Below are 70,938 nucleotides of genomic sequence, written 5' to 3'. Positions count from 1 at the left end.
TTTTCTGCTGCAATTAGAATGTCATCCATGTAGTGATACAACAAAGCAGCAGGCATTTTTTGGCGAACAGGACTGAGGACTTTTGCAACAAACCACTGGCAAATAGTAGGGCTGTTTTTCATTCCTTGTGGAAGCACAACCCAGTGGTATCGCTGCAAGGGAGCTTGCATGTTAGTGCTAGGTACAGAAAAAGCAAACTTAGGAGCATCATCAGGGGGCAAAGGAATATCAAAAAAGCAATCTTTTAAATCAATGACTGTTAAATGCCAATTTTAAGGGATCATGGTAGGGGAGGGAAGGTCGGGTTGCAAAGCCCCCATTTGCTCCATCACAGAATTTATTTTACGGAGGTCCTGGAGCAAACGCCACTTGCCAGATTGTTTTTTAATTACAAACACAGGGGAATTCCAGGGACTGGTAGATGGGACTATGTGTCCCTTTTGAAGTTGTTCTTGGACAAGATCAGTGAGTGCGCACAATTTAACTAATGGCAGGGGTCATTGATCCACCCAGACGGGTGTTGTGGTTTTCCAGGTTAGTTTCAGGGTGTTGTGCACCTCAATGGCCTCAACTAAAAATCAGACTGAATTTTGAATCCCCATTGAGAGAGTACATCACGTCCCCATAACACCATAGGTACAGACAAAACAAATGGCTTAACAGAAGCAATGATACCTTCTGGTCCTGTGATTTGAATGAGATTTCGGCTTTGAAAGCTTTGGCTGACCCTCCCAATTCCAGTGAAGGCATGGGGTACTTCAGTAAGGGGCCAATTAGAAGGCCATTTATCTTGAGAAATGACAGTTACATCAGCCCCGGTATCTATGATACCAGTGATTATTATTTTTTGTCCCTGTAGTGACAGGGTGCATTTGCAAGTGGGGCACTTATCAGAAATTGTCTGTACCCATAATATTTGTGAAGTTCCCGTAGGATCAGATTCTCCCCCCTCCTCCCCTTTTTGTTCCCCAGCAGCAAGCACTGAATAATGTGAGAAAGGGATTAACTGTGCAATGCAGGTTCCCTTAGGGATAGTACAGGGGGGAAAGGGTGTAAATGCCATGATTTTTATTTCTCCAGTATAGTTAGAGTCTATTACTTCAGGGAGAACAAAAGGTCTTGCAGGGTTACTTGAAGCTTTCCCTATCAGCAAAACGCCTTTTCGCGGTCCAGGTGATACGAAGATTCCTGTAGGGAGGAAATTAATAGAAGAATCAAGTAACGTTACTGTGACTGATGTGGCCAAGTCCATTCTGGCACTACTTGTGGCTGCTGGTTGAAGACTTGAGGAGATGCTACGTGGGACACCTGCGGTGGTGGCACTTGCGATGGCATCTGCTGTGGTGGCACTTGCGATGGCATCTGCTGTGGAGGCGGTCGGAGCATTTGTGTCGGAGCGCGGCGGCGCCGTCCCGCGCTGTGGGACCAGTTTCCCTGGATCAGGCGACCTTCAGAATCATACTTAGAACGACATTTGTTAGCAAAGTGCCATCCCTTTCGACATCGTGGACACAAAGTTGGTGCTTTTTTCTGAGCCAAACAGTCTTTCTTAAAGTGACCAGGCTTGCCACACCCATAACAGACTTTTGCAGACTCAGAGGGACCTCTTATGGCAGCAAGAGCTTTGGTCATAGTTTCATATTGATGTTCTAAAGTCCCAATACGATTACATGCCTCAATCATTTCTGTTAAAGTTGGGTTTTGATTTGGCAAAGACTTAAGGAGTTTTTTGCAGTCTGTGTTAGCATTTTCAACAGCAAGTTTCAAAAGTAAGATTTCACGAGCTTCTGCATTTTCAATTTGGCATTCGAGTGCTTGCTTAAGGCGGTCCACAAAATGCATGTACGGTTCTTGTGCCTCCTGAGTGATGGAGGTAAAAGCTTTCTGGGGTCTTTTAGTATCAGGGACCTTAAAGAACGCCTGCCGAGCTGCTTCCCAGGTTCCATCTAAGGTTTCCCTCGGGCAGTCATGGGCTTGGGCAGCAGGATCAGTGTGTGGCCCTGTCCCCATGAGCTGTCTGATTGTGAGGTTTGCCAGAGCCATATTAGCATGACCCACATAAGTAACGAGCAAATTCTGCACACCTCTCTCCCACTCTTTCTCCCATAAAGCAAATTGAGCAGGTGTTAGCAGCAACCAAGCAAGCATCCTTAAATCATGCGGGGTCATTGTGTGGGCAGCAAGCACAGATTCCAGAATGCTCGTAAAAAATGGAGAGCCAATGCCATGATCAGTAATTGCCTGTCAGAGCTCCTTAATTTCTTGGAAAGAAAGTGGCTCCCATTGGGCTGTCCGTTTTCGCGTTCCCGAATAAACAACTGGAGCGACAATATTTTCAGCAATGTCCAGATCCCCCTGTATTAATGCTTGTTGTTTCAAACGAACCCAGTTTTCATGAGGGTCAGGGGGAAATAAATTTGGCTCATCATCAGGATCAACAGTCCCAGGATCAAAGGGATCTTCCTCTCCTTCTTCTTCTCTGTCTTCTGGGCCGTAGCCAGCAGTAAAAGCCTCAATGGCTTGTGAAAAGCCTTTCACCCTTACGGTTGGTCAAGGGGGGGCTGCAAGAGGGGGTGCCGTGGGTTGCGCAGAGAGAGATGGAACAGTCTCTCCTGTCTCTTTGGATTGCGAAGAGCTCTGAGCGTCTGCGACAGAGGGGGTGGGAGCATCCCCCTTATTTTGAGCCTGTGATTTTTCTTGGGTTTTTAAAGTTTCAAAGACGACCCTCCAAGAGGGGATCATATTTGCAGCTGCTTTGTCTCCCTTAGTTACAGCATTCCAAAGTTTCACTCCCACTTCATCCCACAGATCTGTTGTAAAGATTGTGGTTCGGGAAACTCCCGGCAGTTTTAATGGTGTCCATTTTAATAAAGTTTTTAACTGATTTGAAGGCAGATATCTGCCATGCTGCTGTAACAGTTTTAGCATAAGTTCAAAAACGTCCCTTTCATCTCTGGATATTGCCTGTCCCATGTTTCCCTGTAGCAAATTAGAATTCAGGGGAACCAGCCCCTGTGGCTCACCTCTTTTCCAGAGGGGTTGAAGACTTGTCGCTGGCCAGCGTCTCCTGCTTCTCCTGAGCATCTCCTGCTTCTCTGAGCGTATCCTCCCTCCTGCTCTTCCGAGCGGAGTCTCGTCCTACTGGGGACTCTGCTGTCCGGTAGTTGCAGTCCTCACACAGGGCACCATTTGACGGCGGTGTAAAAGAAGGGACGGGGTCTTCATGATTTGCAAGGTGCCATGAAGCCATTTATTGATTCACAAAGCAAAGTTTATATACTTTTTCTATTGATACTAAAAATAACCCACCAATAATATTCGTGTAACTAAGGTATTTTGCTTACATGTAACTAGATAACATTGCTCAATCTAGGCCTCATCTAAGCTAGCCAGGTAGATAAAATATTTCTCGTAAATCCCCTAGAAACTGCAGGCTAAGCACTCTGTACCAAGCACCTCCTTATCTTTTTGCATTTCATCTCCAAAATCCCGCTTTCTTCTGCCAAGGTTTGGGCCTACTCACTCCTGCCAAGGCTTGCGGCCTACTATGGCAAACAGATCCACATCGGTAGTGACAAACTGAGCAGTACTAGCAGTTCTGCTTTCTAGCTGTATTCCCACAGGTTTATTCTGCCACTCTTCATCTTTCTGTACTCCTTTCCTTATATCAGGCCAGGCCTTAGGAACAAATTGTACCTTCAACAATGTGTCAAAGGCTGGCCCCTCAGGATCCATCCCCCCGTGCTTCCTCAAGGCATCCCAAATCCTCTCCAACCAATGAGAGGGGCTTTCCTGTTTCTCCTGTTCTAACGACATAGCCTTAGCTATGTTGTTAGTTTTGGGAGCAGCTGACTTGATTACCCTAATCACATAAGCATGGTAATCACAGAGGTGAGCCAGACTGGCTTGATTATTTGGGTCTCACTGGGGGTGTGCCTGGGGGATGGCATCATCCACTGTGAGTGCATTGGGTCCAGCCCCCCCCTGCTGCTTGTGGGTGTTCATCCTCTCACAGCTGCCAAGCTTTCTGTAAAATCATTCGTTTCTGTGATGACGCAAACAAAATTCCCAAAAGAAAATCCCAGTCCTTCCATGTATAATCTGCATTTTCCAAATATTCCTCTGTCTTTTTCCCCACCCCTATGGGATCATCCAAATATGAGGGTAATTCTTTTTTCAACCCTCTTATATCCTGGGTAGTAAGTGGTACAATTACAAACCCAAATCCTCTCCCTTGACTCCCCAAAGGAACTTGACGAAGTGGCATCTGGTGTATCCCTGTTTCTTGGGGGGCTTTTGATGTCCTAAACTGAGCTCCTCTTCTAGTTCTAGGGGGTGATATAACATGCTGCTCCCCTCCCCCTACACCATCATTAATTTCAGGTGGTGCTGTAGGAATAACATTTTCCTGCCCCCTTTGCTCTGGAAGTGGAGGATACAGGGGGCCTGCAGCTGGCCCTGGGTCAGCTGGCAACACTGGAAGACAAGACGGGGGAAGGTGCTGAAAAACATCCCAATCCTCACCATTTTCCTCTTCCTCCCCTTTTCCCTCTTCTCTCTTTCTTAACACTTAGATTTCTCCTGTTGCTTGTCTAATCCATATTAATCCACATTCCCTTTCAGTCCATTGTTTCCAATTCTCCTCTAAATACCTCCACAGAATCCGACACAAATGAATTTTATCTGTTCCATAACATGGTCATATAAGCCCCTTTGCCAACTTATACTCTGGGCACACAAAATAACAATATTTTACCATCATTTCCATAGTTATCTCTGGGTGAATATACAATCTGTCCCAAGACCTCAGCATTCTCCCCAAGGGACTCTCCGGGGCTATTATGGGATCGTCATCCCTTCTGCCGGGGCCCCTTCCTGGCTTTACCCTTGCAACCCTCCCTGGGTGTGTGGAGGCCGATGGCCCACCGAGGACTGAAATTGCCCCACTCCCCTGGAGGGAAGGCCCTTAAGCACTTCCTCTTCATAGTGGTTATGGAAAAATTATCCCCAATATGCCCCTCTGTTATATGTTAATCTGTTCCACCCTATTGGACACCCCCCTTTGTACCACCCCTGGACCGTCAGTTTCATATCCTGTATGAACCCCCGCTCCCTCAGCCTCCCCGAGTTCGTTCGTCCCTGGACCCCTCTGAGGAAGAAGACCAATAAACTTCGCCTTGGAACTTCCAGATGCAGCTCCTGTCTCTTTCTCCTGCGTCGGCCGAAGCGGAGCCATCACAAAAGAGCTGGTCACTCCGCCCGGGAGCAAGGACGTGCCTGTGATTCACGGACATCCTTCTAAGGACTCTTTACCGGAGGATATCGCGGCACCTCCCCCACCCCACGGCTCCTCGCCGCGATATGGGTGCCCTCTCCGGTTTGCTCCCCGAAGATCCCATTTTACTCACCAGTGAGATTTTCAGTGGTCCTTCCCTGTGGATTCTTCATAGACCCCCAGTCCGCCACTCGTTTGTCTCCTGGACAGTCTCGGGAACCCAATCGATTGCCCGGTGCCAGCCAACACCAAGGGGTGCTGATCACTGAAAGTGGGTGAGGCACGCTGTCAGATCCACTCACCCTGGAAGGTGGAAATATCCCAGATGACCCCCCAGAATTGTCAGGAAAATTAATCCACGAACACCAGAGGTTTATGTCCAAAAAGGAGACAGAGGAGTCCCTTTTGCTTTATTGGAATAAAGGGAGAGGCCATGGGGCATTCCCCTGGGATCTCTCAGATTTTTGGAGGATGCAGCCTCCTTTTTATCCTATTTTCCCAGCCACATTTCCCTTTCTCTTTCCCATTGGCAGAGGTACTTGAGAGGTAAAGACTTCCCGGAACCCCTGATACCTAAGATTCCCCTCTGATGCAAAACTCTTCATTTTAATTTTTAATTCTTATAGAATTCATGGGTTTTCCCCATTGCTTGTTTCATCTTTCAATATCCAATTTCATTTATCAGCAAACCTACAGTTTGTTTGTAAAGGCAAATATCTTTTCCCATTCATCAATCAGTGGAATCCGTTCCATTGTTTCTTTTATCTCTCAGTGCTAGTCTTATCTACCAGTAGACTCACAGCTTGTTTGTAAACACACATCCCTCATTCCTCTCAAGTGCCTTGTCTCCAACTGTTGGTCAGACTGAATTGCAGTGCAAATTAACTAGGCTTTAGCTCTTCAAATACAGCTTCAGGAAAGGTCCCCAGAAACCTCCATGAGAATGGAGGTCTGGGGATGGGGAGTGTGGGCTCCATGGAATTTTACATCCTAGACCTAATGTGTTTGGCAAGAAGGGATACAATACATTATTCAAATACATTATACAAATCCTTTCAATACTTAAAGGGGGCTTAGAAAAAAAGATGGGGACAGGTTTTAGCAGGGTCTATAGTGATAGGACAAGGACTGATGGTTTAAACTAAAAGAGGGGAGAATCAGACTAGATATAAGGAAGAAGGTTTTTACACTGATGGTGGTGAGTCACTGGTACAGGTTGTCCAGAGAAGTGGTAGATGCCCCATCTCTCAAGTGTTCAAGGCCAGGTTGGATGAGGCTTTGAGCAAGGTGGACTAATTGAAGATATCTCTGCTCATTACATAGGAGTTGAACTAAATGATCTATAAAAGTCCCTTGCAATCCAAAGCATTCAATGATTCTATGATTCAAACATATTTTATTCCTTCTTGTGGGTTAACAGTGCCCCTGGTATGTTTTGGGGCAGGTTCCTGGTCCAGGCTGACATTGACCTATCCATGAGTAATGCATCTACAGCAGCACAGGCTGTGGGAATCACCCTTCTTTCTGAGCATCCCTCCAACCCAGGATCCATGCCCATTTTAATCAGCGTCATTATGTTTATTTCTGTATTTTCCATATGGGCACATATATAGGATCTGTTGTGGAGAATTAGGGATAGGTGTGCGGAAGATATTGGGTTGTACAGGTAGATAGGATCCCTCCCCTCTGCAGTCGAAGTTGTCTAACCTCTGCTCAGCAGCTGGTCGCATCCAGCCGGACGTGAGCAGAAGGAAACGACACTGACTGCCCAAGTTATAAAAACCCCTGTAACCTTTTAATAAACGCCATTTGCCGTCTACCACATTGGTGTCCGCGAGCACATGGACCGAGTGACCCGGGGGTGGGTCGCCGTGCCATTCCTGAACCAGGTCGCTACGCCTTGAGAAGGCAACAAGTGGTGCCGAAACCCGGGACACGATTATTGTCTGGGTTTCGGGAATCGCCTGGACGGGTGAACCGGCGGCTGCACGGCTGGACCAGTGCAGCGGGGAGGACGCTCCCAGACCAGCGAGAAGGAATGGATGCACTCGCGCAGGTCGTAAGTGAAATCCACAGGCAGTGGGGTATTGATTGTAAGCTCAAGGATTTTATTCTCGCGGTGCCGAGACTGTTAAAGATAGGGGTTATAGACCGCCCGGTTGATATACTTCATCCGGAGATATGGGGAAAATGCACGAATGCCCTGGTCGAGGAAACGATGTCCTCAGGCTCAGGAAAAAACCTCAAATCATGGGGCAAGGTCGTACAGGCCCTACAAAAGGCTCGGCAAGAGCAAGAGACCTGGAAGGCTGCGCGAAGTTGTTTATTAGCCATGCCGCGTCTGGGGGTCGAGGCGACAACGCAGACCACGGATGAGGTCGACCCTGCCGAACGCACGGACACGCGGTCGCAAGAACTCCCTCTGCGGTCCCTGGGGCCAGACCTACCATCAGAGGGAGGAGAGCGAACGCGGTCGTTCTGGCAGGGGCTAGCGGAGGAGGCACGGAACGCCGCTATAACATCAGAGCCCGAAGGGGTTGCAAAAATGTGGCCACCACACATGTTCAAAAATGGCGTCGAACCTCGTGAAGATGGGAGGGGCACTGACGCGGGTGGCGGAAATGCAGAAGGCTCGCCAAACGGCACAGGCGTGGGCAGGCAAGAAGGAAGGGAGACTCCCAGAGAGAGGCTTAAGACCCATCAAAGTGCTCGTTTTAAATCATGTCCTTATAAGGCAAGAACCTCCCCCAGCAGGAAGCGGGGTGAGCCCAGGGGGAGGGAATGACCCTACCCCAGGAAAAAGGGGCAGGGTCGAAGCCCGAGAAAAAGGCTCTAGAACCCAGAAACACCCAGTCAGTCGACTTCCGGCTCCGAGTCGAGCTCCAGCTGGGTGGCGCTCCCGGTCACGGCCCAGCCTCAGAGGAGAGGGGTCCCGACCCCGGCACAGCCTCTGCAGGGCATGTCGTCGGCAGAGAAAGAAGGCATCATTCTGCCCTGGGTCACCATGGAAGCCCCTGCCTGCGGCTGCCTGGAGAGAGAGAGATCCCCGATGACACCATTCTGGGAGTGCCCAGAAGCACCTTGGGAAGCCACCAGAACCAGGAAGTGAAAATGCCGGAGCTCCGAAAACCTCTCCAGCTCAGAAAACTCCTAGCTACGATTCTACGGCAATTGTTTCTTTGTATCAATAGCCGAAGGTGGATCAATTTCAAGAGATAACAGCACAAAAGGACATTCAAAACATCCAAGAAAAGAACACAAGCTATCCTGCTGATATTACGAAGCCAGAAGTAACTCCAGCTCCATCTGAGCCTGCTGTGACCTCCGAAGCCAAAGCAGCCACCACACTTTCAAATTAATTTACATCTCCAACTGAAAACTGTAAGTTTTTAAGGGAAGAGGGAGAAAAACTGCCTAGTTTAATTAACACCCGGCGTCCATGGGGACAGGGAAATTTCTCCCCGGGAAATAAACATTTACACACTAACCTTTCATTAAGCTACAAAGGATAAAAACACAAAGATATAAAAAGAGAATGTTTGCAACCAAGTATAATTTCCAAACAGCCCCAATCACACAAAAAGCCACCATCTCAAGGAGGATGTGGGACTCAAACGCCTACACAAATTAGAATGTAGAAAAAACCCTTAAAAAATATCCACCAAGTAAAAATGAAAACTGGAAAACTTAAAGACATTAATCCAAGCAATGTTTGCCCTCAGGAAAGTTCAACAGCTGCTTTACCCATCTCAAAACTAAATTTGTTAAAGCCTGCATATTTTGCAAACTTTACTAAGTTAATATTTGCCTTGTTAACTTGTTCTCTTGCAGTTGCTAAAAACGTGTTTTATCAATGCAGTAAATACATGGTAATGTTTCTTAAGTGTATATTGAAGTTGGCACCACAATGTTTGTTAATGTCGTTTGTATACATTGCACTAGCATTATATATTATTAGCCATCCAGAAAAACTTTTAAATGTTACTTCCTTTAACATTATAAGTTTAATGAATCAAACTTATGTGAATTAGTTTAGTGGAAAATATTTCATTGTCTAATTAAAATTGCATAGTTTTCTATCACTTTTCAAAATTAAGTAAAAGTTTAGTTTAAAAATATAATAGAAAAATATTTTGCCTAGTCTAATATTTCAGCCCTGGCCAAGTTGGAATATTAGCTAAGCAAAAGAATGTTTACTATCAAAACCTTCTCAGTCTATTTCAATTTTGGCCAGATTGAAACTGACTGACAAAGGGAGAAAATTATAAAATTCAGATATTTCTGAGTTAAAATTGAAAACAAGTAATTTGGACTGGTTGATTCAGCCTAGTAAAAGCTAAAACCTTTTCCTTTGAGATAAACATGAAGAATCTTATCCGGAGAAGATTCTCCTAAGTTATCATTTAAAAGGAAAATTCTTGAACAATATTAAACACTAAAATTGAATTGTAAAATATCAACAATTATAATTTTTACCAAACTAAGGTAATTCAAAATGCATGTTTTCCTCTGTTGTAATTTCAAAAACAAAAAAAAAAGAGGGGAGAAAGGCAGGAAACTTGCCCAGAGACACTGGGCCACCTGAGCACTAGAAAAAGGCCCACTGGTTATAATTAAAAATGAACTAGGGGAGTGGGAACAAGGTTGGAGACTAGTACTCACAGGGTGAGGGTATGCGGCCGTTAAAAAAGATGGTGAAATTAAATAGCGTCCACTCAAATCCATCAAACCAGACCTTCAGAGTAAAACTAATGAGAGTTGTGAGATTCTATTTGCAGGACCAGATCATCAGATGCCCCCGCAACTCATACGCCCCACTACCTGAAGAAAGAGAGAAACCATCAAGCAGCCCGGCATCGCCCAAGATGCCAGCAAACCCAAAGGAAAAAGAAGCTCAACCGGGATGGTTCGAGTCATGGTTCAATCGGTCCCCATGGCTCACCACCCTAGTTTCCACCCTGATAGGCCCTCTCACTATAATCATACTAACCCTGATCTTCGGGCCTTGCACATTAAACAAATTGGTGTTGTTCGTTAAGAAGCGTTTAGAAAAGGTTAACATTATGTTTGTTGAATGCCGACAATTGCTTTGAGGCGTGCCTGTTACTAACATGTTTACAATTTTTATACCAGTTTTACTAACCTTTGAAGTTTTATAACGTTTACATTTTATACGTTTCTTACTAATCATGAGGGAGGGGGAAATGTGGAGAATTAGGGATAGGCGTGCGGAAGATACCGGGCTGTACAGGTAGATAGGACCCCTCCCCTCTGCAGTCAAAGTTGTCTAACCTCTGCTCAGCAGCTGGCCGCACCCAGCCAGACGTGAGCAGAAGGAAACGATGCTGACTGCCCAAGTTATAAAAATCCCTGTAACTTTTTAATAAACGCCATTTGCTGTCTACCAAATTGGTGTCCGCGAGCACATGGACCGAGCGACCCGGGGGTGTGTCGCCATGCCGTTCCTGAACCAGGTCGCTACGCCTTGAGAAGGCAACAATCTGTTTAAACAAGTTTGTGGGGTTAATTAGAAAGCAGTTCTTTATTGGTGATTTAATATTTGACACTTCTGGAGTTATTTTCACCTGCAGAGATTGCAAAGGCAAGTGCTGGTAGCCCAACTGTACTTCAGGGAAAGGGATGTGCCCAAGGTCACCTAGACTACCGATGACAGTGTTATAAATGACAATATAATATTGGCTTTCACATTTATGTATTAGCTTTTGCATGTTGTTATTAATCACAAGTATTTTGATATGGTACAATTTATACTTACTTTTAACTGCTTTTGGTATAGTATAATCTGTTAGTTTATATATGCACTGTATAGCTTCTATAAATAGTAGTGTGATAAATATACAGTAATTTCACGATTACAAGCCGCACCATTTTGACCAAAATTTTGGTGGAAACCCGGAAGTGCGGCTAGTACTCCGGGGTGGCTAATATAGTAACAAAAATGTGATATCTGCCCTTACCTGGTACCGTGCCGGTCCTGTCCCGAGCAAAAATGGTTTGAAATCCATGGTTTCCCGGTGTTCCGATGATGAACCAATCAGAGAACAGCTTATTGCCTGCCTGTGGATGATGGCTTTACTGAGGGGCGGGGGATATTATCAGGGTGAGTTCCCTCGGCGCATTCTCTCGGCGAGTTCTTCCCTCGGCGAGTTCTTCCCTCGGCATTGCTGCGAAGAGACTAGCATACGACGCTGAGTTTAAATTGAAAGCAATTGACTATGCAAAAGAACATGGGAATAGACCTGCAGCTAGAGAATTCAGCATTAATGAATGCATGGTACACAGATGGAGACAGCAGGAGGACGAACTTCATCTTACAAGAAAGACAAAGAAGAGTTTCCGTGGCCATAAAGCAAGATGGCCAGGGCTGGAAGATAGACTTTACCACTGGATTTCTGAGCAAAGGGCAGCTGGCCGAAGCTTATCAACTGTCGCCATTCGGATACAAGCCAAAGCAATTGCAAATCAATTGCATATAGAAGAATTTAAAGCAGGAACGTCTTGGTGCTTCTGTTTCATGAAGCGACGGCAGCTCTCTGTCTGTACAAGGACCACAGTGTGTCAGCAGTTGCCGGTGGACTACAAGGAAAAGTTAGCCACCTTCCGGAGTTACTGCAAAAGCAAGATCTCTGAAAAAAATATACAGTCGCATTGTATAATCAACATGGACGAAGTCTCCCTCACATTCGATATGCTGTTGACGAGGACCGTGGAGCACACCGGAACACCGACGGTACCGATAAGAACCACAGGGAACGAAAAGACGTCATTTACAGTCGTCCTCAACGTTTCGTCAGATGGGCAGAAATTACGCCCCATGGTAATTTTTAAAAGAATAACCCTCCCTAAAGACAAATTTCCAAAGGGAATAAAGGTTGCCATTAATTCAAAAGGCTGGATGGATTTACAGGTAATGCGGGCTTGGCTAACGGAAGTTTATGCTGGCAGACCGGGTAGATTCTTTCACCCGCTGCCGGGACTGCTGATCTTCTATTCCATGTGCGCACACAAAACCGATAGCGTGAAAGCCATCGTGAAAAAGATGAACTCGGAGCTTGCTGTAATACCGGGTGGCTTGAACAAAGAACTGCAGTCTCTGGACATAGGTATTATTCGTTCCTTCAAGGCTAAAATGCGACTTCTGTGGGAAAAGTGGATGGTGGAAGACGAGCATTCCTACACCAACACCAGGAGGCTGCGCAGAGCAAGTTACGTTACAGTCTGCCAGCAGATACTGGATGCCTGGGATGAAGTAACTGCCGCAACTATCATCCGAGGGTTCGCCAAAGCTGACATCATTCCTGGACTGACCAGCAATGCCATCGAGAGTACCGAAAGTGATAACTCTGACGGTGAAGATACGGGCGATACTGGTTCGGGTTTGCTGGATGCCGCGATTGCCCAACTGCTGATTTCCGATACGGAGGATGAAGAGTTCGAAGGTTTCATTGAAGATGAAGCCGCTGATGAAGCGGCTGATGAATGAAAAATGAAGCTGTTTAAAAATTTAATAAAAGTGTGTGATATTTCTCTGTATTTTTTAAGTGTTTTCAGTATTGTGCAGCTGCGCGGTTGGCTGTCCTTGTGCGGCTGCGTGGCTGGCTGGGCTCATGCGGAGGGGGGGCGGCACTGGGATCACGTGGAGAGGGGGGAGGTGCTGGGCTCATGCGGAGGGGGGGAGGCGCTGGGCTCGAGCAGATGAGCGGGGGGAGGAAAGGCTCCGCTCGGAGCTCAGCTGCGCGGCTGAGCGGCTGTTTAAAGGCAACGTGGATCCATTGGGAATGCTCGCAAAATGACCACACTATTGTTCGTGTCTTTTTCGGCTTGTAAATAAAACTTGCAGGGTACGCTGCCGCAGCTATTGTCTGTGTCTTTTTTCACTTGGAAATAATATTTCCAAGGTCAGCACCTGCAGTAAGCCCCGGCAATCCCGCGATTCTGTTACTAAATGACAACTTTGTGAAAGTTCGCCGCGAACAAAAGTGCGGCTAATATTTGGGTGCGGCTTGTTTATTGACAAAGACATGAACTTTGCCGACACACCGGAAATGTGGCTTATACTTCGTGCGGCATGTAATCATGAAATTACTGTATATATCTTAGACCATAGTATAATATTAAAATAGAGACTCTGAGATGTTACAATGCCTTTTATTGTTTTGTGCAACTCAGAGACTAGTGTAAAATAATTAGGTGATTCCCCACATTTGTGGATGATCTTATCTGAAGGACAAAGATAATGGGGATAGAAACCAGAACACCAAGAAAATAATTTATTAACTCCTTGTTACCAGGGAGTGTAAAAACAACAGGATGTAACCACAAGAAAAAATAAAATATATTAATTTAATGAACAGGATGGCATGCCAACAAGTCAAAGGTTAAAACCAAGCAAAAAAATCCCTGAAACATCTAAGCTCACAAGAATGTTTGAATAATGTATAAAACTCATGAATATGTATGTACCCTTATAATATAACAGTATATAAGGAACACTGTTTTATAATAACCATGTGTTTTCTAGTTCATTGCCAAAAACACCCCAGCACTGAATATTTGTCCCTTTTTATCCCTTATTAAACTTTAAAAAATTCTAAAGTACAAACTTTGTTTTTTACAATAGGGCCAAAAATTATATTATTGACTCCTGGATGCCACTCCTGCTCTCTATCCCTTCACAGCATACATAACATTATACATTTTGTCATTCTGTTTATGACAATAAAGTAATTGCAGTCATCATTGGTGAGACAAGAGGAACCACAAAGGGGGAAAAAAACCCCAAAGACGTTTATACCATCCTGGAAAGTTTTAAAAATTTTAAAAGTGCAATGCATGGATTAATGGGCATGTCCAGTGTGTCTTTCATTTACAAATATAGGAATGAGAAGGAACTCCTGTTACCCTATCAATTTACCGTATGCATCACAGTGGGAAAGGGATTGAGGTTCACTAAGGAAGCAAGGAAATCTGCCTTGGTGTACATGAGCTCACTCTGGAGGCTGGTGAATGAGATTTTAAACTAAAAATATTACCCAAATTCAATTTTTCAGTATGCAGAAACAACCATTTTAAAAGCAGTGGGATTTTCTTGTGCATGCAGCCGACCCAGATGTTGGTGCTGTTCCCCTTTGGCCTCCTCCTCTGTCACCCCAAGGACGGAGTCCTGTGCTCTGGGCTTCACACAGTTCACCCCACCTCTGAAACTTTATTGGCTGCAGCATCATCAACTGCAGAATTTAATGATCATCATCTGCTGTTAACTATTTGGAGGTGAAGTGAGGAGTCCCCTTCCCCTCCAACACCTTCCTCAGACTCCAGTTTCATAACAAACCTTCCTGAATTATTCTTTTTAATGCCAGCAAATAATGTTCTTCCCCTTCTCCATTTTTCATACCATTAATTCAGATTTTAAACAGATTTTTGGCCTGGATGAGTATAGTTTCATTAACATTTAATAAGGCTACCCCAAAATCTAACCCCTTTCTAACTAATTTAGATCCAGATTCTGCAAATATCATGCCTGTTTGAAGACTCCCTGACCTCCTCACATTAATATTTGCATGACTGGGCTTTAAAATTATCCTTGCACTCCTGCCAGCACCAAAGGCAGGGATTCAGGACAGGCACCCCAGGGATGCCCTGCCTGCATGGTCTGTTAAGTTTTATATGGTTTATGGCTGGTATTACATTTAGTTGGGTACAATTCTTTTAGAATTGGATTAGTTTTCAGCAGCCATGATTTAAGAGTCTTGGTTTCTCCTTCCAATGTAATAACTGACTTCCTGAGTGACCTTGAGCAACTTATCTACCTGTACTTATTATATTAAAAAGAAGCTACTCCTCTGTGGGAGTGGATGTGGGATGGGGACCCTTGGGGGCTTCTGCCCTGCGAAACCTGGTTCTAGGAAGTCTATCTGGACTTCCCAGTTCTGCCACAGAGTGCAGCAGGGCTGGTAAAGCTGCATAGCCTCTTGGTGGTTCAGTTTCCCCATCCTCTGAAGGTCCAGAATTGGAATGTGGGATCTGCAGAGCTCCCAGGGTGCAATGGATTATTACCACTAGTAGTACACATAACAAGAATATCAAAATGCTATTTGCTGATCATTTCAGCTTTGCATTTGATGAGAATTGGTGTACTGACCCTCTATGAAATATTTTCCCATCCTTTGGCAATAGGTGCTGTAAAATTGGAAAGTATTATTATTATAGGTTTTTGTGCCGTGTCCTCCTTCGATGCCCAGAACCAAATACATATAAATAAAATATTTAATTTTTAAGACTGATTTGGTTTAATATTTCAATACTTACAGTGGGCTCCGGCACACTCCGGCCTCGGAGGCTCCCTCTGCTGTGCCCCGCTGGGTGTACAGGAGAGACCAGCCGCTCCGCACCCTCTCCGTGTTCCCAGAGGGGCCTCTCCATCCTGGGGTAGGGGTGGAGGTTGAGGAGGGGGAACGGGGACGGGAGAACTCAGAACCTTTCATCAACCCTAGTCGCCGATTGCACAAGGCGATTTGAGGTAAATATAATATATAGATTTTTTTTTTCCCCTGGAGCGACACGGTGTCTAGAAGCCCACGTGACGGGGTCGGGGCCGAGCCGGGGCCGCGCCGCTGCGCACTGTGAGCTGCCGCCGGAGAGGGGGGGAGCAGAGCGGGGGACTGAGCAGAGGAGAGGGGGCGCAGGCACCGCGCCACCGTCGGCTCCGCTCCCTCCGTGCCCCGTTCTGACGACGGGGCTACTCTCTCCGGCAGCAAGGAAAATACGGAGGCAGAGGAAGAGGAAGAGGAAGAGGAAGAGGAAGAGGAAGAGGAAGAGGAAGAGAAGGAAGGCAGGAAGGAAGAGAGAGGAGGGAAAAAAAATACCCAACCCAAAACACAGACACGCCGGCAGCAAGGAGCCGCGGCACGCTGCTGGGGAAGGCAAGGAGGAGGGGACACTGTCCCACTTTCCTTTCCCCCCCCCTCTTTCTGTAGCTGTCGGATCAAGATTCCGTGTGTGTGTCCATGTGGATTAAAATAATTGGAAAAAAGGAGGAAAAAACGCCACCTCGAACACCCCCTCAAGACGACCTGGGCTTTTTATAGGGATATAACACTGGATGCACTTGTTCGTCTCTTTTGTGACAGATGCTTAAACCGACGTCCAAACCTTAGGGTTGGTGTTTCGGGTTTTTTAAATATTTCTAATTTTTTTTTTTAACTACACACCCTTTTGGATCGCTTTTTATTTTTTATCCTTTGATTCTGCCCTACCGTATCCCTGCCTCCTCATCCACCCGTACTCCCTCCCCGGCATGGCGGGTTGATGGGCTCCGCGGCCCCTGGGCAGACGAGGTTCGCCCGCGGCTCGGGCCGCTCTCCGCCGTCGCACAGATCGGCGCGGTGCCGACAGCCTCCGCCCGCCTCCTCCCGTGCCGGGCGCCGCAGGCTCTAGACGGGCTTTTTATTTTTCTTTTCTTTTAAGGGCAAAGCCGAGGCGAGCAGCGGCTCCCCACTCCCCCCCGTTTTTTTCCTAATTTGATTTTTTTTTTTCCTCGCGCTCGCTCGCAGAGGAGGGGCGGTCGGTGCAGACCCCCGCGGGAGGAGGCGGGACCCGCGGCCCCAGCGCGGAGACTGGCGCATGCCACAGCCCGCCTCGGCTCCGCTGCCCCTCGCCGCTGCCCCCCGCCGCCGCATCCCGCCTGCCGGCCCCTTCATGCTCGGCGGACGACATGCCCGTTTTGTAGCCGGGGGCCTCTCCTCTCTTCCCGCATGTTCAGGACCAAACGCTCGGTGCTCGTCCGGCAGCTCTGGCGGAGCCGCGCGCCCGGTGGCGAGGAGGAGGCGGTGGCGGGCGAGCCCGGCGCGGTGGCGGCGGTGGCCGAGCCCCGGGCGCACTTGGGCGGAGGGCGCGGGTGCTGCCCGGGGAAGGCGGGACGAGGCGGGCGGGCGGCGGCGGGCGCGGAGGCGGAACTGAAGGCACTGACCCACGCCGTGCTGAAGCGGCTGAAGGAGCGGCAGCTGGAGGGGCTGCTGCACGCCGTGGAGTCCCGCGGCGGGGCGCGGACCCCCTGCCTACTGCTGCCCGCCAAGGCCGACTCGCGGCTGGGACAGCACTGGTACCCGCTGCCCGTGCTGCGGTGCAAGGTGTTCCGCTGGCCCGACCTCCGCCACTGCTCCGAAGTGAAGCAGTTATGTTGCTGTGAATCCTACGGTAAGGCTCACTCCGAGCTGGTCTGCTGCAACCCGCACCACCTCAGCCGGCTCTGCGAGCTAGGTACGGCTGCGGAGGGAGCAGGGGTACGGGAGATGGAGGGATGAAACCCCATTCACCTTACAGCCCACCAATTTTTTTTCCCTCTGGAAAAACAAAACAAAAACCAAACCAACAAACCAACACACGAAGCCTCCTTTCTATTCCCTTGGTTTATGTTTTTTTTTTTCTCTTTAGGGGAGGAGGTGAGTTCCCGCCCCGAGGGCCCCGGCGCTGCCTCCCCGCCGTCCCCGCGCGGTGCCGGGGGATTAAGGGCCGGGCGGCCCCGGCGCTACCGCGGCTCTGCCGAGCCAAGCAGGCCCCGATCAGACAGCCCGAGCGGCAGATAGCAGGGAGACTGGCGCCAGACGGCCCCTTTTGTTTATCTGACAGCTAAATATCAAGGCAATCACCGCCTCGCTGCCCTGCCTCCAACCCCCAGAGCTAAGACAAACAGTTTTGCTAAAAGAATGCCACTGTTATCATAAATCCCTATCATTTTTCTTTTTTTTTTTCTTATGGTTCTGCTTTATTTTCTCTGTACTTTTCTAATTCCAGAGTCTCCCCCTCCACCCTATTCCAGATATCCAATGGAATTTCTCAAACCAAGTGGTAAGTGGACTTTTTGCAATGCAGACTACAGATAAAAGGGAAAACAACCCCTTTCTTAGCTAAAGGAAACATCTCCTGATTTTGTCATGCATTTTTCTTTTGGCCTGCTTGCCTCTGTGCTTCCTGCTACTCTTTGAAGAATTAACATATAATTACCATATAATTTATCTAAGGTACCCTCTGCACAAAGTAGGATTTTAAAACTGGCAAGAAACTCTAAGAGGGATTGCAGGGAAGCACTGGTTTGCATTGTGGGATCCAGTTGGAAATGGCAGTGCTCCCGCACCCCTGGGTGAATTTTGTAGGGATTTATGCTGGGAACCAGCACAGTATCTCCCTAATTCCTGGGAATCCAAATGAACCTTCATAAATGGACTTGTTAGAAATCTTTATGTCTTTTTAAAGGAACCTAATCCCACCCTGTCAGCTTGAAAAAATTAGGAAAAGGGGTTGAAATGTTTTTTTTTCTTGTTCTTTTTAAAACAGTTTTAGCACAACTTTGCATGCCTGTTGCTTGTAATTGAATGTCAGGGTGCCAGGGGAGAAGCCCATTTGAGGCTGGCACCATCTCTTTTGTGCTTGTCTGCATAAACTCTTGGTTCACAGTGAACTCACCGAGTGTGAGATAAATGAGGCTGGGAGAAGGAGATGATGGGAGAATCAGAAAGGGGGAGAGCTCAGGAAGGAGCAACTCCTGACTCCTCAAGGATTAGTGGATCTGGAGTGTTGTCTGGAGCACAGTAGTCTCAGTGGTCATGTCCCATGGTCATGGCAGCCAGGAAGGGCATGGTGGTACACGGAGGCAAAGAAGACCAATATTAGGTCATTGTTTGGGGTTTTTTTTTACCAAAAGAGCAGTTTCTGTGAAATTGTTGCTCATCAGTTTCTTGGGACTAAAAGAAACCCCAACCTTGAGGTTGCTTTGGTACCATGTGGGGTCCCATCCTGCCTACTGTTCCTTTGAAACTAGACTGTTGTTTTTCCCTCCTCTGAAAACTTTTTAAGAAACATTTATATGTCTTTTTATGACTCGTAGAAATAAGCAAAGATGTTAAACAAAAAATTGGGTCACAAAGCATGAACTATTTTGCCTCAGCATTAAAAATCCAGGCGGTAAAGGGTCATGAATAAAAAAAGGATATCTGGAGTAGGTTCAAGATCCTGAGGAAGTGCTGGTATGCAGAAGGGTTGCTCTGTAATAGACTTTGAGGGTCTGCCAGGTTGCAAAATTTTGTGGGTTTGTGTGAGATTGGCATCATTTTGCCTGCATCCCTGCAGTGTTTCCCAAAAAGTTTCTCTTTCTTCTGCCTTTATTGCTCTTCTTTCCACTCACCAATGATCCTGGCATGGGGTGTAAAGGGCTTCAGAGCTGCAGGAGACAAGGTTTAAAGCTTGGTTTTGGTTTCCTGAAAAGATGTTAAGATAAATCTGTTAGCAGGCTTTAAACATCCAATCTGCCTCTGCCAGGACCTCATTTTCAGTTAGCCCAGTGATATTTTTATTTATCAGCAAATATTGACATAAGGTAGCAAAATGTGTGTAAACAGAAAAACCACAGAATATGAATGTGCCATTTCAAAAGGAAAAGTTATTCCTATCGGCAAATAGGAAGTGATTAATGCTGCCCATTGGAAACACAGCAACAACTGGGTTACTCACCAAAAAAAATCCTCCTTTTTTTTTCCTTTTTGAAAGAAAAATCTGTTTTACAGCTGAACTCTTTACTGGGCTGCAACAGGCTGAAGTGGAGTCTGGAAGTCTGTTGTTGCAGGTGGGTTTTGCAAGCTCAGAGTTTCTTGGCATTTCTTCTGGGGAGGGACCAAGAGTTTCCTGTCTCAGCATCAGTGTCATCTCCTGTGTCAGTTTTCCACCTGATGTTGAGGATTGTTTAGATGGGAGAGGGACAGTAGATGATGATGGGAAGGTGTGAAACCTTTTACCTGGCTGATGTACATCAGCCATCTTCTCCCCTGGGACCTTGGGGGGAGGATGGTCCCTCCATTTAGACTTGGGCAGCTGCATCTGCTGATAGAACTAGGAACATGCATTCAGCAGGAAACTTTTACTTTTCCATCAAGTGTGATAATGGCAACAAAAAAGTAATTTCATGACTATAAGGCACATCCTTTTGACTAAAATTTTGATTGAAACCCGGAAGTGCGCCTTATAATCCGGTGCCCCTTATATATGGACAAAGTTTGGAAATTTGCCAACCCAGAAGTGCGAGCTGCAAGCCGAGCTGCAAGAGCCGCGTGAACTGCGCACCGTGAGAACCGCGCCAACCACTAGAGCCGCGCCAGCCACGTGAGCCGCAAGAGCTGCGAGAACCGCGTGCCACGAGAACCACACCAACTGCACCAGCCGGCGCTGCCGGGGGCAGGCAGGAGTGCCGGGGCCCGCAGCATGGGAAGGGCACCTGGGGCTGCGTTTAAAGGCTACGCCAATCCGTGAAAAATGTTTGCAAATTGAGCACCTGCCAGTAAACCCTGCAATCACCTGATTCCATTACTAATTTGTTACTTTGTTGCGCGCGGATCCTCGCTGCAAAAAAACAGTGCACCTTATAGTCTGGTGCGCCTTATATATGGACAAAGTTCGGAAATTTGCTGACACCCGGTATAGTCATGAAATTACTGTAATTTAAGTATTTAGTACCATGTCTTGTATTTCATATGGACAGACAGACAGGAATACCAGGACCAATGTGGGCTCTCAAAGTGGTCGCCAGTGCCCATAACCATAGAATCACAGAATGGTTTGGGTTGGAAGGGACCTTTAAAACTCATCCAGTCCAACTCACCTGCCATGATCTGGGACATCTTCAACCTGACCAGGTTGCTCAGACCCCCGTCCAACCTAACCTTTAATGTTTCCAGGCATGGGGCATCTACCACCTCTCTAGGCAACCTGTGCCAGTGTTTCACCACCCTCATTGTAAAAAAATTTCTGTGTTCTATCTAGTCTGACTATCCCCTCTTTTAGATTAGAACCATTATGATGGGGATTAAACTGTTTTTCTGACAGTGATGGAGGATAATACAAGCCTTGTCACTGGCTGGAGGAAAGCAGGGGTGGACAGGAAGCTGGAGGTCTGCTGCAGGCAATGAAATGCCACATCAGTTTGTGCATTGGCAGGATAGATCTGGCAGAGCAGAAAGATCTGCCCTTTATGGCCAGGTTACCTGCAGAAAGGTTGGAGGTCCAGGCTGGCTTGCTCTTTCATAGAATCCTTCAATGGTTTGGGTTGGAAGGGACCTTAAAGATCATCTAGTTTCAAGTCTCCTTCCATGGGCAGAGACACCTTTCACTAGACCAGGTTGCTCAAAGCTCCATCCATCCTGACCTTGAACACTTTCAGGAATGGGGAGGACATTCATCAAGGAGAGGACTTCTCCTCTTCCTTACATGGGACATTTGCAGGCATGGGTGACAGTGGCTTGCACGGGGCTAGGCTCACCCTGCAATCCTAGAGGCATGTGGACGCTCAGCATCTCGTATGTCCCTGCAGGTGCTGCTGTTTGCAGTTGTGTTGGAAGCAAGATGAACAACAGTGCCTCCAAATAATTCAAACAGGTATTTTGACCCATCATTAAGTGGGACAAGGGGCTGCAAGTTGCTGTGTCCATCATGTTCCTGGGTGACTGGTCATGGTGGTGCTGGAGTATGAGAGTTCAGGAAACCCACTGAGATGTCATTGCAGAGCTGAATGTCTTCCTGTGACCTGGAATTTCAGGGGAACTGAAGGTTTGGCAGCTTCCAGGAGCTATTGGACATGTTGCAAAGTTATGCTGGTGGCCACCAGGATTAATTGTGTCTCCGCAATGGTTTTATATTGTGAGAAACATTGCGTCTTCTAAAGAGACTTCAGAGGATAATTCATTGATGAGGAGAACTGACTGTGGATGATGTGGTACAAGAAGGGAGCTGATAAGTCATGAAAGCACTTCACCCCATTGCTAGGGTTATGCATTTTAAGTTGGGATAGGATTCTCTCCTGCCATCCTGTTTGATGTGCTAGCAGGGAATCTGGTTGCATATGATCCCTAGAACAAGACAACATAGAAAGGGAGAATGATGTCCTCTATCCCACAGGGACTCTTTAGGGAACTGTAGCTGGGGGCAGAAGGAGCCCAGTACAGAGCAGGGTGGTCCAACCTACATTCAGAAAGCATCTGTAGCTCAAGAAGTTACAGCCATCCCAGGAGAGGGGCAGGGGGAATCTTCCACCTGGAATAGAAAGGGTTAAAAAAATAGGAGGAAAAAAAACAAACCAAAAAAATCCAAAAAACAAAACAACAAAAAACCCCAACCACCCATATTTCTCATGACAAGTCATCATAAACAGTATTTTGCAAGTAAGTCCATTTCCTGTCTCCCCTATTGTTTTTTGTTTGATTATGTCCTGTTAAACTGTATATTGCTGTTAGGGCTTTACTCTGATAAAATGAGGTTATGCAGACATGAATTTCTTATCCACTTGAATTTCAGGGATGAAATCTTGAAGAATTACTTTATCAGTTGGGAGAAAATTATCTTGACTGCTGGTGGTGGTCCTTGCTTTGAGATACAGCTGTGAGCAAAGTGATGTCATTAGGGAGCCCAAATTTGATGAAACCCAAAGTCTCTGGGAGCTTGCTGAGGAGCAGAAGGTTGTGTGAACTTCACAGGCCTTCTCAGGTTTGTCCTTGAGCTTGTCCCACACATGGTAGTGACCAAAAAGGTGAAGTTTGCCTGCAGGACAAGGATATTGGTGTTAACTTCGGGCTCTTCCTGGAGGAACAGGCTTTGGATGGAAAGTTCCAAATCTTGATCTCCAATATATTCATGCATCAGGAGAAACTTTTAATAGGGCTGCCAATCTTACTCTGCCCTTTGGTGGTGCATGGAGGAGTAGATCCAGTTGCCCACCTGTCTTAGGAGGTGACAGCAGGGTAAAAGATCTACCAGCAGCTGGTGGTGACAGAAATTGAATGGAGAAATGCAAATGTAGACTGTTTACTGCAAAAGGGCAGCGATGACACATTTTCTTTTTGGTTCTCATTTTGGTGAGTTACAAGTGTTGACTAAATTGGAAGTCTAAAACATTTATACATTTAAGCATCTAATGCATTTAAACATTTTTGGGAGCTTACTTACATCAGAATGGCGACAACCTTGATCTTATCACCCAGTGATTTGGGCAGAGAAGTGGCAACCAGTCTGTAATTTTTGCCAGTCTATAATCAGCGTTGGATGGTGATGAAGCACAGTGTGCAGACAACTGAGGCAACAAGTTAGGGTGGATGCTTCTTGATGAACTACAGTCTCTCTGCTGGAAAATTAGTACAGTAATTTCACGATAACAAGCTGCACCTGATTATAAGCCGCACTTCTGGGGTGTCGGCAACGTTTCGTTCTTCCTCCATATATAAGCCGCACCGGATTATAAACCACACTTTCGTTCACAGCGAGGATCCGTGTGCAACTTTCACAAAGTTGCCAATTAACAACAGAATTGCGGGATCGCGGGTTTTACTGGCTTGACCCGCTTGGGGCTGCCGATGGGGCGGGGTGGCCCAACTCGGAGCTGCCGCTTGGCGGAGCTGCTCAGGGCCCACTGGGTGGCGCTACTGCTGCCGCCCCCGCCCGCTACCTGCACCGCCACCGCTATGTTTGCTCGCCCTGGCCCGGCTCTGCCGGCCCCCGCGCTGCTGGGCTTCCCCGCACTGCTGACCCCGGCTCTGCCGGGCTTCCCCCTGTTACCGGGCTTCCCCATGCTACTGGGCTTCCCCCTGCTCCCGGGCTTCCCTCTGCTGCCTGGTTTCCCCCGTGCCGTCGGGCTCCCCTGTGCCGCTGGGTGACCCCGCACCGCTGGGCTTCCCCACGCTGCTGGCCCCGCCTCTGCCGGGACCGGCCAGGCTCCAACTCGGCTTGGGGCTGCCACAGGCTCTCACTTCTGGGTTGGCAACTTTTAGAACATTGTTTGTATATAAGCTGCTCCGGATTACAAGCTGCACTTTCGGGTACGGACCAAAACTTTAGTCAAAATGGTGCGGCTTATAATTGTGAAATTACTGTAATAAGGGTTTCTCTCTCTTTTTCGGTCCCTGGTGGGTTTCAACGGGACCGGAGAGTGCTAACATGTAGCTATCTCTCAGAAACCCATATATTTCATCAGCTGAGAAAGACCGGAGGCCACGCTTGACGATTTCCACACGAGTTTATTTCATGCGAAAGGGGGTCAGGCAGGATTCTCTCAGAACAAAGGGCAGACACCTATATTTATAGGTTCAAGAAGGATCCAACTACAACCAATAGAAGTTTATACAAAGAACAGAAACTGACCAATTGAACATCCTAATTTCTAACCAATTATCTTCCGAAGTGTTAGGAGAGTGACCAAATTCCTAAGGCATCTGGCTCAGCCTTGGTATCTAGGATATCTTATCTATTACAGCAAATTCCAAGGGCCAGAGGAAGATGGCTTTGGAGAAATTGTATCTTCCACAATTCCTCTCTCTGTATTTACTAAAAAGACGCTTTTTGTAACTTTCTTGAAGCATTGAGCAAAGCATGCAAACATAACTAACACAACAACAACTACAATCAAAATCCACAAAATTCCTTTGACCAAAGATGCAGCCCATCCCGTCAGTCCCCATTGACCAAAAAGATCATGGACCCAGTCGGGGGTGGTTTCCTTTTTCACGTCCTTTACGAGTTCGTGCAGCTTCTGGATGTTGGCGTGGATGGATGTGGAGCGGGATGAGAGGTTGAAGCAGCACATCCCTTCAAAGTCTTGGCAGCCATGTCCATGGGCGAGCAGCAGGAAATCGATTGCAGCACGGTTTTGCAGAGAGGCATGTCTTGTGGTTTCTTCGTCTTTCAAGAGGTCACTCAGGGCAGCAGATGTAGCATTGGCCTGCTTACTAAGCCAGCACCCCAAATGATCAATTTCGCCAAGGGCTTTTGCTGCTGCTACCCAGGGTAGAAACAGGGAGACAGCAACTCTTTTGGGTTTGTTCCAATTGTACAATTTAGGGTCGCAACTTTCATCATATTCAGTGTAGGATCTTTTTTCGCGTTTTGATTCACTATCTTTTCTCCAATTGTGCAACAAAGTGATGTTTGGGGTGAGGGTAGAAAGTCTGCCAAGGCTACAGGGTCCTCCCTGAAGGCGGGAGGGAATTCCGGCCCAAACTCGATCACCACAGATAAGAAACATTCCTCGGGGCAAGGTTTTGGGATGGAGAGAGGATTCTGAAAGTGTGTGGGCAGTGTAATTGCACCAATCCGGGGAATTGTAAGCTTTGTTAATGGGGGAGATATCTTTTCGGTATGTGTTTTTTGTCAAATCCAAATCGGCAAAATTTTGTCTTGGGCGTCTAAAGTAAAATTTGACACAAAATGTTGCCCTGGAGGACCCCAGCAAATCCAATTCTTGGGGCTCCTCCTGCGCATTTGGCAGCATTTTTGTCCACTCATCCCAATTGTCCACTGGATTGGGTCTCTTACCTGTGGTGCGAAGGAGTTCTGAGTTATAAACTGGCCAATCATCTGCTACCAAAGGAATTCCTACTAGACAGGTGGAAAGTGGGTTATCAAGGTTGCCCATGGATAAACACAGATTATCTTGTTTTAGCGTCTTTGCTAAAGTCACCCAGACATTTTGGTTGGGCTGTGGGGCGATCCAGCCGCAGGCATGCGGTGCAGTGAGAAGCATCCAGGCGGCAGTGAGGGCAACACCAACGGAGATGCTTTTCATCTCTGGACAAGGGTGTGGCTTCTGATAGGAACACAAGCAAAATTTGTTAACTTTTTAAATTGGGAGAGGAGGAATAGGGTTTTATCGTCCCTATCTCCCCCCCGCCCTTTTTTGACTTAACTCTACGGAAAGGGGAGCAAGTATAGGGTTAGGGGTTTGCTAAGGGTTATAAAGAGGAAGCAATGGGGTTTTCATCAGGGTTAACAGCGTCTAAACATCTGTTCTGTTGCCAGGTTAAGTCTGGCCTACGATTTGGCTGAAACAGCAGAAGGCTGTTTAGCTTTCTGTTTCGTTTGCTGTCGTGTGACAGGACGGTTGATTTTCTGTTGTGTGGGAGCTTTGCGACGTCTCCTTCTCCAGGCCGAGCTGGTCTGGTTTTGAGGAGGTTTGGTGTTTGACTCAGGAGAACTTTTGTTGGAATTTTTTGGTGTGATTTTTGCAGTACCTAAGTATGGTTTTACATTTTTCCCTGGGAACCACCTGGGGCCTGAAGGTAGGGACACACATGCGTATCCCCGTCCCCAGGTGATCAATTGAAAAGGTCCAGAAACTTGGTGTGTTTCTGGGTCTTTTACCAACACTGGTGGTTTTTCTGTGAGCTTAGCTTGGGTTGAGTTTGCAAAGTGTCGGAGGATAGGAGGATCAGGCTCCGACGCTGAGCAATTGAGGAAATTGATGACGTAGAGAGCTTTGCAGAGTCTTTCAACCGGAGACAAAATTACTGTGTCTCTGTGCTGCTGGTTGAGGACTCTTTTGAGAGTTTGGTGGGTTCTTTCTACAATGGATTGTCCTGTGGGGTTTTCTGGAATTCCCCTAGTGTGTTCAATTCCCCATTCATTGAGGAACCTTTTTAGTTCTTGGGATTTGTAAGCGGGCCCATTATCAGTTTTTATCTTTTTTGGAACCCCTAGAGTAGCAAATGCAAGGAGGAAATGCTTGATAACATGAGTGGCCTTTTCCCCTGCATGAGCTGATGCAAAAATTGCTCCTGAAAATGTGTCAACTGACACGTGCACATATTTTGACTTTCCAAAGGATGGGAAATGGGTAACATCAGTCTGCCACAGTTGGCAGCTGTTCAATCCTCGGGGGTTGACTCCTGTACCCATAGAAGGTATTTGGTAATTTTGGCAATTTGGGCATGTTGCCACAATAGCTTTTGCCTGATCTTTTGAGATTTTGAACATCCTGATGAGAGCAGGTACATTTTGGTGAAAGAATGCATGTGACAGCTTTGCCTGGGCAAAGATGTCAGGAACATTTGCAGATTGAGCTGGCATGGCCAGTGCATCCGCTTTCCGGTTTCCTTCTGTGATGAAACCGGGGAGATCAGTGTGTGATCTCACATGCACAATATGGTAGGGTTGTTTCCTGCTAGAAATCAATTGAGTTAATTCAGAAATCAATTGGTATAATTTGGGATTGGAAACTTCTTTGATGAAAGCATGTTCTGCCCTCATGGCTATACCAGCAACATAGGCAGAATCTGTGACCAGATTAAAGGGTTCATCTTTGAATTTCTCAAAGGCTCTGACAACAGCTGCTAGCTCAGCAATTTGTGGGGACCCGTCCACTATTTGGACATCAGATTCCCATTTCTGGGTTTTGGGGTCTTTCCAAGTCATTACTGATTTGTGAGAGGAACCTGAGCCATCTGTGAAAACTGTCAAAGCTTTGAGGGGTGTTCTGCTTTGGACTAACTTTGGGACTAAATGAAAAACTGCATTTCGATTGAAAAGTTTATGTTTTGGTAAATGGATGGAAATTTGACCTGTGTAACTATCTAAAGCGAATTGGAGACTTTCATTGGTTTGGAGCAAGTGCTCCAGATCTCCAGTGGTGAGTGGCAGATAAATGCAGGTGAACTCACACCCCGCAAGGGAGCGAAGGCGAGTTCTGGCTTTTCTGATCAGATGTGCCATGATTTCTTGAAATGTGGTGATTGTCTTTGTGGGCTGGTTGCTTGTGAAAACCCATTCAAGGATCAATAGAGGGTCTGTGAGTTGAGAGTCCCATTGAAAAATCAGTCCATGGAATCGAGGGGCCTTTCCCAGGATGGCAAACTGGAAAGGCAGGCTGGGCTCGTAGCGATGAGCTTGACGTGAGGACAGGGCTTCTTGGACTTTGGTGATGGCTTCTCTGGCTTCAGGGGTGATGGTGCGTGGAGAGTCCAGGTCGTCATCACCACGGAGGAGGTTGAAGAGGGGAGCGAGGTCTTCAGTTGTGATTCCCAGAAGGGGACGTATCCAGTTGATGGATCCGCACAGGCTGTGTAGGTCTCTCAGGGTTTTTGGGTCATCTCGAATGGAGAGCTGCTGGGGAACGATGGTTCTTTCTCGAATCTGGAGTCCAAGGTATTTCCACGGGCTGGTGTATTGTACTTTGTCTTCTCGAATTTCAAATCCTGCTTTTTGGATGGTTTCGATGGTGGAAGTGACTGCTTTGTCCAGGTACTTCTTGTCTGATGCACAAACTAGGATGTCATCCATGTAGTGGTAAATGATTGCGTCTGGGAATTCTTTTCGGACAGGAGAGAGGACGTGAGCCACGTACCATTGGCATATGGTGGGAGAGTTTTTGAGTCCTTGAGGGAGGAAAAGCCAGTGGTATCTTTTGAGAGGAGCTTCTCTGTTAAGAGAGGGAACAGAGAAGGCGAAACGCGGTGCATCTTGAGGGTGCAGAGGAATGCTAAAGAAACAGTCCTTGATGTCAATGACAACAAGAGTCCAATCTCGAGGCAGCATCGATGGTGAAGGCAGGCCAGGCTGAAGGGGACCCATTTCTTCGAGGATATTATTTATCTTGCGGAGGTCATGCAGAAGTCTCCACCTGTTGGTCCCAGGTTTTCGCAGAACAAAGACTGGAGAGTTCCAAGGGCTTGTGGTCTCGGTGATATGGCCTTTGGCAAGTTGTTCTTCTACCAGGGTGTGCAACGCGCGTAATTTGACCTTAGAAAGGGACCATTGTTCTGTCCAAACAGGCTGATCACTTTTCCAGGTGAGGGGTGGAGTCTCGGGACACGCGCGTTCAACAATGGTCCCAGCTAAAAATCCTGGTCATGAACTTCGAGAGAGGCACCCCATTGGGATAGGGCATCCCTGCCCCATATGGTGATGGGGGCTTTTACCACGAAGGGGCGGATGGTGGCCAACTTGCCTTCAGGGCCTTCGATGATGACATTGTGCTTGCTCTGCATGGACTCAGCGACACCACCAATGCCTGAGATTATACCTGCCACTGGTTGCAGTGGCCAACTGACTGGCCACTCCGAGTGGGCGATGATGGTCACATCAGCACCTGTGTCCAGCATTCCTGGTCGGCTGATTCTTTCTCCCTTGCAGAAAAGGTTGCATTCAAGCATGGGCTTGTTTGTTCCCATGATTTGCGTCCACAAAATTGTGGGGTTGAGTGGAATCTGCTCTACGTAGTTTTTTGGCAGCAGGAAAGCTTGTGCAACTGGAGTTTTCTGTGGGAGATAGAAGGGAATGTCTACACATTTAAGTTGAACAAAGATTTCTTGTCCAGGCGAAACATACTGAATTTCAGGCAAAACAAAAATCTGTGATGGGCCATGGAAGGTGTCACCTAGAATCAAAATGTTCCAGGGACCATCGGCTGGTCCTCGCTTTCCTGTGGGAACACGGTAAAAGTTCTTATCTGTAAAGTTCAAAGATAAATTGTTTACCAGCTGGCGCCTGGTTCCCATCTGTAACGCTCCGTATGTTGGATCTGCTTGGTGTAGTCTGGAATCCCCTGTGTCGGTGGGTTGAAGTGTCCCCCGGTTTTCACAGGAGGGTTGGGGTGGAAAGCAGCTTTTGATTTGTTGTCGAAGCGCGGGGCTGCTACCGCGCTCCTGGAGGAGTTTTTTTGATACTGTCGGTTTTTTTGTTGTTTCTGGGGTTTTTGGAAATTATTATTGAAGTTTGAGGAAGCTAATTTTTCTGGACAGTCTTTTATAAAGTGTCCAATTTCTCCACAGTAAAAACAGCGAGCATTTTGTTTGGAATTCACCACTGCAAAAACATCTGAGACTCCCTGTGAAATCCCTTTAGAAACTGCCAGGGCTACTGTGTTTTCAGTGGATGTGTGTTTTGTGCAGCTTTCCACCATTTGTTCAATGGTTGGCTCAGTGTCTGTGGGTAGAGCTCTTAAAATAGATTTGCATTTTGCATTTGCATTGCACATGGCAAGCTTTCGGAGTAATTCTGTTTGTGCCTCAGAACTATCAATCTGTTTTTCCAGGGCATCTTTAAGTCTGTCTACAAATTTTATGAAACTCTCATCCACACCTTGTTTTATAGTAGAGAAATGCAAGGTAGGTTTTGAATCATCAGGGGTTAGAAGGAATGAGGTCTTTGCTGCATTAGCTATTTCTTGCAGAACCTCTTCAGGAAGTGTGTCAATTTGTTTTGAAGGTTTCGCAAAGTCACCTTCACCAGCAAGCTGTTGAATGGTGTATTTTCTGCCATTTGGAATTTTGTCATATTTATCAACTAATAGTAGTAAATGTTTTTTCCAGTGTCTTTCCCACAGCATGAATTCAGCTGATGTGAGGAGACATCTGGATAGGTTTTTCAGATCATGTGGAATTAGGGTATGTCCAGAAAAGGTGGCATCTAAAGAATTTTTAAAAATTTGGGATGACCTGCCGTGTTCTGAAGCCAATTTGGACAAATCATTAATATATTTTGGGTTGAAATTGTGCCACTCTGCTTCTCTTTGAGCTCCAGGATTCCTGCTTTTCTTATAAGTAACTGGAAAAGCAGAAATATTTTGGGCCATTTTCCACTGATCTGAATTTGCAGCTTGAAGTTGGACAGCAGTCCATGGGTCAGGTATATCTGCATTAAAGGCATTTGTTTCAGAATCGGTATATTCTGAATATGAAATGGTTTGCTGGCAGCAATGTTCATGGCTCGTAGAGGATTGTATCATTTGGTTAAGGGCGGGGGCGGTGGGGTGGTGTGTGGTTGGTGGGTAAGGTCGGTGATGTGACAGGGTCTGAGCTGTAGGTGGCGCTGCCTGGGGAGGGGAGCTAGGACCCAGAGGATTCCCCGGGCAGGCTTGGAGGGCTTGACTGCGCATGTGCGGGGGCGGGGCTACAGCGCTGTGCGATGGAGACGCAGAGAGAGCGGGGGGGTTTGCGGTTTGGGTCGGGGGGCATAGAGGGGCTTGGTGGGGGGGGTAAAAGGCACTCGTGGGTTGGGAAGGGGGATAAGGGGGTGTCGCGAACGGCTGCGGGGGCTGCAGAGGGTAGGGGTCGGGGTGGTTGTGGGGAGATGACGTCACAGGCTGCGCGGGTGGAGCTGCGCATGCGTGTGTCTCAGCAATGGCGGCGGCGGGTTGAACGGCGGGGTTTACCGGAGGGAACGCGGTTGTGGCCAGCACGGGGGGACCCGAGGGTGGCGGCGCAGAGGCAGGGAGGGGCGGTGGAGGAACCGACGCGGCGGCGGCGAGGGGGGGGATTACCGAGGGGGTGGGTGCGGGGACGGGAGCTGCGGCGGGTGTGGAGGGGTGTACGGAACTGGGGCTGGCAGGGCGGAGAGGGACGGCGCAGGGAGTACGGGGGGAGCGGGGGAGGGGGCGTGTGGGGGTGCGGGCATTGCGGAGGGTGCAGAGGGGTGGATGAGGGCGGGGGGAGGAGGAGGAGGGGGAGCGGGTACTGATAAGGGGGCAGAGATCTGGGTGGGGGTGGGGAGAGCAGGAAGAGGGGATGCATGTACTGAGGAGGGGGAAGGGAGGTTTGTGGAATTTGGGGGAGTAGAGGATGTCTGTGCAGCTGCTGGGGGAGGGGGGGAAGAGGCAGGGGGGCTGAGAGGGCTGTTGGAGCTGGCTGTACTGGGGGAGGGGTGATTTCAGGGGTGGGAATGGAGGGGGAAAGGGAATTTTTATGGTCAGGACTTGGGGTGGAAGGGATGGGGGAGGGAGAAACTGGGTGGGGCAGAGTGGGATCATTTTGGGTGGGAGGAATTTGATTTTTAACTGCATATACTATATGTTGAAATAAAGGAATAAAAGAAGAAACACGAAAGTTGCCTTTAGTTTGTAAGAAATAGATCTGAGTACCAACACCGTCTAGGAAAGAGGGTGAAGTTATAGTTTCAAAGTTACAGTGAGGAAATTCAGTAGAAAGCCATTTAATGAAGTGTTGTAGGTTAGATTTAGAAAGGTGCCCTTTTGAGAAAGTGAAATTGTTAGAAGAAAGCAGATTAGAGATTTTTAGGAAGAGATCTTTCTCAATATGGGAAAGCTTGGGAGTTGTGAGTTTGTTTCCCATATTTTTTGCAAACCAGCAGAAAAAACAGAAAAAAAATCAAACAAAACAAAAATCCCTCAAAGTGACCCAGAGATTCCCGCGCGGGTGTTAGAAAGGGCAGACTGAGAAAACTCACAAATTCCTCAGTTAACAGGGTCGAGCTGCTGGTTTGTGCTGATGCCGTCGGGTCTCAGCTCCGGATTTCTGAGGTTGTCCGACGTTCCTTCAGGAGATGCTGCTTTTTTTACAACAAAAAGCAGTTTCTGAAGAGTGATGACGACTTGAAGACGGACGAGTTGCAAGACTGCCGTTCATCAGTGCGAAAACCCAGTTTTCAGGCACTGTTCGAGGCGCCACAAATATAAGGGTTTCTCTCTCTTTTTCGGTCCCTGGTGGGTTTCAACGGGACCGGAGAGTGCTAACATGTAGCTATCTCTCAGAAACCCATATATTTCATCAGCTGAGAAAGACCGGAGGCCACGCTTGACGATTTCCACACGAGTTTATTTCATGCGAAAGGGGGTCAGGCAGGATTCTCTCAGAACAAAGGGCAGACACCTATATTTATAGGTTCAAGAAGGATCCAACTACAACCAATAGAAGTTTATACAAAGAACAGAAACTGACCAATTGAACATCCTAATTTCTAACCAATTATCTTCCGAAGTGTTAGGAGAGTGACCAAATTCCTAAGGCATCTGGCTCAGCCTTGGTATCTAGGATATCTTATCTATTACAGCAAATTCCAAGGGCCAGAGGAAGATGGCTTTGGAGAAATTGTATCTTCCACACTGTAATTGTTTCTTGCTGACCCCTTTGGAATGTGTGTTCTGCTCATGGCATTGCTGGGAACTTGGAAGAACTGCTTATATACTGTTGTGTTTTTTTCTTTGCCTCTCTCCATCAGATTTTCCAGATTCTGCGCCTTCCTCCACTGAAACAGGAAGAACTAATTGTCTAGCCCCTGGGGGGCTTTCAGGTAAGACATCTCTTTCTTTTCCTTGATCTTGGATATGGGTTGAGTTGACCAAGGGTCCCAACAGAAGGGGAAGTGATGCTGAGGAGTTTTGGGGATGAGTGTTGTTGAGGAAGGCATGTTTGAAGGGGAAATTAGGTTTCATTTCAGTAGCAGTTGCATACTTCTCATGCAGAGGATGTATTGAAATCCCAGATGAGGTTCTCCATCCCCGAAAGCCCATATTTGTTTGGAATTCCAGCCTTACGCCCTATTAATTTTTGGACCGACACAGGAAGAGTCCTGTTGGGGAAGGCTAAGTGATGTTGACTGCTGATTTGTTCAGATACATGGATTATGGGAGCAGGTGCGATTGTGCCTTGCAGAAGGATTTGGTGTCAAGGTCTCTGACATGGTGGTGGTGGCACCTCTTGTCTCTAGGATGAGAACTGTGCTTGGGCTTTGCTCCTGGTAGGGTAACCAGTATCCTGCATCTAATGTGTAAGGCTTATGATGCCTGGTGAGGAAAGGTGACCCCATTTTTTGCAGAGGACATTGCAGAAGGAGTTGGGCTCAATGATCCTTATGGATTCCTTCCAACTTGAGATACTCTATGGTTTTCATAATTTTCCTGTTTGCCATTTCCTTTAACCTCCAGGTGCTGTTATCAGATGGAGGTTTGGAGGGTGGTTTCCCCACCCCTCTTGGGCTTTGGGTTGGAGCAGACCTTTAATAGTCATCTAGTTCAACTCTCACCCCTTTTCCAAGGTGTGATTTCAGCACCTCATCTTCCATCCTGGATGGGCCAAGTCGGTGAATGGGCTCTGTCTCTACCAGGATTAGAGTGTCTGAAACCATGTACTTGCATGTACTCACTGATGTTTTAAGGTCCTTCTCTTTATGCTGATGTCTCCTTGAGTTATGCTTTATTCATCGCCCTGAAACAAATTTCAGAAATAGGTCGTTGGTGACTGCATGCATGCATCTGCCCCTTCCTCTCTTCAGGAAATGTGTTTGGTGTGGATGTCTTGAAGTGAGTCTTGTTTGTTTTTATTTGGGTCTAATATATACCTTGTCTGTTATTTGAGAGGACAACATATTGTTTGCTCAAAGACCCTAATAAGAATTACAGTAATTTCACGACTATAAGGCACACCCTTTTGACTAAAATTTTCCCCCGAAACCGGAAGTGCGCCTTATAGTCCGGTGCGCCTTATATGATGTCCAAAGTTGTGACATTTACCACCCCAGAAGTGTGAGCCGTGAACCGTGGGGGGAACTGGCAGTGTCACGGCAACCGGGTGGAGGCGGGCCCAGGGGCCCATGGCTGCCGGGTGGGGGCAGGCCCGGGGACCCGCAGCACTGCCCCTCCCGGGTCCAGGCGGGCCTGGGGGCCCACGGCGCCACCCTTGTTGGGTCCAGGCGGGCCCGGGAGCCCATGGCTTCCGGGTTGAGGTGGGGCCTCGGCCAGCAACCGTGCAGAGGGAGCTGGAGGCGGAGCCTCGCGGCAAAAAAAGTGCACCCTGTAGTCCAGTGTGCCTTATATGATCTACAAAGTTGAGAATTTTGTCGACTCCTGGGGGGTGTGCCTTATAGTCTGGTGCGCCTTATGGTCGTGAAATTACTGTAATCAAAGAAAGGGGGAGAGGGAACAGAGAAACTTGTCACTTTTTTTTTTAAAAACAGAACACTTTTTGGTTTTGAGGTTTTTTGTTGTTCTTATTGGAGCCTATAGCTTTAGGGAATTAAAAAAAAAGACTGTAAAAAGAAAAGAGACAAGAAACAAAACAATACAATAAGGATGTTGTTAGATTTTTTCCTTTTCCTTTCTGCAATATACTCATTGCAAAAGAGAGAGTTCAGTTCCGCAGGATACCGCATGAAATGAGCAAAAGAAGTACACTTTTAAAAGGGGATTTTCTATAAGGGTCACCCTATTGATAACATCTTGTCTGTCTGCTCTTCTCCCATAGGGAAGGTGGGAGGTGGGGGTTTGGGCTGCAGGAAATAACATGGCTTGTTCCTGGTGCCTCCCAAAGGCCTCTGGGAAAGGGACCTCCATCTCCTCAATAGAGCCTCCTCCCCAAAAGAAAGCACATTTGGCCCTGAAAATGCTTTTTAAACTTGTTATATTTTTATAATTTCATTGGATTTCACTTTTTTTGGTCTTATGAAATGTTCATCCCCCACCAAGTCTGGAAACAGAACCTTTTTACGATCATTACCTGCTCTTTTTTTCCTCCCCAAATGTAATTGTAGCCATTTAGCTTAATAAGGAACTGATAAGAGAGTTGACTCATGAAGGAATGCAGTTAGCTACCAAAGTCCTGAAACAAAGCTGAATGCTTCCACATGAAAGAACATTTTCTTTTTTATTTGCTTTGATTTACTGATATCTCCCTTCTGCATGCAGAAGTGCAGAGCTGAAAATTCCCAACTGGAGAGACCCAGTCAAGAAAGGAAAATACAGTAATTTCACGATTATAAACCACACTATTTTGACTAAAGTTTTGGTCTGTACCCGGAAGTGGGGCTTGAATTCCGGAACGGCTTATGTATGAACAATTTTCAGAAATTTTCAAACCCGGAAGTGAGAACCTGCAGCAGCCCCGAACCAAGCCAGAGTCCACGCGGCCCCGGCAACAGGGCGGCGCTGCCGATCTGAGCCTGTGATATTTCTCTGTAATTTTTTCGGTGTTTTCAGTCTTGTGCAGCTGAGTTGCTGCCCTGCTCTCCGCCCACCCAAGCAGCTGAGTGACTGCCCTGCTCTCTGCTCCCCCAAGCAACTGAGCGACTCCCCGCCCGCCCAAGCGGCTGAGCGGCTGCCCTGCTCTCCCCTCGCCCAAGCGACTGCCCTGCTCTCCGTCCGCCCAAGCGGCTGAGTGGCTGACCTGCTCTCCGCTCGCCCAAGCGGCTGAGCAGCTGCCCTGCTCTCCGCTCGCCCAAGTGGCTGCCCTGCTCTCCACCCACCCAAGCGGCTGAGCGGCTGCCCTGCTCTCTGCCCGCCCAAGCGGCTGAGTGGCTGCGAGGCTGAGTGGCTGTTTAAAGGCAATGCGGATCCATTGGAAATGCTTGTAAAGCGACCACACTATTGTTCGTATCTTTTTCCACTTGTAAATAAAACTTGCAGGGTACGCTGCCGCAGCTATTGTCTGTATCTTTTTTCACTTGGAAATAATGTTTCCAAGGTCGACACCTGCCAGTAAATCCTGCGATTCTGTTACTAATTGGCAACTTTGTGAAAGTTGCACACGGATCCTCGCTGCGAACGAAAGTGTGGCTTGCAATCCGGTGCAGCTTATTTATGGAGGAAAAACGAAACGTTGCCGACACCCCAGAAGTGCGGCTTATAATCAGTGCAGCTTGTAATAATGAAATTATTGTAAATGCACTTTGCAACAACACTTCAAAACTCACTTTCTCCTGCTTTCTTTTCTACCCCTTCCTGCATATTTTAGTTAGCAGAAGAGTGTGTTTGAAGAGGCCTTTAATGAGTTATTGTCAGGGTACGTGACAAGTGCTTTGGCTTGGTCTTATCTAGTTTGGGGAGATGGGGATCCATAATGCCGGTTGGAGAATCCAGCATCCCTCATCCCCTCCAGACCAGGGCTGTACACTCTTCTTGATGCTCCTTGATGAAAGGATGGCTTTAATAAAAGCAAAAAATGCCAATTTTGGTAGATTTGGAAACTGGAGTAGGTGGCTGAGGAAGAAGACATTATGGGTGATTGGTGGTAGTGGGTTCCTATAGCACCGTAAGCTTTGACCACCAGTGATGGGCAGTAGATGGTGGTGTAGTAGTGATTAGTGATGTTCAAGGTCAGTAGACCTCTAATGTCTTGAAGCTGTAAGGGCAGAATTTAGTGAGGCAGATTGCTCTCAGCAATGAGAATTTGGGAATGTGGCCAGCCTGGGGTTCACAGCCATTCTGCCAGAGAAACCATGGGGGTGGGGTGACAGAATGATGGCAAGAGGAGCATTAAAAAGGGGATCAAAGTGAGTGCTGTTGCAGCTCTCCACGAGGTTCCTTTGATGATCAGCAGCCTGATATCCAGCCACCACTGGGGTCTCAATCTGTCTGGAGGCTGAAAGGAGTTTCATTGATGGATACCAGAGGCACTGGAGGATGTGGGAGGGGGACCAGTGAGGCCAGGGGTATGTCTCAAGCTGCGCCATGGGAGATACAGGTTGGATATTAGGAAAAAGCTTTTTATGGAAAGAGTGATAAAGTACTGGAATTGTCTGCCTGGGGAGGTGGTGGAGTCACCATCCCTGGATGTGTTTAAAAAAAGACTGGATATGGAACTCGGTGCCATGGTCTAGTCGATGTGTTGGGGCATGGGTTGGACTCGATTATCTTGAAGGTCTCTTCCAACCTAGTCATTCTGTGATTCTGTGATATGGGGAGTGTTTCTCCTTTGCAATAACTGATCTGAGGTGCTCTTTTCCTCCCCCCTCTATTTTCTGTTCTCCTTCCTGGCCCAGGAATGCAATATTGGATAGTCCTTCATGCTATGCTGGTGTCCTCTTCTCATCCCACCTCTGCTGTCTCTTCCCCAGCCATTCTATTCTCCAACTTATGTACTCCTTGCTCTCCCTGAGGCACTGACTCTCACTTATCCTTACCTTTATTTATTTTCATTGGTGGTCACTGTATGGGTAGGTAAGGACTCCTCACTCATGGTGTCTCCCACTGACATGGTTGTGCTCAACCCAGATACTTTCTATCCCCAATGTGGTTAAAGAAGAGAGCAAAAATATCCCATTGTCAATAAAAACAAATTCCATAAATGGGACACAGAGGGGAGCTTTTCCTGTATTTTGAGCTGATTCATTCGTGGCAGATGTCTTTGGTTATGACTCTTCTTTCAAACAAGTAAAACCATGCTTGGAGAGCTTGGAGGTGGCTGGCCTGTGGTCTGGAGGCATTGGATTGGTTGGAGCTGAATTCCATACAACCCATGGAGAAAGTTCTGTTGCAAGGGCAGAAGTGAGCTGATGGTCCTTGATAGTGTTGATGCTGGATCTCATTGGTATGGTCTCCACCCAGCCCTGGACATCTCCCTCTTGACCCATGTGTGGTGTGAGACTGATGGCTCTTGACTGATGGAAGGTTACGGTACTCATGGTGGGTGAGAAGGTGTGTCTCTTGCAGGATAGATGAATGATGCTGGATCTGCTGGCAAAGTGAAACTCTCCAAGAAGCCCAGAGCTGGCCATCACAGATGGAAAGCAAGATGAACTGGCTTATATCCTCACCACCTCCACTGCTTTTTTATTTATAGGGGTTATTCATAAAATACCAAACCTGGAAGTTTGCCCAGATTTCAGCCCAATCCTGTTGACTTTTCCTGACTCTGGAACTGCCCCAGGGTCTCCTGGAGCCAGTGGATGTTGAGTGACAATGCTTCGTAGATGCTGGACCAAGCAAGGCTTTGCAAGGCTTGAGGCTGGGAGACCCATGGGGCTCTTCTGCAGCAAGCACAGCCTCAGTTTCTCCCTCCCAACTCCTCTGCAACAAAAAGACAGGAAAAGACCTCTGGAGTCTGGAGAAGCATCAACATCACTCTCTTCTCTGGTTCTTCTGGTGGTGGGACCTCATTTGATTTAAGGTACTACTTGGCTAAATGATACTTCATTTCAAAATCGCAGGCAGGCCAGAAATGTTTCACTGTGCCTCTGATCCCTGCTGGTATCTGCTCACTAGGGAAGAAGTACCTTGTCCAAATCCGGAGATATTTGTGCTCTAAAGTGGCTCCTCATTACACATCCCCATGTAAATGGGATCCCATGCAGTTTCTCCGCCAGAGCCCTGCCTGTGTTTTCCCGTTCCCCCTACTTCCACCTCCCTCCCCTACGGAGTTTATAACCTCCTGTGAAATGCCTTTATTTGCAAATTGGCATCCTATTGTAATCTGAAATTGAGACATCTTCCTGTGGAACTAGGATTGTATATTTGTCCCAGGGATGAACAATTGCTTGGGAATTTTTTTAAAGTCACATATTCTTGGTTTATTTTTGAGCATGCATACTTTTATTTTTTTTTCTTTGAGCATCACAGGGCATTGCACCCTTTCCTTTCCAACTTCATTGGAGAGACGACCTCCCCTCCCTGCTTACCTAAAAACCCACCATCACATCCTAGAAAGTACAAAGCCTCTGGAGCAGAGCAGACTGCCTGCCAGACTAGGAACCTCTCAACTTGCCTTGCACATCATCTGACTGTGGCCGTCAGGGAGGAGGGAGCAGGGAGTTTGGTACCAACCCTGGGACTCTTGGCTTGGTGAACTGCTCCGACTCCTTCAGGCTCATGAGGTTTTTTTTAAGGGGGTTCTTGCCCTGCAGGACCTCCCCCCGGAACACCCCAGGATAACCCCTGTACTGCTGTGGGGATGCCGAGGTCATCCTCCTGCCAGATCCGGGCTCTCTGCCAATTAAAATTCCCCCAAAGCAAATAGGACCCATTTAATAATGACTTGTTAAATGCTTTAGGGCCTTTCAAACCTTTCCTGGATACTCCTCTATGATGGCTTTTAAACGGAAATGATGGCAGAGGTGGTGCCCCCCATTAAATGCTGGGTATGTCAATCCATCCCTGTATAGCTCCATTAAATTCATTTTTCTGTGTACTGATAGATTTTCCCAACCAAACAGTCCCTTGAGAGAAGCTGACGATAAAATGCAGAAGACACCACCACCAGCAAGTCCTTCAGGATGGGGACCACTCGTATTTTATCCTGTAGACCAACACTTTTTGGGGAAGAATGAGGATAAAAAGATGAATTTTGAAGGTTAGGTGTCAATTCAGACCATGATCTGCTTGCAAAAACCTTCCCTATGAACACTGGCAACTAGATCATTGGTGACATTTAAAACTCAATGGGACAAAAACACTTCTAGAGAAGTAGCCCCAGGCTGGCAGGGATGTAGGCTACATCGTTTCCATCCCCTGTGTCTGCCAGTGGATATGACTTATTGTCCTGGTTTGAAGGACAGGTATTTGCCGAGAAAGGCAGGAATCCCTCCCTGAGATGGAGAGTGCAGATTCCCTCCCTCCAATTTATTATAATTTGGAAATTAAGGGGCTCTCAGGCAAAGATACGGGGTTAGGAATAACAGTTCTTTACTAATATATCTACAAGACAAACAAAATCAACATCAGCTATGAAAATTAGCGACAAGACAGAACAGTTTAACTCAGTCCCAGTCCTTCTCGGCCGCAGACGCCGTCTCCCTGCTCTCAGTCCTGGTGGTGGTGGGGGCAGGGCAGGTCCCGCAGAGCTGCAGAGGACTGGGACAATGGCGGAGGTCCAGATGGGAGAAGGATGGGGGAAGGACTCCCCCTGCTCACTGTGTGGAGTGTGGCACTCGACTGGGGTCCAGACGTGGCAGGCTGGATCAGGGAAAAAGCAGCAGTGCAACGGCCAGCAGCGGCAAACGTGGCTCCCTGCGTTGGGATGGCAGAGGGTGGTAGGTTGCAGCCCATAGACATCTTCCTCCGACAAGCCGGGTCGAGAGAGTGTGTCCCCCAGAGCACAATTAGCTCTCCCCCTCCTTCCCTCACCCTGCCCTTGATCTCGACGTGTTCTCCCTACCCCCCTTTGTCACTAGGCATCATCCTCAGGTGTAGCTAACAAGTTTCCTCCTCATCCTCCTCCTAATGCAAGAAAAAAACTTTTCTGGGAAAGCATTGCAGGGATTTTCCATTCTCATCCAGGGAAGAGTGGGGGGGTCACATCCCCTGTACACAGACCTGCTGTGGCAGCCACCCCTGGGGGATTCTTTGTCAATGGGTTCAAGTTGTCGCATCCAAAATTTTTTTCCAGGGCATTTTGTGATGTTGGGGATATGACATGGTGCTTGCTAATAGACAACTCATCTCTCCCCTTTCTTTTATCTTTTCTCTTTATTTTTCCTGTGTTTTATCCCTTCCTCTCTTTTGGGTAGACATTTAAATGCACGATGATAACTTTCACCCTGCTAATTAACAGGAAACATTGGGGCAAGACAGGAAATTGCATCAGTCTTTTAAGAGGAAAGAACCAAAAAAAAGAAAATACAAGAAAATATAGTTATTAATGAAAGAAAGTGCTGGGGGAGAAAGAGAAAGAAAAGGAGTGAAAACACATCCCATGGGCCCTGCTTTTCCAAGGGAGGCTGCTCCAGCACTTGATTTTATTTTTATTATGTCAGAAAAATATTTGACTAGAAGGATGACCTTTGCTTGAGTGTGAGTGCCAACTTCCAAAGGAATATTTTTTTTCTTATGCTTTTTCTCAGCTTTCTTTCCCAAACCATGAGGCTTAGGAAACTCTTGGCCAGAGGACTAATTTTGGTTTGGCTACTCAGCCCTTCAAATTGGTCCACACACAGTATCACTAATATGGTTTTAACTTGCAAGGGGAAAAAAAACCCACCCTGTAAGAGCTGGCTCAGTCCTTTTCTACCCTTTTAACCTCTCCATATAAAAAACATCCTGGCTTCAACTCCTCAGTCAGGTTGTGCTGACAATGACAAAGCACTGTAGGGTGGTTGCAGGAGGTCCTGCTGATGCTCCTCCATGTGTAATGGTGAGTACCTGGCTCTGTGGTCATTCCCCAACCTCCCCTGGGGATGAAGTAAAATGCCCAGTGGGCTTTTGGTGATGTTTCTACATGTGCAATGGTGAATACCTGGCTCTGTGCCCCATCCTTGGGGATGAAGTAAGATGTCTGGTGGAGTGCTGGGGTTTGGTGAGTTATCTTTGGGGTAAAGTTCTGGCTCCCATGGACTTTCCTGGCTTTTCCCTGAATTCCTGAGCAGATGGAAAGGCAAATATTTCTATTAAATGAATAATTCAGAAGCACTTGGGCTGTTACACCTTGTTGCAAATATGTACCTATATGTGTACATAATGAATGAGACTATGGATGGTTATATATTCAACAAAATCTATTCAGTCTATATATATATATATATAAATATATTCAATATAGATATATACATGGATATATTCAATATATAATGAATATATAGTATATATTTTATATAGGTTGAATACATTAAATATATTCACTGTATATTGAAAATATTTTGTATTTTTATAGAATTCTATATAATACATATAAAGGTTAAATAGATTTTTTTTTTTAGAACTACCAAATCTGCATCAGTAAGAGTTGACTTTGTGTTGGAGAAATTCAGGTGTTGGAGAAGATGATGGAAGTTCAAACATCCTTCAGTTTTACAACCAGTGAAGTTGGCTCTGGATCTAATGATTTTCAGTGATGGAAAGCGATGGGTTGAACTTATGGATGCTAAAAATTTATGGGCATCACTGTCGGTGATGCAAAGTAATATCAGAGGGATTGTATGTCTGTTTGCACGTTGGTGTGCAAGGTGAGGTTTTGAGTAGAAAAGCAGGGAAAATGAAAAAATAGTTGAGAAATTAAACTATACTATGAGGTCCAACTTGCCCACACAGGACAACTGCTAATGACCCTGCGTCTGGGCTCTGGTAGCACCTTCCCAGGCAAAGCAGACAGAGTAAATAACTCCATAAGATCATCCTTTGAGTGGGAATAAAATAACAGGAGTTTTATTTGGATAAATGTGGGTTTATTGCTCCCACATTACCACGTTCCGTGGGGATTCTTTCTTTTTCGAATGAGGGAGAGAGACGGGACTTCTAGTTGCTTCAGAAAGTGCGGTTTATTTTTCTTCCACAGAAAGCGTGAGTTCTTGTTACAGGTGTTGAGAGCATGGCTAGAAGTCACAAGACTTATGGTTACAAGGTATTTTAAGGATTTATTAACCAATAAAACACTGCCAACAAAGATATTTGTTTCTAATCCAATACTAAGAAATTTTGTCTAGTTACAGTGTGACCTTTCTCAGCCAATCCTGTTCTGACACACAGAGCTATTCTAAAACTTTTGTCACCTTTGCAACTACTTTTATTTTTCTATATCTTAAACTCTATAGCTAAACTTTTCCTGCTTAGCTTGTCTCTGCTTTAAGCTTTAAATCTACATTCTTTCCTCTAGCACCTAAGCTTGGAAACTTTTCCTAAGGCCTCAGGTCACATCCTGTGTTCTTTCTACACTTTGATTTACAGGTCCAATGTTCTGAGAATTCCTTGCATGTCGAATTCCCACCCAAGACTTTGGACCCTGAAGTTACATCACTGTGTTTGAACTGATGAATTAATTTTCTTTGTAAGCCAGGCTGAGACTTTTTAGCTCATGATAAGGAACAAACCCATAAGTCATACACAGTGACCCATAGTTTTCCTGTTCTTTGTCATAGCCAGGCATAGAAAATGTATCCTGGGTGTCAAGAGCATGAAGCCTTGGCTTACCTGAGATGTTGCACTAAGGTTATTTTCTGGATCAGCCCATGTGGTTGGTGCTGGGTTTGCTGAAGGGCAGTGCTGAGCTCCAGATTCCCTGGGATTGTCCCCATGGGAGAATGCTACTGGGTGTTGGTGAGACCCTAAATCCCCTGGGCTTTGTCTCTGTGGGAGGTTGCTGCAGGGTGTTCATGATGCCTACAATCCCTGGGGCTTTGACCCCGCAGGATAATGCTACTGGGTGTTGGTGACACCCCAAATGACCTGATCTTTGCCCCCATGGGAGGATGCTGCTGGGTCTCGGTGGTGCCACCCTGGCTGATAGCGGCACAGTCCATGCCTGGGTCACACCTCAACCACTGCACCCAAAAGTGGGGTGGGATGAACCACAAAGAGCTTTTTGGGTTGTGTTTTTTCCTTTCTTAATCCATGTGCTGCCCACGTGCCCTGATTTATAGCCCAGGGCAAACCTCTGCCAGCCTTCATCTGCAAAAAGAGACTGCCACAGCTGATGGAGCATCAGTAGGGTTAATTAGTTAATGAATGTAATATTCTCTATAATTGCTACATTTTATTAATCCAGAGCAAAGTGAGAGGTGAGGGGAGGGATGTGTGCATGGTCAAGCTTGTAAACTCCATCCAAACACTGTCCATTCTGTCTGTCCATCCCTTGTTTGCTCCCTACCTGGGTAGGGGCTGATGCTGTTTTTTCATTGGTCCATCCCTGGGTGGTGACCCTGCCTGTACACCAGCATACTTCACTGCCCGATTTTAGGAATAGGCGTGATTAGATTATGAAGGCAGACAGAAGTAATGATTGACTTTTTCTGTCTGCCTACTGTCTCCAGTCTGGCGCTGGGTGTTGTTTTTTTCCCCTTAAGTAGGCCCTGGCCCTGCATTGACAGGGTATTAGGTTGTAAAGAAAGCCAGGAGAAATGAAGGCAAGGGAGGGAGGAGGAAGGGGGCAGTGGGGAGCCCTTTTCAACAGATCCAGGACTGGAATTTATTGGCAGGAATGTAGTAAATGCTCCAAATGCCAGCCCAGCTAAACAGTTTTCATAATTGTTACGGAGCAGGGCACAACAAGCATGAAAAGGACTTTTGTTCCAACCCTGCTTTACCATGTGTTTACATGCCTGTGAGGGATGCTGCTCACAGGAAGCAGCATGGGGAGGTGGGCTTTTTTTTGGCATGGGAGTGAAGTACGTTTTTATGTCTGTTTTCAGTCTTTAGGGAGAATTCTTGGTTGGTGTACTGAGTACAGTAATTTCACGACTATAAGGCACACCCTTTTGACTAAAATTTTGACCCGGAAGTGCGCCTTATAGTCCGGTGCACCTTATATAATGGACAAAGTTGCGAAAATTGCCGACTCCCGGAGGTGCACCTTATAATCTGGTGCGCCTTATGGTCGTGAAATTACTGTAGATATTTTTTATTTTGGTATTGAAATGAGAGTCACAGCTATGCCATGTGTGTGCGTAGAACGCATTTGGGGGGGAATCCTAAGACACATCTGTGTATTAGGTATCAGTTTGTATTTTGGTTTAAAACCCAGTGGGAAAATCAAACCTATTCAAACTGCCCCTTTTCCCCCGCCCCCTTCTGATAGTGGAGGAAACACTAGGAGAGATTAGAAGATGGAATCACAATTTATTGAAAAATTGCAATAACAACAAAAATATTAATAAAAGAGTGTGCAAAAGAGAGTGTTTTATCCACAAAAGGATATTGACCACTGAACAAACAAAAACGCTTCTTGAAGACAGTGCTCGACATGGTTTCCCAGACAAAGGCAAAATTGCAACTGACCCTCTGCTGAGCCACGCAGTGTATGGAAAGACAAAATGTTGGGTAGACTCGCAGCTGAACTTTCTTATCCCAACCAAAAACAATGGTAAAAACAGGGACAAGACAAAATCTGGTGGGATCTGACAAGGCTCTGAAACAGGTCAGGGGACCCTTCTCCTGGGTCTGACTTTGGTAGAGCAGGACTGGAGGACTTGGTGGTTCTCTGTGGCCTGGGCTCTGGCTACAGCTATGGCAGCTGCTGCAGTTGCGACTGCAGCTTAGGGTCCACACAGTTTGGCCAGACTCCGTTCCATGCTGCTACTGTGCTCTCCCTTTTTCTTGGAGCGGCATCTTGGGCTCACCAGTGCCGTCTTTCAGCACCAAACCAGAAAAAACCTGGCTTGGAGAAATGGGAAAGGGACTGCAGGTGGCAGAGAGGGGCTAGGTACAACAGGCTAACCCCAAAACCTAAACACCTCTCTCCTGAGCCCAGAAAAAGAGGACGACCCTTCTGCCCTGGTTTCCTCCTGCTGAAACCATGTTACCACCACGACATAGGTAGTATGGAATTAAACAGTGCTAGAAACTCTACCCCATTTCTCTACAACCATGACAGTTTGGAAATCTTAGACTGCTCTGCTTCAGTTTTTATTAAGGTTTTTACAAGGTTTTTAACTTGCCCCCCACACAGCTATATGTTGTCTGTGGAGAACTGTGGTTTTCCTAGGGACTGCATCCCCGCCCTCCCGAGGACATTACCGGGTACTAGGCAACCTTGTGACAGTGGAGCCTTTTTTTTTAATTTCAAAAGCTTTTTTAAAGGTCTTCATCCTGTAAACCTGAGCTTGGCGTCTGTGTTTGACAGGGTGTTCTGGTTTAGGGCAAATTTGGGAGGAAACCTCTGAATGGGGTCCCTCTAGGAAACAGATTCAAGCAGTCCCTCCCCCAACTGGTTCGGGGAAAAATATTTCCTCAGGGAGAAGTGGAAAAAAAAACCTGTTTATTTAACAGACAAAACACTTCCCAGCACAAGAATGAACAATACTGAGCAACGAAACCTCTTGCCGCTCAGCAAAGATGACAAATTCAGTAGAGTCTCTTTCATGGGTTGCAGCCTGACTCACTCGGTCTGTTCTCAGCCCTCCGGCGCTGGGAAATGCCACAGCCCAGACCAGGCCTGGTGGACCACAGGTGTGAGCTCCCGGTGCTGTTCTGGATTTTCAGTCCAGAACAGGTTCAAAAAATTCCAAGAAAAAGGAAAAAAACCAACCACAACCCAGGCAGCTCTTCAACTAGCCAGAAACTAACCAAGAGCAAAGGAGAACTCTCTCCCGCTGTCCACTGCAAACAACGCAGTCTGTGTGAAGGATGCAGGGGAGCAAGTGCAGTCTCTGATAACAAACTCTGCACCTCTTCTCTCCCCCTTCACTCCTGGAACCAGTCTTAAAACTGCAGAACTCAATATTCAACATCAACAGAACAGACGATTGCGGATACAAGCATCATAAAGTCACCCCAAGACAGAGGGGCTGTGATCCCTGGGTTGGCGCAGCCTGTCAGCTTCTTGTGGCTTCAGCATCAAAATAGGATTTTTGGGGCTTTTCTACATGGATCTGCATGCCCTCATGCCTATTGGGGTGGTCCAGGAATCTTAAAAACCCTTGTGGATGTTGGCAGCAACCCTCTGGAAGGGTGTCCCCTCTTGCAGCATCCCTTTATCCCACCTGACTGCCATGTTGAGGCTTGGGGAAGGGATTCCTGTCCTACTGCTTTTTTCAAATAAGAGAAAAGTTTTCCCACACCTTTGAGGGGAATAGAAGGAGATGCAGATAAAGAAGGTTTTTGTGTTGGTTTTATATTGATTGGTACTTTGGGGGAGGGGCATATATGGAATTTTTTTTCCCTTTTTCTTAAAATTGTTAAAATCTACAGTAATTTCACGACTATAAGGCGCACCCTTTTGACTAAAATTTTCCCCCGAACCCAGAAGTGCGCCTTATAGTCCGGTGCGCCTTATATGATGGACAAAGTTCGGAAATTTGCAAACCCGGAAGTGAGAGCTGCGAGCAGCAGGGGGAACTGGCAGGGTCATAGCTGCCAGGTGGTTGCGGGGCGGCCCCCCCACAGGCATGCCCCGACCCCATGGAGGCGGGGCGGAGTGGCGGCGGGCATGCCCTGGCCCCGCCGGGTACAGGTGGGCCCGGGGGCCCATGGCTACCGGGTTGAGGCGGGGCCTCAGCCAGCAACTGCGTAGGGGGAACTGGGGGCGGATCCTCACTGCAAAAAAAAAGTGCACCTTATAGTCCGGTGCGCCTTATGGTCATGAAATTACTGTACTCTAAACTAAAAACCCAAAAAACCACCAAGACTCACACCTGTAACCCACCAAACCTAACCTAAACCACAACATTTCCCAGCACCAAACAAACTAAAAACAAACTACAGTAATTTAACGACCATAAGGCGCACCGGACTATAAGGCGCACCCCCCAGGATCCGGCACATTTCGCAACTTCGTAGATCAGATAGGACGCACCGGACTATAAGGTGCACTTTTTTTTTTTGCAGCGAGGAGCCGCGCGGCACGCAACAAAGTAACGAATTGCTGGCAGGTACTCAATTTGCAAACATTTTTCAAAGATCGGTGTAGCCTTTAAATGCTGCCCCAGGCGCCCTCCCCGTGCAGCGTGCCCCGGCACTCCCGCCCGCCCCCGGTGCCGGCTGGCACGGCTCACGGCACCCTGCTCCCACCGCGCGGCCGCGCTGCGTCCCGGCTTCCCTGCGGCTGGCGGCGGCGGCGCTTCCCGTTGCTTCCCCGCGGCCGCACCACTTCTCTCCGCATCCCCGGGGCTGCGCCACTTGTCGCCGCTTTTCAGCGACTGCGGGGGCTTGGCCGGTGCCGCGATTTGGCGACCGCGGGAGCTCGGCCGCCGCCGCTTCTCAGTGGTCGCAAGGGGTTTCCCCGCCACCGCTTCTCAGCGGTTGCAAGGGGCTCTGCTGGCACTGTGATTTGGCGGCCGCAGGGTCTCCGCCGGCGCCGTGATTTGGTGGCCGCAAGGGGCTTCCCCGCCGCTGCTTCTCGGCGGCCACAAGGAGCTCCGCCAGCGCCGCAATTTGGCGGCCGCAGGGGCTCGGCCGCTGCCACGATTTGGCAGCCGCGGGGTCTCCGCCGATGCTGTGATTTGGCAGCCGCAAGGGGCTTCCCCGCCGCCACCTCGCCGCCGCCGCTTTGGCGGCCGCAGGGACTTTGCTGCCGCTGCTCCGATGCCGCCGCCGGGCGGGCTCTGCTTGGGACTGTTGCGGGCTCGCACTTCTCGTTCCCTCCGCGCCCGGGCCAGGGCCGCCCAGGTTCTCGTTTCCCCCTTGCCCGGACCAGGGCCAGCACCGCCCGGCTTCTCGTTCCCCCCGTGCCCGTGGTGGCGCCGGGCAGCTTCTTGTACCGCCGGGACCAGGACTGGCATTGGCTCCCTCCCTCCCCTCAGGGCTCGGGTTCCAAGTTGGGAGAAAGTTGACTCAAGGTACCACCAAGTTGGGGTGGGAACCTGAGAGGATCAGTCATCCCTATCCACTGTTTAATCCAACCTTGTGTTTGTCCTGATTTCACAAGAGGGTTTCCCAGCTATGGCGAAGGTGATGGAAGTTCTTGGTTGAGTCACAAGGGGACTGAGCAGAGCACTCCCAAGCTTGTAGGTTGCTGCTAGCATGAGTCTGAACCAAAGAAACATTTCCCTAGAAATATCAGGAAATCCCAGACTCCTTTCCCTGTTGGCTTCTGCCACATTTTATCCCCTTTGTTCTCATCAGACTTGCAAGATTACATATCCATTGGCAGTATCTTGGCTTCTGGATACCAGTCTTTAGAAAATATCATCCAACTGAATTCATGGGGGGAAATCAGTTGAACATTTATTTTTGTGCAAAGTTGACTGTTTTTGCTAGGAACAAGGAACCATTTGAATGATTGGGTGGACAACTCGTTAAAAAATTTCAGAAATAATTTTAAGGCTCTTTAACCTACATGACTACTGTCTATGATGAGTAATAAGAGCTGCCTAGTTAGACACAGGCACAAATTTATGGTCTAGCCTGTCAATCCATGGATTAAGGACTCCATAAGTACCTCCTGACACAATGGGCTGTAATAGCTCCTAAAGAGATGGTCTATCGTGTCAATAGTCCTCAGATTAAAGACTCTCTCAGTATATGTTGATGTGACTGACTGACTCAACTCTTTGGGGGCTCTTGTGTTGGTGTGGAGGAGGGGCCCCATGGGCCACCTTGGGTGGTGGCATCCCTGCAGTATGTGTTTCTTTTCTCTGTGAACAACAGAAGCTTAACAAATTACCATCCCAACCATCAAGAACTGGAGGGGGTGACACTGTCTAGCCCTTGTTTGTAGGGAGATATAGAAAGTTTGGGGCAAAGATTGCTATGGATGGTATCTCTGGGCTACCACAAACTCTGTTAAAGGCACAAAGATCCTTTTCTGCAGCAGGATATAGCCTTTAATTTGATTTTTTTTTCCTTTATTTTTTAAAGCATACCTATAAATCTGTCTTTAAGTATTTTTCTTGGCTGTTTTTTTTTGTTTGTTCTCCCACACAAATAGCCTGCAAATTATCTGAGAAACTAGAAAGGAAGTAAAATTTCCTTTTTTTGCCTGTTTTTCCTTGTTTTGATGAGCTTCGTGGTTGCACATCATGCTTGGTGTTTTCCTTGCCTTGATGTTCGCTTTTGAGTAAGAGTTCAGAGAGGTGTTTTTCCTGAGATCCTGCAAAACCAGCACTTGCCAGTATCATGAGGGACAAAAGTGCAACTGGAGTACCACGAACTGTCCTGAGAACAGTCCAGAAGTGCATGCAATGCCCCATAAAAAGCTCTGGGGTTTGTGTCTCCTTCTCTTCCATCTCAAGAAGCAGGAGAAGATGGGAGTCATGGCTCTGCCTCAGGCTCACAAATGCCGCTTAAGGTCAGCCAAGAGAGATTACCAGGCATGAGATGCACTGAGCTGGGTGTCAGCTTTTGCCCCGGTCAAATGACATGTCGTACTGACACCAGTCCAACCAACTTTTTTTAAGTACAGTGTATTGATGGATAAAGGAGGAAGGACCATAGGTTCTTCTCTTCATTGGTGGTGCCCACAGCATTCATTTTCCAGCAGAGAACTGCCTCCTGGGAACATAAGGAGGACATGGACCTGTTGGAGCAATTCCAGAAGAGGCCATGAAGGTAATCAGAGGACTGGAGCACCTCTCCTAAGAGGACAGGTTGAGAGAGTTGAGGTTGTTCAGTCTGGAGAGGAGAAGGCTCTGGGGAGACATTAGAGCACCTTCCAGTACCTAAGGGGGCTACAAGAGAGCTGGAGAGGGACTTTTGACAAGGGCATGGAGTGACAGGACAAGGTGGAATGGCTTCAAACTGGCAGGGGGCAGGGTTAGATTAGATATTGGGAAGAAATTCTTGATTGTGAGGATGGTGAGGTACTGGCACAGGTTGCCCAGAGAGGTGATAGACACCCCCTCACCAGAAGTATTCAAGTCCAGGTTGGATGGGGCTTTGAGCAACCTGGTCTAGTGGAAGGTGTCCCTGCCCACGACGGGGGCTTGGAACTAGATGATCTTTATGTTTCCTTTCAACCCAAACCACTCTAGTATTCTATGATCTCCTTGCTGCCCCAGAGCTCCCATCTGGGTCCTGGCCCTTCTAGGACAGGTCCATAAGGCCAATCTGCTTTTGGTGCTATGATTTCTTGGTGGACATCTACAGTAATTTATCTGTTGCCTTTACCTGTTTATGTTGGATTATTTGTTGTGTGTGCAGTGCCACCTCCACAAGTGGCCAAGGCGAGGGTACCACAAAACCCAAGCATCCTCATCTAGTGGAAGCCTTGCTCATGGTAGAGGGATTGGACTAGACGACCTTTAAAGGTCCCTTCCAACCCAAACCATTCAATGGTTCTATGAAAATCAGGAGAGTTTTGTTAGCAGTTATGGGTAGATGATACCATGATGAGTGTTGTCAGGGTTGATGTTAGGTGGGAAATCCAGCCCTAGGGATCACAGAGGAATGAAGGAGAGGGTGAAATGGTGAGAAGTTTAGGAAAGGCATGAGAAGATGCTTTGGGTCAAAGGTGTGATCTTAAAAAAATCTAGAAATGTATATAAATTCATAGTTTGAAACACTTCTGCCATTGGATAATTTAATTTGTGTCTAATCCTAATATCATTGAGGAAAGATCCAATTACAGACATTTAAAAACCTTATCAGGAACACAGTTGTATTCCCATTTTCAGCGACAAGTTATTATTGCAGATATCAGTGAGGATTTAGACAGCTCTTGACTTGATCGACTGGGAGTAGTCCCAACAGATGAGATAGCTCACCATGTGCTAAACTTGATGTTTTCTCTCAAGGTCCTTGGTTACAGGAAAACCTTTAGCTATGTCAAAACAAAACAAAACAAAACAAGCAAAACAAAATATACCCAACCTACCTCTCCTCTGCATTCATGAACTTGGCACCAGGACAAGACTGAGAGCTGAGAACTGGACAGGACCTGTGTTGTTTTTTTATTGTTATTATTACTATTTAAATTCAATGTTGATAAAATGGTTTGGTTTTTCCTGAATGAAAAAAAGAGAACTTTTTCTTCCCAATCTCCTAATAAAACTTGTGGAGCTTGGAAAGAAAAAGTACAGGTGACATGGTTTCATCACCTTAAAAGTTTTCATGTGTAAAGGAGAAAAACCAAACCAGAATTTTTCTGCCACTTCCAATTGATAAGAGATGTGAGTCTTCCTACCACAGCTTGGGAGAACCAAGCATGGAGCCATTACTGATAAATTTGGGTGTTTCCATGGTATGAATCTCCCACACTCACGTTCATCTGGACTTTCTTGGTTTCAGCAGCTTTTAATATTTTTTGTGGTTATTGCTTTGGTGTCATCCTCCAGGGTTTCTGTATGGATGTAGCGGTTTCTGCAGCATCTCTGCCCAGAGCAGGACGATGCTCTAAGCCCACAGGCAGCATGAGCATACTGAACGCTAGAGAAATCCTGGCTGTGGCCTTTTATTGAGAGATTTTGGGCAGGATTTGATGTTCATAAGGATTGAGGCAGGTGTTGGGAAGCCTCACAACCTCTTGTACTGGTTGGTGTATTGGGAAGTAACTGGTCAAGTCAGGTCAGCCACTCAGGAAAATTCAGGAAGGTATAAAACATGGGAAAAAAAATTGAATAATGTGGTTATGCTGGTGCATCACTGGTGATGAACATCTGGACCAAATTTCCAAGCAATGTCACCCCAAAGACTTTGAGGGCATCAAGTTATTGCCTTGATTTTTCCCCTCTGTGTAGAACTGCGGTGTGCTGTAGATGACTGTTCTCTGTAGACCCAACTATGAGTGATCAATACAACTAATTCCCTAAATTCCTGAGACCAGTCACTTTTCTTTCAGTCCCTTTCCTTTTTTTTCTTTTTTTTTTTTTTTGTCCTCTCAAAATAAACTTACACAATATGCTGGGGAGAACCTGCTGGAGCCCTGAGGGAGCTTTTGCAGGAACTCAGGGAAAAAAGGGTGTATCACCTTTGGAAAAAGGGGCAGGTAACTCAGGAAGTGTTAGTGTTTAAGGATGTCATTAGGTCATGCAGAAGGAAAATTAGAGAGACGAAAACTCAATTAAAACTTAATCTGACCTCTTCTGTAAAGGATAATAAAAAAGTATTTTTATAAATATATTAATAACAAAAAGAGGGCCAAGGAAAACCTCCTTTCTTTATTGGACACAGAGGGGAATATAGTTACCAACGATGAGGAAAAGGCTGAGGTAATTAACACCTTCTTTGTCTCAGTCTTCAACAGTAAGACCGATTATCCTCAGGACAACCAGCCCAATGAACTGGTAGACAGGGATGGGGAGCAGAATAGACCCTCTGCAATCCAGGAGGAAGCAGCTAGAGACCTGCATACCCACTTAGATGCTCACAAGTCTACAAGACCAGATGGGATCCATCCCAGGGTGATGAGGGAGCTGGTAGAAGAGCTCGCCAAGCCACTCTCCATCATTTATCATCAGTCCTGGCTGACCAGAGAGGTCCCAGATGACTGGAGATTGGCCAATGTGATGCCCATCCATAAGAAAGGATGGAAGGAAGATCTGGGAAACTACAGGCCTGTCAGCCTGACCTCAGTGCCTGGCAAGGTTCTGGAGTAGATCATCCTGAGTGTGATCACACAGCACCTACAGGACAACCAAGGGAACAGGCCCAGCCAGCATGGATTTAGGAGGGGCAGGTCCTACTTCACCAACCTGATCTCCTTTTATGACCAGGTGACCCACCTGGAGGGTGAAGGCTGTGGATGTTGTCTACCTGGACTTCAGGAAAGCCTCCTCCCATATCATACTCCTGGAAAAACTGGCAACCCTCAGCTTGGACAGGAACACTCTTTACTGGATTAAGAACTGGCTGGACAGCAGGACCCAGAGAGTGATGGTGAATGATGCTGCATCCAGTTGGCAACCAGTCACTAGCAGTGTCCCCCAAGGGATCAGTGTTGGGCCCAGTAGAGTTTAATATCTTTATTGATGATCTGAATGAGGGGATCGAATCTACCATTAACAGATTTATGGATGACACCAAACTGGACGGGGATCTCAGTCTGCTGGAGGGTAGGAAGGCCCTGCAGAGGGAACTTGATACATGGGCTGAGAACAACAGTATGAGGTTTAAGAAGACCAAGTGCCATGTCCTACACTTCAGTCACAATAGTTCCATGCAGTGCTATAGGCTGGGGGCAGAATGGCTGGAAAGTGGCCCAGTCGAAAAGGACCTAGGGGTGCTGGTCGACAGCTGGCTGAGCATGAGTCAGAGTGTGTTCATGTGGCCAAGAAGACCAACGGCATCCTGGCCTGTATCAGAGATAGTGTGGCCAGCAGGAGCAGGGAAGTGATTGTCCCTCTGTACTTGGCACTGGTGATGCCACACTTTGAGTGCTGTGTCCAGTTTTGGGCCCCTCACTACAAAAAAGGCATTGAGGTGCTGGAGTGGGTCCAGAGAAGTGCAGCAAGGCTAGTGAAGGGTCTGAAGTATAAGTCCTATGAGGAGCGGCTGAGGGAGCTGGGGTGTTTGGTCTGGAGAAAAGGAGGCTCAGAGGGAACCTTATCATTCTCTACAATTCCCTGAGAGGAAGTTGTAGCCGGGCGGACATCAGCTTCTTCTCCCAGGCAACTAGCAACCAGATGAGAAGTCATAGCCTCAAACTGTGCCAGGGGATGTTTAGGTTGGATATTATAAAGAAATGCTTCACAGTAAGGGTGATAGGTATTGGAATGGGCTGTCCAGGGAGATGGTGGAGTCAGCATCCTTGGAGGTGTTTAAGGAAAGCCTGGACATGGCACTTAGTGCCATGGTCTAGTTGATGTGGTGGTGTTCGGTTATAGGTTGGACTTGATCTCAGAGGTCTTTTCCAACCCAATTGATTCTGTGATTCTGTGAAACCATGGAAAATCCTAATAGCCTAGTGATAGCAGCAAATGGAGGGATACTTAATCATGAAATAATAGCGCAGATGTTTATAGCATTAAACATTATCAGTTTACTGGGATATGGGAATGCTCCCAGTTTGCTGGGAGTTTTCCAAGCATTTAGAAAGGGATATGTTTGCTCCAAGGAGATCGTAAAAACGATGCTTTTAACTCAAACAAGAATCCCAAAGTATTGAGTGATGTGGCTGTGAATTTCCTGGGATCTGGGGCTTTTGTGTGAGCTGGTAGCAGACAGAGATGGGAGTTGGATAGTGGGTCACTGCCATGACTCCAGGTTGTACAGGATGAACACAGTGGGGTGTTTTGGGGGAAAATTCATCTATTTGCTTCATTTGCCCAGATTCATGTTCATTGCCACCAAAAAAAACCTTTTGGGGAAAAAAAATGTCCATCACTGTAGGAAGCATGTCTGCATCATTTTTTTCCTCCTCTCCTGCCTTTGCTACCCAAATTATGCTACTGGCTTTTCCCACCTCTTTTCCTAGTGGATGCCAGAATTAGAGAGGCAGGTGGGAGCAGAGAGGCTCTGCTGGGGTCCCAGCAATCATGAAAAGCTGCTTTGGTGGCAGGGAGGCCTGAACCTACTTATCCAAGATCCACCCTTATATTCTCATGTCTTTTTGACTAGACATCCAGTCAACAGCCAAAGTCCACAAATGAAAGAGACTCTGGCATATTTATACTGTGTACTGGTATCATCTCCTAAAAAAATTATCCTGGATTACCTAAGACTCGTCCTTGAGGTCTGGTCACCCCATGTCATTGAAAAACCTCATGGGATTCATTGATGAACTTCCAGCCCTTCATAATGGTCTGTTCATTCATTGTCAAGGCAGTTGATTTTTTGTGGTTTGGGGTTTTGTTTGTTTTTTTAATGTTCTGACAATTAAATAACTCTTTGTAAGCAGCAATGAGCTACTTGTTATGTGGTCTTCACTGATGCAAGCACAAATATCAAGTGAAAAAGGCCTTTCCCCCCCCACTGCCTCCCGAAAGGGATACTTTTATGTCCAAATAAATAAAAACCTATAAGAATTTCAGTATGTTCAATGTGTTGCTCCAAAATTCCCTCAACTGTTGTAAAAGAAAACCCCAAAAGCTCTGAGCATCACTGGCAGGCAGTTGGTGGGAGGGAAGTCATGTCTGGTCAAGATGGGGATGGATAAAGGAGCATTCTCCCCCTGTATCCAGGAGCATCCCCGCCATGGACTGAGGGGCATCCCCCTCGAATTCCTCTGTCTCCTGAGCATTACCCTCCTTAATGGGGGGAGGAAAAAACTATCCTGGGGATGTTTCTTGACCAACTAGGGGCACCCCATTTGAGCTAGGGGAAAGGTAACTCAAACCACCCACCTTATCCCCCCTCATTCCCTTGTATGGTGCCAGGTTTCAGCAGGATATAAAATTATTGGCAACAAAGTCTTGGGAGTGTCTTAGTTTGGAGGACAGGTGTCTGCTAAGAAAGGCAGGAGCCTCTCTTTGAAATGGAGAATGTAAACCCCCTCCTTCCAAATTATTATAAATTTGAAATCAAAGGGCTCTCAGGCAAAGATATGGGAATTAGGAATAACAGTTCTTTACTAGGGAAATTAAAATAGAAATACAGTACTACAAAGAAACAAACTCCAAACCCTGACAAAGTCAGAGTACAATCTGACACCCTGTCAGGCAGGTTGTTGGTAGCAGTCCAATTAAATGGTGACTGTAGTCCTTTTGTAGTGACAGATGTGATTCATTTGAAGCAGTGGTTCTGTAGAAGGTGCAGTTTCCCTCCGGAGGTCCAGTGGTGATGTGGAGAAAATTCAGTTTCTCTATGAAGTCCGGTGGAGAAAAGGCTACCTTAGGGTCCCAAAACCTCTGTTTTTATCTTGGTAAGAAATGTTGGGCTCTTCCCCCTGGCTGAAACATCTCCCAATGGGATGAAGTAATTTTATCAGTTGCACAGTGGGACTCAATGGGCCATTAGCAGAAAATAACTCCCTGGAAGAAGGATGGGTTGTGAAAAGATAAAGAACAATGCCCCACCCGGTTTCAATGGATGGCTCATTAGCAGAATATCTCCCACGGAGATAAGGATCACTGCCCCCACCCTCAACAGATGGTGATAAAATAGATACCTTTTATCACACCCTGTATTGTAACCCAAGACAGGGAGGCACTGAAAAAGGGAGGTGGAAGGACAAACTGGGGTGCACTTTGCTGAATGCTGTCCCAGAGACCACCTGTCCACTGCCGAAACTCCTATCCCCACTTTCATCCAGGAGTGAGAGTCCCTATTTTGGGACATACACAGCCAGGCTCATTTTTAGTAGCTGCCTCCAGCAACTGTAGAAATATTTTCCTCACTGGGATAGAAATGAGGAAATTACAAATATGTGGCTGGGTTTTGCTTTTTTCCTCTTAAAAGCACAGTGCAGGGCTTGAGACACGACTCAGAGACAGGAAAAAAATTCCTCCACTGGGGAAATGGGTTTATTAACAACCAAAAAATAAAGAAAACGGGGCAGCCAACATGTCACTGCCATTGCATAATGCTGGGCAGAGGGGTTTGGGGGTCCACTGAAAGAGTTTTGGGGTGCTGGGTCACCCACTATTTCCATCCCCAAATCTGCTTCCATGCTGCATGGGATTATTTTGGTAGCACTCACTTGCATACCAAGCTTGATTTTTTTTTTTTTTTTTAATGCAATTATAGAGATGAATAGTTCCCAAGTCTTAACATGACTACCAAGGCTGGAACTAATTACCTGCTGAGCAGTGCCAGGCTACTACGGATCCTCCATGAGGAAAAGAGACCTTTCACATTTCTCAACAGCCCCCCTCCTCCACTTTGCTTTTTCCTGCTACATTGCACAGAATAGCTATGTACAAGGAAGTAAAAAAAAAAAAAATGGCTGCATGAATGAATTTCGGGGGGGAGTTAGGCCATTTTTGTTAACAAGTAAGAGATTTCTCGTCCCCACCATCTCTCAGTGCTTCCCACAAGTTGGGGCACCATCCAATGTCTCCATCCTCTCCATCACCCAGACTCTGCCTACAGGTAAGGAAAAGCCCTGTGAACTAGAGTAGGTGAGTCCTTGCCCCCTCCGGTCCCATGGGGTGACCTTCAATGTGGTTTTCTTAACAGTACCTCATTTTTTTCTCAGCATCTGTGTCCAGTAGATAGTTATTTATGGAAATGGATCCACTTTCTGGTGGGTGAAAATAAGGATATTTAGGATGTTCTATCTTGGTAAATGCGGCTGGCTAGAGCATCTCATCTCTCCTATTGCCACTGAAGGTGGTCCTGGTGATGGTTTGTGTGAGGGTGACTGCACTGTGGATGCTGCTGGTGGGTCTCAAGCCACTTTTGAAGGTGGACATGGTGATTTAGGACTCATAATTCTAACTAGAATTGGGTGTTGAAATAGTACAGGAATTCTTCAAATCTGGGTCAACTTAATGGTCCTAATAACATTGCTTTTGCAAATGGTGTACGTACCACGGGCATCGGTGCGTGCACGGAGAGCTTCATGAACACATTGGCAGGCAACGACCTACCAGCATTGTGTCACTTTGGGGTTGTATTACCCCTTTTGGTGCTAAATTTCTCTTTCTCTTCCTTTTTTTCTCCCATTCTGTTGATTCCCAAGTTCTTCAGGAGCCAGGGGATAGGTCACACTGGTGTGTGGTGGCATACTGGGAAGAGAAGACACGTGTGGGTCGGCTGTACTCTGTCCGAGAGCCCTCCCTGGATATCTTCTATGATCTACCTCAGGGGAATGGTTTCTGCCTCGGACAGCTCAACTCAGACAACAAAAGCCAGCTGGTGCAGAAGGTGCGAAGCAAGATCGGCTACGGCATCCGGCTCACCAAGGAAGTGGATGGGGTGTGGGTGTACAATCGCAGCAACTACCCCATCTTCATCAAGTCAACCACTCTGGACAACCCTGACTCCAGGACATTGATGGTTCACAAAGTGTTCCCAGGGTTTTCCATCAAGGCTTTTGACTACGAGAAGGCGTGCACCTTGCAGAGACCCAATGACCACGAGTTCATGCAGCAACCATGGACCGGATTTACCATGCAGATCAGCTTTGTGAAAGGCTGGGGCCAGTGCTACACCCGACAGTTCATCGGCAGTTGCCCCTGCTGGTTGGAGGTTATTTTTAATAACCAATGACTCAAAATGGAGTGGACTTGTGGCATTTATATTACTTTGCTGCTAATATTTCCTTCTGAGTGCTTGCTTTTCATGCAGACTTTTTGGTTTTGTTTTGTTTTGTTTAGTTTGTACGTCCCTCCCATTTGTTTTGAGAAAAACCTTTGGAAAGATTTTTTTTGTGCTTTGGGGTAGTTTGATAAACCTGTTTTTTAAAAGTGTAAATGACCAATGATACAGAAGGGTGAGAAAAGGGTGTGGGAGGAGGTGAGTGGATGTGTGGATCACATATGATAACTATTTCATACCTCTGAAAGGATTATCCTATGTGATCAATGGATTTGGAAACCACTTGTTGTATGTTATAGTTCCTTTTCTTGGATAAATCAAGATACCTGTATTTTTATGCACCACCTTCCCATCCCTGGTGACGGTGACACCGAGACCCCTTCCCCAGCAGTGCTAACCCCACATTGCTGCCAAAGGGTGGTGCGAAATCTTCCCAACCAGGTCTTTACCCATCCTTTTAAATTTTTATTTTATCTTTCTTGTTGCTGAGTTGACATCTTGTCACTGTGTTCATTTTTCCACTGCTTTTTCAAATTTTTTTATGGTCACGAATTGATGCAAGGGGAGAAAATAACAGCAGAGAAACCTCTTGCGTGGACCACGCTTTATAATTTGAGCTAAGATGTAAAGCAACAGAAGCCTAAGCCTAAAAAAAACCAAAGCAAAGCAAAACCAACAAAACAAATTAAAAACAAATGGGAAGACAAAAAGTGTTCACAATAGTTGGTCTGTTGTAACTTCTTAGATCAGGTTATCCCAGTACCATCCAATTTGAAAATGCAGTTGTGCTTTCATTTCTTCTTGAATTCATACAAGAGTATGATACTTTTACACTGTTCTTAGCTCAGTGAGCATGTTTAGACCTTAACGTAAGCTATTTTTATATATATAAAGGTTTAAATGAACAAGAGAACATTCTCATTGGAACTTTAGCACTGTAGTGCTTTGGAAATACACACAAAAAAAGGACTCCTTAAAACCCCCTGAGATTTATTAAAGAAAAAATGTATTTTATGTTATATAAAAATATATTATTACTTGTAAAGATAACGATGTTTTATAAGCACCATTATTTATGTATTGTGCAATATGTATAAATGAGAAAAAAATAAGAAAGATGCACTTTGCTTTAATATAAATACAAATAACAAATGCTAAATTTAAAAAAAAAAAAAAGAACACGAAATTACTGTTTTTTTCTATGTGTGTTATTATCATCCAGATGAATGTTTTTCTAAAGGAGCTTATGTTCCATTAAAAAATAAAAATGTACACTTGATCTCAGGCTGTGCCAAGTGGCTTTTTTAGTGTCAGGGATGAGGCAGGCAGGAGAGATGCTGCTCTAAGTGGGTACCACGTGAGGTTGGTGGTGGGGGCACCCGCCCCAGTCCTGTGTGGAACAGTTATGGTCTGGGTAGCACCCAGACAGGGTCATCTTGAGCTTTGGTCTCCATTGGGCTAGTGTGGTCCACGTGGCTTTGGGGTCCTTGGCATGGTTGTATCCCATCAGCCCAAGTCTGGAGGGGCTGGCTGACCAAAATCTACTGGGGTTACTTTTGTTATTACTCCTGTTTCTCATAACTACAACTTGAAAGAACATCCACGCTGTGGACCCAGCTCCCATTTGGCCCTGTCCCAGTCCCTGAAGTACTGGGGGAGGCCAAGCTTTTGCTCTGTGCTGGGACATGAGTGGTCCATGCCACCAGGAAAGGAGGAAAATCTGAGAAGGGAAAGCCAGTCCTCTAGGTTTTCCTCAACTATTTCCTGTCCCCTTCATCTCCAATGCCACTGGAAATAAAGGTTATTTTTTCTTTTGCCCCCCTTGGCCTGCCTTCAGGCATTCACTGCTCCACATCCTGTTTGCACATGGCCTCTGTCAGGGAGAAGGTCTGTACGGCTGTTGTGGAGAGGGATTTTGAGTGGAAACCACCAGTCCTGGAGACTGATGGATTTTGAGAAGTAGAAGGTCCAGCTGAGCTTGTAAGCTCTCTCCCTGCCAAAGCACCTGGACCCCAGGAATGCGACTTCAGCCTCTGCTGTCCTTCATGTGGTGGATGGACATAGCAGTACATCAGGCTTTGTAAGCATCTGGACCAGGTTTGCTCAATGCTGTGCCTTGCTGTCCAACAGAGATGTGCTCAACCCAGAGGATTTTGCCAAGATGCAGTGTTTGGTTTGCTCTGAATGGACTGTACCTTCAACTGGGTTCAGGTCACTGAGCCCATGAACCAGTTCAAAATGGTTTTTTATCATGTGTGAGGTTTGCATGGGAGTTTCAATTTTTAGGCTCTTTCCCTGTCCTTCAGGTGGGAGTCAGCATCAGACTGAGGGCATGGCAGACGTGCCCACCCTGTCTTGCAAAATCAATATGCACTAAGAGACACCAGGAAGGGCAGATGTTGGGACAATGTCATCTACATTACTATACGGCTCATTTATTTTCCTTTCTGGTCCAGCAGAATCAAAATAGCAAAAAAACCCTGCTACTTCGGTCCAAGGCTCACCCCGCACCCTGGTAACTCTGTAGCAGGGCAAGCCTGGGACCAGCAGCATGAACAAGGGTAAAAGATACAAAGAGGTTCTTTTCTCCCAGGGGGTTCCGTGGTTTATTTCTTCATGGTGTCCAGGGGGCAAAAGAGGAAGTTTCCCAAGGACAGAGGTCTTTTCAATGGTCAGGAAAGGGAGGGGGAATTGGCATCCTGCCAATAGGGTAGAGCAGAGGGATAGGGTCAGTCCACAGGTATTACAGGGGTCAAGAGTCAAGGGACATACCATTCTTAATACATCTTGGATAGTGGGTTACAACAAAAACCATCATATGTTTGGTCCAGCAGTCAAGTTAGCATTGATGGTTTGCATCAGGGGCTCAAGACTACCCATGTCCTCCACACCCACCCAGGCAACAAACCATCAAAGGCTCTAAGATGAAGGATGAAGCAGACAACTTCACTGCAAAACCAACTTGTCAACTCCTGAGATTTTGTACTGCTTATCTGCAGGACCAGGGCTGTGCAGGCAGTAGGGACTTGGGGTTAGAAAGATCACTCCAAGTCTAGGAGCCACCAGGTCAATGACCACACTAGGGTTACAGTCATCTGGTTGAGAATGATAGAAATCACAGAATGGTTTGGGTTGGAAGGGACAATAAAGACTGGTTCCAAACACCCTGCCGTGGTCAGGGACACCTTTCACTAGACCAGGTTGTTCTTTTCAAAGCCCTATCCAATCTGGCCTTGAACACTTCCAGGAATAAGGCATGCATAACTGGATGTCTTTTACTCTAGAGTAACCAAAAGGTAGGGAACATTTGGCTCACTCGTACTTCTCCCACCTCCAAGCTGTCATGCTGGCAAGTAGACATGGGTCTTAACCCCAAAGACATGAGATTAAAATTTTGTCCCTGATATATGACACCAAAGTAGTAAAGAGTCATGAGGACACACCAGAGGACTGCTTCAGAGATGTTTTGCAGATGTTTTCACCTTGTTCCATGAGGTACATACCATATCCTGGCGGTTAAAGCCCTGAAACCAAATTGTAGCATAGATGACCGTTCTTCAAATTGAGATCTGGGTTCTTGTCCCTGATTATTGTTCCATGAGATGTGACCAAATCATTGAACCTCGCTGTTTAGCAGGATTTCCACTTGTGAGATACAGAGGCTACAGATTGTTGCCCTTCCTGAGAGATGAAAGCAGAAGATGGGAATACTGTACCTCAAATGAATCCTTTTCACAGCAGTTTTTCAATATATGTAGGGTCACAAGAAATGGTCAGAGGGCTGGAGCACCTCTCCTATAAAGACAGGCTGAAAGAGTTGGGTTTGTTCAACCTGGAGGAGGTTCCAGAGAGACCTCATTGTGGGGTGGGGAAGATGGAGGGGTGGTTTTGAGCGAGTGGTTGACGACGGTGTAAAAGAAGGGACAGGGTCTTCATGATTTGCAAGGTGCCATGAAGCCATTTATTGATTCACAAAGCAAAGTTTATATACTTTTTCTATTGATACTAAAAATAACCCACCAATAATATTAGTGTAACTAAAGTATTTTGCTTACATGTAACTAGATAACATTGCTCAATCTAGGCCTCATCTAAGCTAGCCAGGTAGATAAAATATTTCTCATAAATCCCCTAGAAACTGCAGGTTAAGCACTCTGTACCAAGCACCTTCTTATCTTTTTGCATTCCATCTCCAAAATCCCGATTTCTTCTGCCAAGGCTTGGGCCTACTCACTCCTGTCAAGGCTTGCGGCCTACTATGGCAAAGAGATTCACATCGGTAGTGACAAGCAGAACAGTACTAGCAGTTCTGCTTTCTGACTGTATTCCCACATCTCCCCCTTTCTGTTCTACCAATAAGATTTTCTTTGTTGACTTATCAATCAGTTTTTGCACACATAGCAAGATACAGGGTAAACATATAACTAAAAGCAGTAGTATAGTTAATACATAAAATCCAGTTTTTACTAAATGCTTAAGCCAGTCAGTAAGTCCCCACCCTCCGAGTATGTTGCCAAGCCAGTCATTGCTATCTACAACTCTTAGTTTGTTAACACTGTTTCGGAGAGCTTGTATGCTAGCATGAATGGACAGAGAGTTATCAGAAAGATTCATGCAGCACATACCTTCGAAATCTTCACAGCCATGCCCATGCGCTAAAAGTAAAAAATCAATAGTAGCTCTATTCTGAAGTGTAGCATGCCTTACACTATCAACATCTGTTAGTAAGCCGGTTAAAGCAGAGTTAGTAGTATTAGTTTGTTTTGCAAGTCAACAGCCAAGATTATTTAAAGTTTTTTAAGCATGTGCAGTTCCAATGGATGGGATAATTGAAGCAAAAATTCGAGCTCCCAGATTCCAAGTTTCTACATTATCATCACAATCTGGGCTGTAGGTGTGGGTGCTGCGCTTTGCTCGCACTAAGCTGTGCAGAGCTGTCAGATTAGGTTGCAGGGTATGAAACATGGTCAGTCGGCCAAATGTACAAGGCCCTCCTACAGCCTTTCCTGGAATTCCTTTCCAGGTTCTCTTTCCACATATTAAAAAGATGTTATCAATTAATCCAATCGCACCGTTTCCAGGTAAAATGTGCTGAGGCAGAATGTGATTGCACCAAGCAGAAGCATTAGAGTAAATTCCAGTACCTGTGACATCAAGGCCAAATCCTAGATGGGCAGAGGGTCTGCCAGGAAAATCAAAAAAGAAACATGCAAAAGATTGCATGGATCCAAAAATGTCTACAGTAATTTCACGACTATAAGGCGCACCGGACTATAAGGCGCACTTTTTTTTTGCAGCGAGGCCCCGACCCCAGCTCACCCCGTGTGGTTGCTGGCCGAGGCCCCGCCTCAACCCGGCAGCCATTGGCCACCGGGCCCACCTCCACCCGGTAGGGGCGGTGCCGCGAGCCACCAGGCCACCCTGGACCTGGCAGCCATGGGCCCCCGGGACTGCCTGGACCCAGGAGTGGGGGTGCCGTCGGCCCCCTAACCCGCATTCACGCGGCAGCCGTGGGTCCCCGGGACTGCCTGGACCCAGGAGCGGGGGTGCCGCCGGCCCCCTAGCCCGCATTCACACGGCAGCCATGGGTCCCCGGGACTGCCTGGACCCAGGAGCGGGGGTGCTGCGGGGCCCCTAGCCCGCATTCACGCGGCAGCCATGGCTCCCCGGGACTGCCTGGACCCAGGAGCAGGGGTGCCGCAGGGCCCCTAGCCCACCTTCATCTGGCAGCCGTGGGCTCCCGGGACTACTTCCACCCGGGAAGGGGGGTGACGCGGGGCCCCCTAGCCCGCATTCACACGGCAGCCATGTCTCCCCGGGACTGCCTGGATCCAGGAGCGGGGGTGCCACGGGGCCCCTAGCCCGCATTCACGCGGCAACCATGGGGCCCCGGGACTGCTTCCACCTGGGAAGGGGGGTGCCGCGGCCCCCCTAGCCCGCATTCACACGGCAGCCATGGCTCCCCGGGACTTCCTGGACCCAGGAGCAGGGTTGCTGCCGGCCCCCTAGCCTGCCTTCATCCGGCAGCCGTGGGCTCCCAGGACTGTTTCCACCCGGGAAGGGGGATACCGCGGCCCCCCTAGCCCACATTCACCCAGCAGCCATGGGCTCCCGGGACTTCCTGGACCCGGGAAGGCGGGTGCCACGGCCCCCCTTGCCCACATTCACGCGGCAGCCATGGGCTCCCGGGACTGCCTGGACCCGGGAAGGCGGGTGCCGCGACCCCCCTTGCCCACATTCACGCGGCAGCCATGGGCTCCCGGGACTGCCTGGACCCGGGAAGGCGGGTGCCGCGACCCCCATTGCCCACATTCACCCGGCAGCCATGGGCTCCCGGGACTGCCTGGACCCGGGAAGGCGGGTGCCGCGACCCCCATTGCCCACATTCACCCGGCAGCCATGGGCTCCCGGGACTGCCTGGACCCGGGAAGACGGGTGCTGCGGCCTCCCTAGCCCACATTCACCCGGCAGCCATGGGGCCCCAGGACTGCCTGGACCGGAGAGGGGCGGTGCCTCGGGCCCCCTGGCCCGCCTCCACCCGGCAGGGGCAGTGCCGCGGGCCTCCGGGCCCGCCCCCAGCCGGCTGCTGTGGCACTTCCGGCTCCCCCCACGGCTCTCAGCTCACACTTCCGGTTTGGCAAATTTCGCCGCTTTGTACATCAGATAACGCGCACCGGACTATAAGACGCACTTCCGGGTTCGAGGAAAAATTTTAGTCTAAAGGGTGCGCCTTATAGTCGTGAAATTACTGTAATTCTTGGGGCTGCAGGGGTATAGGATAAAAGTCTCCTATTTTGTTCACACCTAAATAGCTCTCATTTACTGAATACCATCCAGTTGGTTCACCCTTATTCTTCCTGTGTTTGTCCTGACACTACCATATGGGTTCCTTTCGACCTGGGGCAGCGCAATTTTTGTGCATAGTTAGATTATATAAAGCATCCCATTCATATTTTTCTAAAGGCACAGCTATTAAGCAAGTTTGAAAAGGATTACCTGGAGAAGTCATAGAAAGGCACAGTGTAGATTCATTTAGAGCATTAGCAAGCATAAGCCAAACATTACGTTCTGGAAGGGGTGGCAGTATTGCCACTTGTCCTTCGTGAAGGCCGAGTCCTAATATAAGGACTAGCCTTAGGAGTCGAATACGGTTCCCAGAAATATTGATGTGGAAACCAGCCATGGTTTTGTCCACACACAAATTTCAAGACAACACAATTGCCAAAGGAATACCGCAAAGGATCACATTTAGGACAATGATCACGGCGGCGGCTGACAACACAGTACCACTGTATGTGGCACTTACGACACCTGCACAAAACCCACACCTGATGCCAGCTTTCCTTACAAATAAAACAAGGTATAGGGTTACATTCAAGTCCAAGTTCCTGCTCTAGCTGTTCCAGTTGTCGTTCTCGACGAGTTATCTGTATTTTAATGATGTCTTCATCTGTGTCTGGAGTCAGATGACCACGGAATTCAAAGAACGGTGTGAAGTTGATGAGCCCTCTCGTATCAAGGAGAAGTTGATCCAGACGATGGTCCGACGGGATCTAGGTCTGGAGCCAAGGATGGCTGGGTCGGGATCTCCGGTGAGATGCCAGGGCTACAGTGGTCCTCTTTCTGAGGAAGTTCCAAGGATTCTCGGAATGGTCTCACGTTCTTGGCCGGGATCCACCTCGGGCCGTTCTCTGTGGAAACACAAGCATACCCTTTTCCCCAGGTGACAAGGGGATAGGGTCCCCTGATCTTACCTGTTTCTGGGTCCTTTATAAGGACTGGAGCCTTCTGTTTGACTTCTAATTGAGGATTGTTGCCAAAATGCCTAACAATTGGAGGATTAGGATCCATTAGAGAGCAATTAAAAAAGTTAAAGACATACAATGCTTTTTGCAACCTTTCAGCTGGGGTGGGATTCCCCATTCCCCCTTTCTGTTGTAACAAAAGACGCTTAAGTGAACCGTGAACTCTATCAATGATAGCTTGACCTGTGGGGGAATGTGGAATCCCTGTTTTGTGAGACACTCCCCAGAGAGTGAGTAAACTTGCAACTCTTTGAGAAATGTATGCAGGGTCGTTATCAGTTTTAATTTCAGAGGGAATCCCCAAGACTGCAAATGCATTCGCAAAGTGGCGGCATACATCTTTTGCAGATTCTCCAGTGTGGTAGGATGCAAACAAGGCACCTGAAAATGTGTCAATGGAAGAGTGAATATATTTAAGTCGGTCGAATTCAGGAAAATGAGTAACATCTGTTTGCCAAATTTGAAGGCTTTGGAGACCTCTAGGGTTAACACCTCCTGCAAGGGAGGGAAATGAATGTCTTTGACAGTCTGGGCACACAGCCACAATACTGGAGGCTTGGCGAGTGCTCAAATTAAAGGTGCGTGCAAGTGCAACAGCATTTTGGTGGAAAAACGAATGACTGAGTTTTGTTTGAGCAAAGCAGTCTGGTAATACAGGCTGAGTTGTTTGAACTGGCATAGTAAGTAAATCTGCTTGCCGATTCCCTTCTGTAATAAAACCAGGTAACGTTGTGTGAGAACGAACATGCATTACAAAATATGGATGTTGTCGAGTATCTAAAAGAAAAACAAGCTGTTGCAACCATTGAAACAATTCTGCATTAGGCACTTCCTTGAGTACAGCAGCTTCAACTCGCTCCACAATTCCTGCAACATAAGCAGAGTCAGTTACTAAATTGAAAGGGGTAGGAAATTTTTGAAAGGTCCGCACAACAACTGCTAATTCAGCTATTTGGGGAGAACCTGAAACAGTAGTAACATCTGAGTTCCATCGCTTGAGGTCATCATCCCACCAAAGTAACACTGATTTGTGGGTGCGGTCAGATCCGTCTGTGAAGACAGTTAAAGCTTGCAACGGAACCTCACTCCTTTTGGGTTGCATCAGGAGCTTGAAGCTTGCTGTCACGAGCTTGTGCTTCGGTGGATGTGAAGAAAGCTGTCCGGAAAAATTTGCGAGAGTCATTTGAAACGTATCCGACTGCTGCAGTAGCCACTGCAAATAAACATTAGTAACAGGTAGACAGATTAGATTGAAATCCACACCTGCAGGTGTGGTGAGCCTGTCTCGAGTTTTGATAATAAGTAATGCCATCATTTCATGTTGAGTACCAATTGTTTTGGACATCTGATGTGACAGAAAAATCCACTCAATAATCAACAGTGCATCTGGCACTTTAGGATCCCATTGAAAAATTAAAGCATGTGGTTGCTTAGCTGGATTTAGAATGATTAAAGAGAAAGGCAACTCAGGGGCCCATCGGGCAGCTTGCCTGCTTGAGATAGCATCAGCTACTTTCTGCAGCGCCTGGCAAGCCTCTGGAGTGAACTGATGAGGGGACTGGAGATTTGAGTCTCCCTTTAACAGATTAAACAACGGGGTTTAGGTCTGCATTTGAAATTCCCAATAGGTAACGAACCCAATTAATTGTTCCCAAAAGTTTTTGAGCATCATGCAAAGTGCAAATGTTTGTGTGAATTTGCAAAGGCTAAGGAGAAATAGATTGGGTCCTAATGCGCCAGCCGAGGTATTTCCAAGGAGGTAGTTGTTGTATTTTTTCTGAGACAAGACTAAGTCCTGCCTGCGTCACAGCAGCAATGACAAGGGCTAGGGTTTCCTCCATCACCTCCTGTTTTTCTGCTGCAATTAGAATGTCATCCATGCAGTGATACAACAAAGCAGCAGGCATTTTTTGGCGAACAGGACTGAGGACTTTTGCAACAAACCACTGGCAAATAGTAGGGCTGTTTTTCATTCCTTGTGGAAGCACAACCCAGTGGTATCGCTGCAAGGGAGCTTGCATGTTAGTGCTAGGTACAGAAAAAGCAAACTTAGGAGCATCATCAGGGGGCAAAGGAATATCAAAAAAGCAATCTTTTAAATCAATGACTGTTAAATGCCAATTTTGAGGGATCATGGTAGGGGAGGGAAGGTCGGGTTGCAAAACCCCCATTTACTCCATCACAGAATTTATTTTACGGAGGTCCTGGAGCAAACGCCACTTGCCAGATTGTTTTTTAATTACAAACACAGGGGAATTCCAGGGACTGGTAGATGGGACTATGTGTCCCTTTTGAAGTTGTTCTTGGACAAGATCAGTGAGTGCGCACAATTTAACTAATGGCAGGGGTCATTGATCCACCCAGACGGGTGTTGTGGTTTTCCAGGTTAGTTTCAGGGTGTTGCGCACCTCAATGGCCCCAACTAAATATCAGACTGAATTTTGAATCCCCATTGAGAGAGTACATCATGTCCCCTTAACACCATAGGTACAGACAAAACAAATGGTTTAACAGAAGCAATGAGACCTTCTGGTCCTGTGATTTGAATGAGATTTCGGCTTTGAAAGCTTTTGCTGACCCCCCCAATTCCAGTGAGGGCATGGGGTACTTCAGTAAGGGGCCAATTAGAAGACCATTTATCTTGAGAAATGACAGTTACATCAGCCCCGGTATCTATGATACCAGTGATTATTATTTTTTGTCCCTGTAGTGACAGGGTGCATTTGCAAGTGGGGCACTTATCAGAAATTGTCTGTACCCATAATATTTGTGAAGTTCCCATAGGATCAGATTCTCCCCCCTCCTCCCCTTTTTGTTCCCCAGCAGCAAGCACTGAATAATGTGAGAAAGGGATTAACTGCGCAATGCAGGTTCCCTTAGGGATAGTACAGGGGGGAAAGGGTGTAAATGTCATGATTTTTATTTCTCCAGTATAGTTAGAGTCTATTACTTCAGGGAGAACAAAAGGTCTTGCAGGGTTACTTGAAGCTTTCCCTATCAACAAAACGCCTTTTCATGGTCCAGGTGATACGAAGATTCCTGTAGGGAGGAAATTAATAGAAGAATCAAGTAATGTTACTGTGACTGATGTGGTCAAGTCCATTCTGGCACTACTTGTGGCTACTGGTTGAAGACTTGAGGAGATGCTACGTGGGACACCTGCAGTGGTGGCACTTGCAATGGCATCTGTGGAGGCAGCCAGAGCATTTGTGTCGGAGCGCGGCGGCGCCGTCCCGCGCTGTGGGACCAGTTTCCCTGGATCAGGCGACCTTCAGAATCATACTTAGAACGACATTTGTTAGCAAAGTGCCATCCCTTTCGACATCGTGGACACAAAGTTGGTGCTTTTTTCTGAGCCAAACAGTCTTTCTTAAAGTGGCCAGGCTTGCCACACCCATAACAGACTTTTGCAGACTCAGAGGGACCTCTTATGGCAGCAAGAGCTTTGGTCATAGTTTCATATTGATGTTCTAAAGTCCCAATACGATTACATGCCTCAATCATTTCTGTTAAAGTTGGGTTTTGATTTGGCAAAGACTTAAGGAGTTTTTTGCAGTCTGTGTTAGCATTTTCAACAGCAAGTTTCAAAAGTAAGATTTCACGAGCTTCTGCATTTTCAATTTGGCATTCGAGTGCTTGCTTAAGGCGGTCCACAAAATGCATGTACGGCTCTTGTGCCTCCTGAGTGATGGAGGTAAAAACTTTCTGGGGTCTTTTAGTATCAGGGACCTTAAAGAACACCTGCCGAGCTGCTTCCCGGGTTCCATCTAAGGTTTCCTTCGGGCAGTCTCGGGCTTGGGCAGCAGGATCAGTGTGTGGCCCTGTCCCCATGAGCTGTCTGATTGTGAGGTTTGCCAGAGCCATATTAGCATGACCCACATAAGTAACAAGCAAATTCTGCACACCTCTCTCCCACTCTTTCTCCCATAAAGCAAATTGAGCAGGTGTTAGCAGCAACTGAGCAAGCATCCTTAAATCATGCGGGGTCATTGTGTGGGCAGCAAGCACAGATTCCAGAATGCTCGTAAAAAATGGAGAGCCAATGCCATGATCAGTAATTGCCTGTCGGAGCTCCTTAATTTCTTGGAAAGAAAGCGGCTCCCATTGGGCTGCCTGTTTTCGCGTTCCCGAATAAACAACCGGAGCGACAATATTTTCAG

The 70,938-nt window shown here is 47.0% G+C and overlaps 2 protein-coding genes across 7 annotated transcripts; one reads left to right on the top strand and one right to left on the bottom strand.

The window, feature by feature from the left end:
* Positions 1-15,610: 15,610 nt before the first annotated feature.
* Positions 15,611-60,052, top strand: LOC117005047 (mothers against decapentaplegic homolog 7-like). 6 transcript variants are annotated; one of them, XM_033076278.1, is made up of 6 exons: positions 16,971-17,554; positions 18,089-18,139; positions 23,090-23,095; positions 33,050-33,121; positions 54,924-54,932; positions 58,396-60,052. In XM_033076278.1, the coding sequence occupies exons 1-6, from the start codon at positions 17,050-17,052 to the stop codon at positions 58,923-58,925; spliced, it is 1,173 nt and encodes a 390-aa protein (XP_032932169.1). In that variant the 5' UTR covers positions 16,971-17,049; the 3' UTR covers positions 58,926-60,052. The 6 variants fall into 6 exon arrangements, 2 of the variants coding, with proteins under 2 accessions (XP_032932169.1, XP_032932168.1); XR_004419751.1 differs by lacking the exons at positions 16,971-17,554; positions 23,090-23,095; positions 54,924-54,932 and adding exons at positions 15,611-16,453; positions 19,855-19,913 and having other exon boundaries at positions 18,089-18,142; positions 58,396-58,413; XR_004419754.1 differs by lacking the exons at positions 16,971-17,554; positions 23,090-23,095; positions 54,924-54,932 and adding exons at positions 15,611-16,453; positions 19,838-19,913 and having other exon boundaries at positions 18,089-18,142; positions 58,396-58,413.
* LOC117005046 lies at positions 24,490-32,430 on the bottom strand. Its single transcript, XM_033076275.1, has 2 exons — positions 32,279-32,430; positions 24,490-25,907 (listed from the first exon to the last, which is right to left on the bottom strand). The coding sequence occupies exon 2, from the start codon at positions 25,884-25,886 to the stop codon at positions 24,573-24,575; it is 1,314 nt and encodes a 437-aa protein (XP_032932166.1). The 5' UTR covers positions 25,887-25,907; positions 32,279-32,430; the 3' UTR covers positions 24,490-24,572.
* Positions 60,053-70,938: the final 10,886 nt, after the last annotated feature.

Source organism: Catharus ustulatus, chromosome W, assembly GCF_009819885.2.
Source record: "Catharus ustulatus isolate bCatUst1 chromosome W, bCatUst1.pri.v2, whole genome shotgun sequence".
Classification (NCBI taxonomy): Eukaryota; Metazoa; Chordata; class Aves; order Passeriformes; family Turdidae; genus Catharus; species Catharus ustulatus.
Note: the sequence above shows the minus strand (reverse complement) of the source record. Positions and strands in the feature narration are given on the sequence as shown.

Bases quoted from the DNA above. Each gene is read 5' to 3' on its own strand.
- LOC117005047 (XM_033076278.1), top strand. From the start codon at position 17,050: ATGTTCAGGACCAAACGCTCGGTGCTCGTCCGGCAGCTCTGGCGGAGC. The intron at 17,555-18,088 runs GTACGGCTGCGG...TTCTAATTCCAG, and splicing joins CAGCCGGCTCTGCGAGCTAG to AGTCTCCCCCTCCACCCTAT.
- LOC117005046 (XM_033076275.1), bottom strand. From the start codon at position 25,886: ATGAAAAGCATCTCCGTTGGTGTTGCCCTCACTGCCGCCTGGATGCTT.